Genomic DNA, 71,529 nt, shown 5'->3' with positions numbered 1-71,529 from the left:
ATATTAACCAATTTATGATATAGTTTAATATTTTAATCACATGAATCCCTTATAAAATCATAACTCCTTAGTCATAACTCCGATCTTAGTAGTTCTCGATCCCGCGATCTTGTTACGACGCGTAGATTATTATTACGCAGTTTATTCTTATGTTTGGTGTGATGTTAATTTTGGCTATACCATGTCTATTTGTACTGCTACGACTAGCGCGAGGTTACGAGTCACCTGAAGATCATCCTGGTACCTGGAATCTCAAGTCCCAGGCAAGTTGTGCCCTTGATCACTTCTTTTACCCAGCCATGTTCTGATTAATCATAATGATCTGCATAGGTTAATTTTGATGGGACCCAATAGGTTACCCTAGTTTGATTATCTTTATACCTTGTTACCACTGAACTTTTTGGGTAGTACTTGCTAGTGCTTTATGTGGTTTTGGGTATGAAGATACATTACTCATGATTATACTTTTGTTATCCGTTGTTATTTATCGTTCATGATAAGATCATTATGTTAATTGGAACATGGAGCGACCACCCGGGAAAACAGTGCTACCACAAGGGTTTAATGGGACGCCCTTGGCCGATTAATTAGGAAAGCTAGTGGAGGACTACCTTACCCGAAAGGGGCAAGGGCAGTAGGGGAGTGGTCAGTGTAGGGAGGCCCTCGGGAGGATTTTGCTGCGATGGCGGTCCTGCAAGGGATTCCTGCATTGGAGCTTCCTATAAACTGTAGCGGGTTTTCTGAAGCTAGTGGAACTTTGTAAAGGCCTCGTAGTGTTACCCTGCCTCGCCTCCTCGGTAGAGGTGTATGGGAAGTCGCGATCCCTTGGCAGATGGGTAACATGACTTGTGGGTAAAGATGCGCAACCTCTGCAGAGTGTAAAACTGGTATACTAGCCGTGCTCACGGTCATGAGCAGCTCGGACCCTCACATGATTAAATTATGGAACTAAATTCAATTTGTCATATGCATTGCATCGCAGGTGATGTTGTTACTTTTGTTCTACTATTTAATTGGGTTGGTATTTACTTATACTTAGTAATTGCTAATAAAATTTTGACCAACTTTAAAAGCAATGCTCAGCTCTAACCATCCTCTTTGGTAAGCCTTACACTTCACGTGAGCTCCCACCTTTGGCGAGTTCATGCACATTATTCCCCACAACTTGTTGAGCGATGAACGTATGTGAGCTCACTCTTGCTGTCTCACACCCCCCCACAGGTCAAGAACAGGTACCACAGGATGAGGCGCATGGAGGATGTTGCGATGTGTTCGTGAGAGGTCTAGGTCGTCGTCTCCCAGTCAACTTTGGGTTGCTGGACCGTTGTCTCCTTATAATGTAATTATTTATTTATTTTGTATAGAACTCCTGTTATATAGTAAAGATGTGACATTCGATCCTGTGCCACTATGCATCATATGTGTGAGACTTGGTCCCAGCACACCTGGTGTTTATGTTCGCGCCCGGGTTTTGGACCCCTAAAATCCGGGTGTGACAGAAGTGGTATCAGAGGAATGTTGACTGTAGGACGAAACCTAGATAGAACTGGACAACCATTGTCTACTTACCTCTGCTACTCTGATTTCTTTCTAAACTTCTCTTAATCTTTTCTCATCTATTTCCGCTTCACTCTGATTACTCTTACCTTTTCACTTCTAAAGACAAATGTGGATTTCACACTTTGAAATCCCGTGCCTAAAGTGACTTTTAGGAATAGGAGACCTAATCTTAGGAATAAAAACAAAACTAATTTTATTGATATCTATGAACTTGAATGTTTGTTCTTATGACACTTGTCTGATTTGATTCTTTGATTGAGTGAGATGGGTTGTGGAGTAATGTCCACAATTACATCTGCATATATATATAGGCGTAAATATAAATAAATAAAATTCATAAGATAACTAAACAACCTAGAATATATCTAGCCTAATAGATCCATCTTATCTTAAAAGGTTCTCTCTTAATAGATCTATCTTATCTCGAAAAGATTCTATCCTATCCTAACAGATCTAACTAACCTTAAAAGATTCTACCTTATCCTTATGGATTCATCTTGACCCAATTAGCATATTTATCTCACTCTAGAATAACAACCATGATCTAATCCAAACTTTATTTAGCTCTTATCTAGTCAAAAAAAAACAGTTATATCAATTTATTCTAGATTTGATCCAATCTAATAGGTTAACCTAACCTAACGAAGTCTAACCTCAAGTTGAGATAACCTACAGACAGTCACTTCACCAGTTGATAGTGGTAAAATAAATGTGACTCTACTCCTATATAACATGTTCTAACCCAACCAATAGAGTCATGAAGAATTGTATAATGTGCCTATTCTCACCTAACATCAAACAAACTTTTGACCTACATCATGTAGTCTATCTCATCCATATATATCTTAACCATATTCCCCAGTCCGATAAAATACACTAACCTCGAATCAATGGGACCAAGACCAGAGAAGAGAAGGTCAACCTCACCAAGGAAGGATAAGCACCAACTCAAGTCCTCAAAGACCAAGCGGAGTCACCAGATGAGTCAAGATCCACCATCCATAATGGAATCTTTCTTTGCCCCAATCCTTATTACCGCAACCTTCCCTACTTCTGCCTAATAGCTAAACATAGTATACCCATGTGTTACTAATCATTTCCTTATTTAATGACTTAAAAAAAGTATATAGAAAACATGGGTGCTTATAGCCATTTAAAAAAACTCGAAGCTAAACTGCAACCAAACGTTTGGCTTTCTATATCCCTTTTCTTACAAATCTCGAGGACGAGATTTCTGTTAAGGGGGTAGGATTTGTAAAGCCCTAAAATTCGTATAAGGTAAAAATAATAAAATAAATAAATACATGTATTTTTCATGAAAATGTTTTTAGAATTATTTAAATTCTTTTTTTGTGCATACTCACTTAAGAGAAGTAAAAGTAGTCAAATAGCAAATAAATAAATATAAAAATATGCATCTCATGCTGAGGTTCTTGTAATTGTGCATTTGTGTTTAAATTCGCGAGACAATTTTAAGTATAAAAAATACATACATGAATAAAAAAAATTTCTACATATTGGCACTTTTATATGTGCATCTAAAAGTACAAGTTTGAAATTCAAATTGGTGTTTGATTTGAAATCGAGATAAAAAAAATATATATAGAAATCAGAAAAAAAAAACAGAGAAAGCCCTTCTTGCGTTTGGGCCTAATGCCACACCCTCGGCCCATCTTCCTTTCTCTCGCGCCCCCAACCGGCCCACTCTCACTGTGCCTCGCCCTGGGCCAATTGTGCCGCTGTCCAGATCCTGCGCGCGGCAGGAGAACAGCCCCGCCGGGCGGGCCCACTTGTCGGCCTCACCCACGCGCCCCGTGCCACAGACTTGCGGGCCCCGCTGCTCAGGTCCGGCATCCACCTTGCGCCGATGCCCGCGGGCGGACAACTGAATCCGCTGAAATCGCGCGGACGTCGTAGAATTCGGGTCCCTAACTCGCCTGGACCACGGACACCATGGGCGTCGTGTACCTTGTTCCGCTGTCGGGCGACCTCGCCCTGCCAGCTTTCCCCTTTCTCCGTGCACGCTCTGCTCAACTCATAACGATCGTGCGAGATCACCGAAATCCGGGGGCTCCTCAACCAAATTTCCGAGATTCTCGGCCGATTGCATCGCCCCGCCCCTATATAACCCAGCCGCAACCCGCAGCCGTGTCGGCCACCACCACCAACAGGGACGCCTCGTCGGCGCTAGCACAGGGAAGAAACAAAAGGGAGCAAGGGGGGGGGGAAGATTGCCACTGCCATGGGGCGGCTGCGGATCGGGCGGGGATGTTGGGAGCCGCGCTGGTCGGTCTCTGGCTGATGCTCCTGCTGCCACCGATGCCTTGGGTGAATGAAGGCGCAGCGACCATGGCGCCGGGGGCCTGTGATCTACGTGTGACGGCTTCTGGTGAGGACACGATGTACTAATTCCCCATCATCTTCTCCACATCCTGCGGCTAACGAATCGAAGTTTGGGGCGGTGGGGTGTGACATCAGTTTCTCCGACGATGGCCTCCGCCGCATGCTGTGCTTGCGCCGCCGCTTGGGGATAGTACGGTGTGGGTGAGGTGAGGGGAGAGCGACAGCCGTTGATCGCTGATCCAGTGGACCGGATCCGATCGCGCTTTAGCTCTTCGCTCATCTGATCCTGACCATCGAGCCCTGATCGGACGGAGTACAACAGATATGCTCTTTCGTTAAATGTTAACCGTTGATCCCTGATCGGGCGGCCTGGATTGGATCCACGGAACGATTCGGCCTGGGCGATTCTAGGCGTTGGATCGCGATCGTGCGGGTCTGAGGCGATCGCGGGGTATTTTAAATCTGAACCGTAGAATCAGGATCCTACGGTCGCCGTACCCTGCCGGTTCAGTATTCCGCCGATCTAATCCGGGCCCTTGACCGCTGATCCAACGGCTCACATGCCGCGATACCCCTTCGCTTGGCAATATCTCGAAAGAGTCCCTGAACTTCTTAGTAATAAACCCGCCATCCTCGCACAGTTTAAAGCAGTTACAGATAGGTCCCTGGAAATTGCATAAATACCCCTGCAAGCAATTATAAGTATGAAAATTATATAAAATGACCCTTAAAAACTTGTTTTGTTCATAATTTATGCGTTTTAGGTCCGAATTGGTCCGTTCAAGTTGCGTTAGTCCCGTATAAATATTTACTACACAGTAACAACATTTATTATACCATGTCTTGTTCATTTATATTTAGATCTTTATTTAACTTATGTTGGTTAGTCTAGTTAGACCACTTATTATTATAATCTACTAGAATATGATCTTAGGTCAATTTATAACTTAGATTAAAGTTGAGATAATTATTTAGAGAATAACCTCTCATATGATTTATATTAACCAATTTATGATATAGTTTAATATTTTAATCACATGAATCCCTTATAAAATCATAACTCCTTAGTCATAACTCCGATCTTAGTAGTTCTCGATCCCGCGATCTTGTTACGACGTGTAGATTATTATTACGCAGTTTATTCTTATGTTTGGTGTGATGTTAATTTTGGCTATACCATGTCTGTTTGTACTGCTACGACTAGCGCGAGGTTACGAGTCACCTGAAGATCATCCTGGTACCTGGAATCTCAAGTCCCAGGCAAGTTGTGCCCTTGATCACTTCTTTTACCCAGCCATGTTCTGATTAATCATAATGATCTGCATAGGTTAATTTTGATGGGACCCAATAGGTTACCCTAGTTTGATTATCTTTATACCTTGTTACCACTGAACTTTTTGGGTAGTACTTGCTAGTGCTTTATGTGGTTTTGGGTATGAAGATACATTACTCATGATTATACTTTTGTTATCCGTTGTTATTTATCGTTCATGATAAGATCATTATGTTAATTGGAACATGGAGCGACCACCCAGGAAAACAGTGCTACCACAAGGGTTTAATGGGACGCCCTTGGCCGATTAATTAGGAAAGCTAGTGGAGGACTACCTTACCCGAAAGGGGCAAGGGCAGTAGGGGAGTGGTCAGTGTAGGGAGGCCCTCGGGAGGATTTTGCTGCGATGGCGGTCCTGCAAGGGATTCCTGCATTGGAGCTTCCTATAAACTGTAGCGGGTTTTCTGAAGCTAGTGAAACTTTGTAAAGGCCTCGTAGTGTTACCCTGCCTCGCCTCCTCGGTAGAGGTGTATGGGAAGTCGCGATCCCTTGGCAGATGGGTAACATGACTTGTGGGTAAAGATGCGCAACCTCTGCAGAGTGTAAAACTGGTATACTAGCCGTGCTCACGGTCATGAGCAGCTCGGACCCTCACATGATTAAATTATGGAACTAAATTCAATTTGTCATATGCATTGCATCGCAGGTGATGTTGTTACTTTTGTTCTACTATTTAATTGGGTTGGTATTTACTTATACTTAGTAATTGCTAATAAAATTTTGACCAACTTTAAAAGCAATGCTCAGCTCTAACCATCCTCTTTGGTAAGCCTTACACTTCACGTGAGCTCCCACCTTTGGCGAGTTCATGCACATTATTCCCCACAACTTGTTGAGCGATGAACGTATGTGAGCTCACTCTTGCTGTCTCACACCCCCCCACAGGTCAAGAACAGGTACCACAGGATGAGGCGCATGGAGGATGCTGCGATGTGTTCGTGAGAGGTCTAGGTCGTCGTCTCCCAGTCAACTTTGGGTTGCTGGACCGTTGTCTCCTTATAATGTAATTATTTATTTATTTTGTATAGAACTCCTGTTATATAGTAAAGATGTGACATTCGATCCTGTGCCACTATGCATCATATGTGTGAGACTTGGTCCCAGCACACCTGGTGTTTATGTTCGCGCCCGGGTTTTGGACCCCTAAAATCCGGGTGTGACACATACTCAAGCCCTCCCAACCACATATATTCATTGATCCATCCTATACACAAGATTTAGTCCACTACAACCAACACAAGTGCCACAAAAGAGAGAGCAAGCAATTGAGAGCTACTCAATTGAGTTTAGCCCTAGCGCCTTGTGAGATTCATTGAGAGATAGTGTGTGCTACATCTTTGTGTTCATTTGTGCGTGGAGTATTGACTCCCATCGAACTTCCTCCAAAGTTTTGGAGGCTTGTAAAAGCTAGCAAGAGACACCAAATAGTGTGGTGGTCCTTGTGGGATCGAGAGTGATCCTTGAGAAGAAGAAGAGCTCGCCGATCCTTGTGTGATCGGGGGAGAGAGGGAAAGGGTTGAAAAAGACCCGTCCTTAAGTGGACTCCTCAACGGGGACTAGGCCTTCGAGGGCCGAACCTCGGTAAAACAAATCACCCGTGTCCATTGTGTTTATTGCTTGTGATTTGTTTGTTTTCCCTTGCTCTAAGTTTTCTTGCACCATTACTTGCTAATATCTTTTGGTATTGCTTCAAGTTTAATTCCATTTAGTAAAGCAACACTTCGCAAGAAAGAACTTGACTTAGTGCTCTTCTCATTTAAGACTTCTTGCTTTGTTATTCTATAACTTATTAATTGTGTTAATTTATCACTCCCGCATTATTTAGCAATACTCTTTTCAAGCAAGAACTTAGTTTGTATACTCCTATATTTGAATATCTTGTTCTAACCACTAATCAAGGGATCTAGTTGGGGGATAAAGTTTTAATTTTCAGGTTTCGCCTATCCACCCCCCCTCTAGGCGACTTTCAATTGGTATCGGAGCTAGGCACTTCATCTTGAGTCTAACAATTCGAAGTGATGGCTCGTAGAAGATCCCAAAAGAACAAGAAGACCCAGGAGTCCAAGGAGGTAACTCTTGAGATATTACTTTCCGATTGTTCTAATTATGATTCTTGGTCTACTAGCGTGATAAATGCTTTTAGAGCGGTAGATCCTCAATTAGAACAAATTTTAGACAAGAGTATTATTCCTCCTAACTATGCTAGGGAAAATGCCTCCAAAGAAGATTTAAGATGTATACGCTTAAACTATCTAGCTTATGACATCTTAAGTAAAACCCTTAGCAAAGAAGATTATCATGCCTTCATAATAAAATATGACAAACCCATTTGTGATATGCATGATATTTGGACTAGAATTAAAGACAAATTTAATAAGTCCAAACCTGATAGTTCATTTTGTGCTTCTACTTCCTTTGGTATTTGTGATACTAACCCTTGCAAGGAAGAAGAAGAAAATGAACGATGGAGACCAAACGATGAATCCACCTCTCCAAAAGGTTTGTCTTCCCATTTCGATTCCCACATATGTTGTGTGGCTAATGAAAATGATAGCGGAAGCACAAATGAGGATGAGGAGGAAGAAAGAAGCTTTGTGCAACTCTACGCTCGCCTAAGCCAAGAAGATAAGGCGGTCATGCTCAAACTTCTAGAAAGAGCGAGAGAGCAAGGCGAAGCTCGTCAAAGGCTAGAAAGTATTCTCTCCATGAAGATGCAACACTTTGACGAGTTGACTAAAGAACATGAGGAGCTAAAGTGCTCTCATGTTGATTTGGTCCAAAGGTATGAAACTATTTCAATTGAGCAAGATAACGCTTTACATTGTATAGATCAATTGGTAAATAAGAATACCTTGCTTAAGGACCAAGTAGAAAAGCTAAAAATTGAAAATCTAGCTTTTCAAGAAAAATATGATATGCTCCTATGCTCTTATGAAAATCTTAGAGATGATCATATCATATTAAACATTGCTCATGAGGTTGTGATAGAAAACTTAAAATCCCAACAACCTCACTCATGCACATGTATTCAAATTAATACTATATTACCATGTGCTAATGCTTGTTGTCCGTCGACAAGCAAATCTTCTTTTGAGCTAGAACTTGCAGAAACAAATGATGATACATATCAAGAGCTCAAGGAAGAAAATGAGAGGCTAAAAATGAGCTTGACACAACTAAAAGGGAAGTGCATTGCTCAACCTTCTCAAGATAACCATGATCACATGGTGAAGAAGCTTGAGACGGGAACAACCGTAGCATGCACTACATCCCTTGAAGAAAATGTCAAGGATTTGAGGATTGCCAAGAGGAAGAAACAAAAGATGAAATTCAGCACCTCCTCCAAAAGCCTCAACCATGCCTCCACAAAAGGTAACATCCAAGGTAATGATCAAGCCACACTTCACATTAAGAGGTGTAGTGAATGCTTTGAAGAGGGGCACGTGATTAGGTCATGTCCCTACATTAAAAATGGCTTGATTATTAACAAGGATGGTAGACTTTGTTTTAAATGCTCCAAGAAGGGACACTTGCTTAGATCTTGTCCCCATTTAAAACAAAAAGGCATAGGGTTAGAAAAGAAAGTTTTTACTAACCATGTAGCAAGCAACAAACAAGGAAAGAAGAAAACTTCAAAACTTAAAAACGTCTATGCTACACATGCCGAAAGAAGGGACATCAATGCAAGGATTGTCCCATTGGTAACAATTCCACTCCTAGCTTGTCAATTAATTCTCATGTAACTAGGCAACCCAAAATTGCAACTTGTGCTAGAAAGGTAATGAGTTTACCTAGTGCTAACACAAAGGACTTTTGGGTTCCTAGATCTTTGTTGACTAACCGTGGTGGACCCATCAAGCGATGGGTACCAAAATATGCTTGACAAGCTTTGTAGGAAAAGGAGATGATATGAAGCCTTGGGGTGCTTGAGAGAGTCCATTCGATTCTTATCAACTCAAGCTATCAATCTTCAATGATCTATATACATGATTGACCCAAGGTTATTTTTCAAATTGCTATGTCTTAAACTCATATCATCTCGAGGAAGATATTATATGTTGTAGGAAGTGAAGAGATATCATGTGCAAAAATCAAGACCTACAACATGGAGGAAAGCCAAAGGATGGTAACATTTATCTTTTAAGTGCAAGTATTTTAGAATATCATTTCTTATGTGTCTTGTGTAGTCACATAAAAATATGTAGCACTTCAAATATCTTTAATTTTATATTACCATTCTTTGAAGAAGTTCCTCTCATATGGTAGATTGCATACTCATCATTTCCTTTCTATGGCAATCTACATGCTTTAATTTGTTGCAAGTATCTCATGGCATGTTTTTCACTAATTATCTTATTATTGCCATGATTCTAGATATAGAGAGATATTCCAAGTTCTTAAAGGAATAAGGTGTCATGTAAGGAATTCAAATCCTTAGGACACTTATAAAAGGAAAACTCTCTCCATAACTAGAATAGTGAGACTAATGATTTTAACTAAGTAACCCAAATAGTCTCACTTGTAGAGAATAAGTTTCTCTTTGGAAATGTGTAATCTAACATGAAAAGAAAAATCAATCTAATAATTTGTGATGTGTTTCTACTTGCTTAAATTGGATTTGATTCTTTCACATTTATCGCTTTCCATATCATGAATTAGATTTATTCCTATAATCTTAAGAGATTATTTATGCTTGTTTTAAGAGTTTAACTTTGAGCATAATATCATCTAGGATAATCTAGTTCATGCTATGAAGTTTCCATGTTTTAGTAATCTAGCTTTTCATTCTTTATCAAAATGATTACAAAAATGGGAAACTAGTGCTTGTGTTGCCATTAACATTTCTCTTAAGCCTACTTATGAAAATCTCAAGAGAAGTAAGTGCAAGGTCAAAACCACAAGCCTCAAGGGGTACTCTTCACCCAAGAGGAAGAAAGGTAAAGGCAAAGGTATGGGAACTCATCTTCTTAATCAAATATGGTTCCCATCAATGATTATTTACTCTAATTATATCTTTGTGAAGAAATAGATTCTTTATCGAATTTAAATTGGCTAAGATATGCATTCTATCTCATTCTTCTCAATGCATTTATCCATTAGAATCTAGTTCATGCCTTTGCTATATTTGTTATCATATTGATTTACTTCCAAGTAATGATTAACTAAATTCAATATGATAAAGTAAAATCTCCAATGATTATTAAAATGCACTAATGTTAAGGATTTTACTTCATGTCTGTGTGACATATGGATGATGAAATTGTGCTTATTTCCTATCTAAAGGAAATCATCCTTCATTATATACTCCCTTGTGTTACTAACATCCTTCTTGAGTATTTTCAATAAGTTTGAAAGGAAAAAGAAGCCACTGCAAAGGGAGGACTCTCAAATGAAAGAAGAGAACATCAAGAACAACATAATCAATGGTGTGGTTGTGAGTATTCTAAATCCTTTCATAATCAGAATACTAGGCTCAAGTTGATTATTGCAAAATTAATGAGCCTTGATCAAGATGTATAATGCTTCCCTCTATTTGTCTTCAAAAGTAAATGCATCTATTCATCTCATTCAAATTCTTGATGCATATCTCTAGGGGGAGTCTATTTCTATATCTTGAGTATGTGAGACTATTGCTTTTTCTTAAATAATCTCATATAGTCTCATGCATGAGAATGAGTTTCTCATGAAGTATGCTACTTTTTTTTAAATTCTTGTCTTTCACTCTAAAGTAGCATATTTGCTGGATTCTCCTACTTTAAGCTTATTTGATAATCTTATGCGTATGTTGTTCTTTTGATCACATATGTTATTTGTTTGATCATTGAACGACTTCAATTAACAATCATGTTTCTTAGAGCCGTATATTCTATTAATCAATATCTCTCTTGATGTGCACTAAGTTAAAAGGAGAATTCATGATACATTTATGTAACTTGTGATCCAATTGATATATGCTAACAATAACTTGAAAGGATCACTAGTTGTAGAACTCTCTTTTGTGCAAAATATTTCCATATATTGTCGTAAGAATAGGTCTTAAGCAACTAAGACAAAGGACAAAGCACAATGTAGAGGGCGTCTATATGTGAAGGTACAAAAAGGTAAAACTATCTCCTTTCATTTAAACTTGTACCTAAATCTTCCTTTTCTATACTCTCTTTACATATTTTGTTTAAAAGGAAGAGAAAGCATGTCCATGCATATCCTTGCTTCATATCTAGTTTAACTTCTCAAAATTCATTCATGCTTTAATGCATATTTGTTGAAACTAGATGAAGTAATTTAATTGTCAAAGAGCTTAAAGCTTAACCTTGTAACGAGGATAAGCTGCCTTTATTCCAAAGGTGGATGGTCCTTAAGCCTCTTTGAAAACCTTAAGGGAAAATGCTCAAAATGTTTACAACATGCTTTCATAAGTGCATAAACTGTCATGAGCATCACACTTATTCTATGACACAATGCACTTCACCTTCTGTATGATATAGATATGTTCTCATTAACCTAATTATGTGCAATTGGCATTTTAGGCCAAATTATGTGTTCTTCCTCTCCATGCACATATTTAAGGGGAGCAATCTATGTTGATTGAACTATGATCATGCTTAATTTGATATATCCTTTTGATCATATCCCTTTTATGCATATGACTAATGTGCTTTCAAGTGTATTCTCATGCTTAGTCATAGAATTGAAAGGGAAATGGAGTATTCGGCAAAGACGACGCTTCCACTCAACTCCTTCGGTATTATCCATTCTTTGTCGGTATTCCGCATAGTTCTCCACTTTGGTATAATCTTCACTCATATCTCTATTTCAATTGAATATTTCAATTGTTTGCCAAAGGGGGTGAGAAAGAAAAGGGCTTATATCTCACTCAAGGTATCCGTTTTTGGCGATTCATGCCAAAGGGGGAGAAAGTATGAGCCCAAAGCAAAAGGACCGCACCACCACCCTAATTTTTAAAAATTGATGATTTTCAATTGGTAAATTTCAAATTGGTATCTCTTTGTGTTCTAAAGGGGGAGAAAGTAGTATTTTCAAAATTGATATCTTAAAACCCTCTTGAACACTAAGAGGAGAATTTATTGAGGGGGAGTTTTGATTAGTCAAAGGAAAAGCATTTGAAACAAGGGGAGAAAATTTCAAATCTTGAAAATGCTTCGCAAAATCTTATTCATCTACCTTTGACTATTTGCAAAAGGACTTTGAAAAAGAATTTTACAAAAGAATTTGCAAAAACAAAACATGTGGTGCAAGCGTGGTCCAAAATGTTGAAAATGAAAAGGAAACAATCCATGCATATCTTGTAAGTATTTAGATTGGCTCAATTCCGAGCAACCTTTGGACTTACATTATGCAAACTAGTTCAATTATGCACTTCTATATTTGCTTTGGTTTGTGTTGGCATCAATCACCAAAAAGGGGGAGATTGAAAGGGAATTAGGCTTACACCTAGTTCCTAAATAATTTTGGTGGTTGAATTGCCCAACACAAATAATTGGACTAACTAGTTTGCTCTAGTGTACAAGTTATACAGGTACCAAAGGTTCACACTTAGCCAATAAAAAGACCAAATATTGGGTTCAACAAAAGAGCAAAGGGACAACCGAAGGCACCTCTGGTCTGGCGCACCGGACAGTGTCCGGTGCACCAGAGGACTCTAACTCAAACTCGTCACCTTCGGGAAATTCCAGAGGCAACTCCGCTATAATTCACCGGACTGTCCGGTGTACACCGGACAGTGTCCGGTGCTCTAAGGAAGAGCGGCCTCCGGAACTCGCCAGCCTCGGGAATTTACTTCGGCTGCTCCGCTATAATTCACCGGACATGTCTGGTGTACACCGGACTGTCCGGTGTAACTGCGGGGCAACGACTACTTCGCGCCAACGGTCACCTGCAACAGCAATTAATGCGCGCTAGAGCGCGCAGAGGTCAGGCACGCGCGAAGAGGCGCACCGGACACTCTACAGTACATGTCCGGTGCGCCACCGGACATCCAGGCGGGCCCAGAAGTCAGTGCTCCAACGGTCAGAACCCAATGGCTTTGGTGACGTGGCTGGCGCACCGGACATGTCCGGTGTGCACCGGACTGTTCGGTGCGTCCATCGCCAGCAGCCTTCTCCAACGGCTACATTTTGGTTGGTGGCTATAAATACCACCCCAACCGGCCATTTCAAGGTGTGGGAGCCCAAGCAACATTCCAAGTCATCTAGTTGACATACTCAAGCCCTCCCAACCACATATATTCATTGATCCATCCTATACACAAGATTTAGTCCACTACAACCAACACAAGTGCCACAAAAGAGAGAGCAAGCAATTGAGAGCTACTCAATTGAGTTTAGCCCTAGCGCCTTGTGAGATTCATTGAGAGATAGTGTGTGCTACATCTTTGTGTTCATTTGTGCGTGGAGTATTGACTCCCATCGAACTTCCTCCAAAGTTTTGGAGGCTTGTAAAAGCTAGCAAGAGACACCAAATAGTGTGGTGGTCCTTGTGGGATCGAGAGTGATCCTTGAGAAGAAGAAGAGCTCGCCGATCCTTGTGTGATCGGGGGAGAGAGGGAAAGGGTTGAAAAAGACCCGTCCTTAAGTGGACTCCTCAACGGGGACTAGGCCTTCGAGGGCCGAACCTCGGTAAAACAAATCACCCGTGTCCATTGTGTTTATTGCTTGTGATTTGTTTGTTTTCCCTTGCTCTAAGTTTTCTTGCACCATTACTTGCTAATATCTTTTGGTATTGCTTCAAGTTTAATTCCATTTAGTAAAGCAACACTTCGCAAGAAAGAACTTGACTTAGTGCTCTTCTCATTTAAGACTTCTTGCTTTGTTATTCTATAACTTATTAATTGTGTTAATTTATCACTCCCGCATTATTTAGCAATACTCTTTTCAAGCAAGAACTTAGTTTGTATACTCCTATATTTGAATATCTTGTTCTAACCACTAATCAAGGGATCTAGTTAGGGGATAAAGTTTTAATTTTCAGGTTTCGCCTATCCACCCCCCCCCCCCCTCTAGGCGACTTTCAGTACCTACAAAATTTTGATTAGGACGTGGAACCAAATGTCATACCTCATTCCTCGTGAAGTTGTTGAGCTCCTCTTGCATAGCCACCACCCAATCTGAATCTCTTAATGCATCCTCTACCCTGTATGGCTCAATAGAGGAAACAAAAGAGTAATGCTCACAGAAATGTGTGACTTAAGATTGAAAGTTGCCTAGAGGGGGGTGAATAGGAGGAATCTGAAATTTACAACTTAAAACACAATCTACAAGCCGGGGTTAGTGTTTAGAATAAAAATCGAGTCCAAAAGAGAGGGCAAAAACAAATCAACCAAGGGGTAAGGCGGATGACACGGTGATTTGTTTTACCGAGGTTCGGTTCTTGAAAACCTACTCCCCGTTGAGGTGGTCACAAAGACCGGGTCTCTTTCAACCCTTTCCCTCTCTCAAACAGTCACCTAGACCGAGTGAGCTTTCTCCTTAATCAAATGGGTCACTTAGACCCCTACAAGGACCACCACACAATTGGTGTCCCTTGCTTTGATTACAAGTTGCTTGAGAACAAGAAAGAGGAAGAAGAAAGCCAACCAAGCAACAAGAGCAACAAAAGAACACAAGTCGATCTTCTCACAAGTCCTAAAAACTAGAGTTGAATTGTGGACTTTGATTTGATCGGAGGCTTTGATTTGTGTCTTGGAGTGTTGTGTATTGCTCTTATATTGAATGAGGAGTAGTGAATGCTTAGATGGTTGGAGTGGAGGTGGTTGGGGGTATTTATAGCCCCAACCACCAATTCAACTGTTGGGGAGGTTGTCTATCGATGGGCGCACCGGACAGTCCGGTGCGCCACCAGACACTGTCTGGTGCGCCAGCCACGTCACCCAACTGTTAGGGTTCTGACGGTTTTGACCGTTGGAGCTCTGACTTCTTGGTGCACCGGACAGTCCGGTGTTGCACCGGACAGTCCGGTGTTGCACCGGACAGGCATTGTTCACTGTTTGGTGCGCCTTCGGGTGCTTCTCTGACTCTGCGCGAACTATCCGCGCACTGTTCACGTTTGCATATGACCGTTGGATTTGACCGTTGCGCTGCCCAGCCGTTGCTCCGGTGGCACACCGGACAGTCCGGTGGCACACCGGACAGTCTGGTGAATTATAGCCGAGCGCGGCCTTAGAAACCTGAAGGTGAAGAGTTTGGAGTCGCTTGCCCCTGGTGCACCGGACAGTCCGATGCGCCAAACCAGGGAGCTCTTCGGTTTCTTTTTGCTCCTTTCTTTTGAACCCTAACTTGAACTTTTTTATTGGTTTGTGTTGAACCTTTAGCACCTGTAGAACACATAATCTAGAGCAAGCTAGTTAGTCCAAATATTTGTGTTGGGCATTCAACCACCAAAATTATATTTAGGAAAAGGTTAAACCCTTTTTTCCCTTTTAGAGATCAAGTAGTTACCCCCTTGTGAATATCACCAAGAATGGAGTTGACGGGGTGATCTCTTTGAATCGCCTGGTGGACTCTTGGGTGTGGTGGTCTTTGACCCTGAATTTCTTAATCATCTTCCTTGTCTTGATTATCTTCATCTCCCCCTTGATCATTGACCTCTTCTTGAGGTGGCTCATCTTCTTGATCTTCTTCTTCATCACCTTGAGCATGTTCCTCATTTTGGGTTGGTGGAGATGCTTGATTGGAAGATGACGGTTGATCTTGTGCTTGTGGAGGCTCTTCGGATTCCTTAGGACACACATCCCCAATGGACATGTTCCTTAGTGCGACGCACGGAGCCTCTTCATCATATAATTCATCAAGATCAACTTGCTCCACTTGGGAGCCATTAGTCTCATCAAACACAATGTCACAAGAAACTTCAACTAGTCCAGTGGACTTGTTAAAGACTCTATATGCCCTTGTGTTTGAATCATATCCTAGTAAAAAGCCTTCTACAGCCTTAGGAGTAAATTTAGATTTTCTACCTCTTTTAACAAGAATAAAACATTTGCTACCAAAGACTCTAAAATATGAAACATTGGACTTTTTACCGGTGAGGAGTTCATAAGATGTCTTCTTAAGGATTCGGTGAAGATATAACCGGTTGATGGAGTAGCAGGCGGTGTTAATCGCCTCAGCCCAAAACCGGTCCGGTGTCTTGTACTCATCAAGCATAGTCCTTGCCATGTCTAGTAGAGTTCTATTCTTTCTCTCCACTACACCATTCTGTTGAGGTGTGTAGGGAGAAGAGAACTCATGCTTGATCCCCTCATCCTCAAGAAATCCTTCTATTTGAGAATTCTTAAACTCTGTCCCATTATCGCTTCTTATCTTTTTGATCCTTAAGCTGAACTAATTTTGAGCCAGTCTCAAGATTCTCTTTAAGGTCTCTTGGGTCTAAGATTTTTCCTGCAAAAAGAATACCCAAGTGAAGCGAGAATAATCATCCACAATTACAAGACAGTACTTACTCCCTCTGATGCTTATGTAAGCTATCGGACCGAATAGATCCATGTGGAGTAGCTCCAGTGTCCTGTCCGTTGTCATGATGTTTTTGTGTGGATGGTGAGCGCCAACTTGCTTTCCTGCTTGACATGAGCTACAAACCTTGTCTTTCTCAAAATGAACATTTGTTATTCCCAAAATGTGTTCTCCCTTTAGAAGCTTGTGAAGATTCTTCATCCCAACATGGGCTAGTCGGCGATGCCAGAGCCAACCCATATTAGTCTTAGCAATTAAGCAAGTGTCAAGTTCAGCTCTATCAAAATCAACTAAGTATACCTGACCCTCTAACACTCCCTTAAATGCTATTGAATCATCACTCCTTCTAAAGACAGTAACACCTACATCGCTAAAAAGACAGTTGTAACCCATTTTGCATAATTGAGAAACTGAAAGCAAGTTATAATCTAAAGAATCTACAAGAAAAACATTGGAAATATAATGGTCAGGTGATATAGCAATTTTACCAAGTCCTTTGACCAAACCTTGATTTCCATCCCTGAATGTGATAGCTTGTTGGGGATCTTCGTTTTTCTCATAGGAGGAGAACATTCTCTTCTCCCCTGTCATGTGGTTTGTGCATCCGCTATCAATTATCTATCTTGAGCCCCCGGATGCATAAACCTGCAAAACAATTTAGACCTTGTTCTTAGGTACCCAAACAGTCTTGGGTCCTTTGACGTTAGAAACAAGCACCTTGGGTACCCAAACACAAGTCTTTGGACCCTTTTGTTTGCCCCCAACATATTTGGCAACTACTTTGCCTGATTTGTTAGTCAGCACATAAGAAGCATCAAAAGTCTTAAATGAGATATTAGGCTCATTTGATGCAGTAGGAGTTTTCTTTTTAGGCAATTTAACATGGGTTGATTGCCTAGAGCTAGAAGTCTCATTCTTATACATAAAAGCATGATGTGAAACAGTATGAGGTTTCCTAGCATGAATTCTCCTAATTGTATGCTCAGGATAATTAGCAGGATATAAATGTAGCCCTCATTATCCTAAACCATGGTTGCCTTACCCTTAACAAAATTAGACAGTTTCTTAGGGGTATTAAGCTTGACATTGCTTCCCTGTTGGAAACCAATGTCATTCTTGATGCCAGGGCATCTCCCATTATAGAGCATGCTTCTAGCAAATTTAAACTTTTCATTTTCAATTTCATGCTCATTAATTTTAGTAGTTAATTGAGCTATATGATCATTTTGTTGTTTAATTAAAGCAAGGTGATCATTTATAGCATCAACATTGACATCTCTACATCTAGTGCAAATGGAAACATGATCAACAGTAGATGTAGAGGGTTCGCAAACATTTAATTCATCAATCTTAGCATGTAAAATAGCATTCTCATTTCTAAGACTGGAAATAGAATCATTGCAAACATTTAAATCTTTAGCCTTAGAAATTAATCTAGCATTTTCATCTCTAAGGCTAGAAATTGATTCATTCAATTTATCAATCTTAGCAATTAAACTAGCATTCTCATTTCTAAGACTGACAATTGAATCATTACAAGCATTTAACTTTTCAACCTTAGCAATTAAATTAGCATTCTCAGTTCTAAGGTTGGAAATAGTGTCATGGCAAATGCTAAGCTCTTTAGTCAAGTTTTCACATTTTTCTATCTCCTATTCATAAGCATTTTTTACTTTAACATGCTTCTTATTTTCTTTAATAAGGAATTCCTCTTGGCTATCCAAAAGTTCATCCTTCTCATGAATGGCTCCTATTAATTTATTTAATTTTTCCTTTTGTTGCATGTTAAGGTTGGCAAAAAGAGTAAGCAAATCATCTTCATCTTCACTAGAGCTACCTTCATCACTAGATGTTGTATATTTGGTGGCTCTAGATTGTACCTTCTTCTTTTTGCCGTCTTTTGCCATGAAGCACTTGTGGCCGACGTTGGGGAAGAGGAGTCCCTTGTTGACGGCGATGTTGGTGGCATCCTCGTCGTCGGAGGAGTCGGTGGAGCTCTCGTCGGAGTCCCATTCCCGACACATGTGGGTATCGCCGCCCTTCTTCTTGTAGTACCTCTTCTTTTCCTTCTTCTTCCCCTTCTTGTCGTTGCCCCTGTCACTATCATTAGACATTGGACATTTAGCAATAAAATGACCGGACTTACCACATTTGTAGCACACTCTCTTGGAGCGAGGTTTATAGTCCTTCCCCCTCCTTTGCTTGAGGATTTGGCGGAAGCTCTTGATGATGAGAGCCATTTCCTCGTCGAGCTTGGAGGCGTCGATGTGAAGCCTACTTGGTGTAGACTCCTTTTATTATTCCGTTGCCTTGAATGCGACGGGTTGCACCTCGGATGTGGAGATGGCACCTTGCTCCAAGTTGACAATATATTTGGAGCCTTTGACCATGAGCGCCCCAATCCTCTAGGACTCAAATGTGATACAATTACTAGTCCCAGGAGGCTAGTAAACACATTTATACAACAGATGATTCTAGATCTGCTCAAACGAGACAAACCTATAAAGGTGGCGTTCAACTTTAAGAGTTGGTCCACAACTCGGGACATCATCAAAGTGGGGCTGAAGCAGCCCGATATACGCAGCGAAGCAAATCAGCGGTCTAACAGCCACAGGCAAGGTTGGGAACAGGTGTAACTCTTACCTGATCAGTGATCTCCTTCTCTAAAAAACAACAAATAAGCAAGGGTGAGTACTTACGTACTCAGCAGCCCGCCTTCACCCATGGAATGGGGAAATCAGATATAATGCATGGAGTATGTGGAGCTCAGGATATTTTGCAAAAATAGCAATATTTGATGCAGGGTTATTTTATAAAACATTTTATATTTTGCAAAGCACATCCTCTCCCAAAGGAGCAGAGAGTTTTTCAATATAGAACAAAATCCCCTGGACTAAACCATCCAGGTATCTCAGCAGTTTCCCACTGGTTTTCATTTTCAAAAACAGCTACTGGACTTCCCGTCCACCATAGCTCACGGCTCAACCACCGTACCTTTTTAAAAATCACTTTTCAAAAGCATTTTTGGAAAACAAAACACTAATTGTCATACCACACCCGACTCATCCATTCCAGAGGACACGGACTATTCGAATAGGTTTGAACTCTGCGTAGAGGGGTACACTTTACCCACTAGTCCGGTTTCTACAATTTCACCGTCGTGAGATCCGAATGCTGAATCTCTCTCTTTCCTCGCATGTCCTTACCTTAACGGTTATACCAGAAGGAGTCAGGCCACCGCCATGTCCAAACCGAACAAAACATTCACCCTCCTTATCCTCCCGGTGCTCCCCAGCCATCATAACCCTAGGGTTTGGACCGTACGAGTTCAGATTGAGCGACCGCCCATACATTCTCGAGTGGTTGTACTTGTCATGAGTACAGGTAGTGAAGGATGACAAACCGGTCCTTATATGAGGGGACAATCCTTCTGCTCACACCTAACCCGGCTGAGCCAACATCGAGACCCTCCCCTAAACCAGGGAGTCCCTGATCATCCCCACTCAAAAGGTGATAAGGGTGACAACCCTTCATCATACCCATTTTGAAAATCATTTTCTTTTGAAAACTCACACCTTTTCTCAAATCATTTGTAACAAATATGTCAAGGAGTACAAAGATTGATTAATGCAAGCGGCTGGGTGGCCATAATAACTTGTCTCAAAATCATATCATGTATAAAATAACAGGCTGAGGGTTGTGGTTGAAAAAGCATAGGTAATTTATGCATCAAAGGGATCCAGTGAGCTTGTCGTGCTTATCCGGTGAAGGGGAGAGCTCGCGGAACTGGCTTCTGGCTCCACCGCCTGGCGTAGACTTGCAGATTTGGCCTCCACGAGACGACATGAACGCTCCGATAACTATGCAACATGAACAAGCAAACATACAAACCAGCAAGTATACCAACAAATATTTAGTATAGTGGTCAGAATGGCGATATATGGATGGGTAGAGTCTTGAGCAGAATCTGTGTCATGTGGTGTTGTGATATTATTGGTGGTGGAGTGGAGATGCTTACCAGGAGGGTGGATTGGAGGCGAAGCGACACTATGCGCGTAACCGGCAGAGCGGAGTAACTAAGTGGGTGGGGTGTTTGCCTTGGCTGAGGGTGTTGAGTGTGTGGAGAGGGATAGGGTAGTTGGGTCTATTTATAGCTGGGTGTATATGGTGTAGTATAGTAGAGTTCACTGTTGGTGAGAATAGTGACGAATGAATCGTCTGACTTAGTCTGAACAGGGAAATTATAGGCAGAATATGGGACAATAGTATTTTGGGGGTTTTCTAGAATATGAACCATGCTCAAGGGATGACATGGTTGGATAGGGAATAATTTGATAAGAATTTAGAAACAAGAATTATTGGAATCTGAGTTTGGAAGCCTGGTTCGAAGGAATCCCAAGGTTAAGCGTGCTCAACTTGGAGAAACCTGGGATGGGTGACCAGATGGGAAGTTCCCACTGGAAGGAAAATCACAGTCACCAGAGTTCGTATGACTGGAATATTGGTCTGGCTGGTCTTAGGTGGATTGGACAGCATGATGGATGAGTAGTTGAAATCTGGGGTGATCAGATGATCGATGAATAGTAACGATGAATAGTGACGACGAAAAAGTAATTATAGATATCATCGATGAATAGTAACGATGATGAATAGTGTTGATGAATAGTAACGATGATGAATAGTAACGTTTAATAGTGATGGTGAATAGTTTGTATGAACGAACGATGAACGATGAATAGTGACTATGAACAAACGATGAACGATGAATATGAACTATGAACGAACGGATGAACAATCGAATGATCGGACGAATGAACGATCAGAATTTTGGCAGCAAAACGGCTGGACAAAGATTATCTGGGCGAACGATGAATAGGGACTATGAATGAATGATGAACAATGAATAGGAACTATGAACGAATGATGAACGATCGAATGATCGAACGAACGAACGATCGGAATTTCGGCAGCATAATAGCTGAACAAAGATTATTTGGACGAACAAACGGATGAACGATCGAACGAACGGACGAATGGGCAAACGAACCATGAACGATCGAACGATCGGACGAACGAATGAACAAACTAAGAACAGGTGGACGAACGACCGAACGATCCTTGTGCTAGTGTGTGCTTGTGTGGAAGGTGGAGTGGGCGTGTGGGGGGGGAGGGAGAGAGTTGCCATGAAATGGCTTGGGGTGGCGTGAGAGGAGTCCATTACCCCTCTATTTATAGCCATGGTGGGGGGATTAGGGGGGAGGATGGGAGGATTAGTGGGAGATTAGCATGTATTTGTCTTGTATAAGTGTAATTAGCTTGTAGAGCTCACTGTATGATACTGGAGGCGTACGTATACATATGAGCATGAGGAAAATTATGGAGAAAATATTTGTAGGAACTTTAAAAATGATTCTGAAGGTATTTCTCACGAGGAAAATATTTGGATAATTATCGGTGGAATATCTGGGCAGTATTTCTGGAAAGAACTTGAGGGGGATCACTGGGGGAATATCTGGGCAGTATTTCTAGAAAGAATTTGAGGGGGATCACTCTTGAAATATTTGTAGGATATTTTGAGAAGGATTTTGGAGAGAACATAGACCACTATATTTTATTTGTTGATATCAACTCGCAAACAAACATTTTGAAATGAAATTTAAAATTCATTTTGAATTTAGAGCGAGTTTGAGAAAATTTTAAGATTTGAATTTTTGGGATGCTACAGACCATTAGTTCAAAGCTCACAAACTTTCCAATTACCTCCTCGAGAGACATTAGCTTATATCTAGGATCACCGCGTATTAATTGAACTTGAGTAGGATTACGAAATACGAGTGATCTAAGGATAACTTTGACCATCTCATGGTCATCCCATTTGGTGCTCCTGAGGTTGCGCACTTGGTTCACCAAGGTCTTGAGCTGGTTGTATATGGCTTGTGGCTCCTCTCCTTGGTTGAGGACGAATCGACCGAGCTCCCCCTCGATCGTCTCTCTTTTGGTGATCTTTGTCACCTCGTCCCCTTCATGCGCAGTTTTGAGGACGCCCTAGATTTCTTTGGCCGTCTTTAACCCTTGCACCTTATTATACTCCTCTCGACACAAGAGGGCGAGGAGTATAGTTGTGGCTTGGGAGTTAAAGTGCCGAATTTGGTCGACCTCGTCCGAGTCGTAGTCCTTGTCCCCTACCTTCGGTACCTGCGCTCCATACTCAACAATATCCCATATGCTTTTGTGGAGTGAGGTTAGATGATGCCTCATTTTATCACTCCACATAGAATAATCCTCACCATCAAAATATGGTGGTTTGCCTAAGGGAACGGAAAGTAATGGAGTGCGCTTAGAAATGCGAGGATAGCGGAGGGGCATCTTACTATACTTCTTGCACTCATGGTGCTTAGAAGTAGTGGACGACGAGTCGGAGCCGGAGGTGGAGGGCGATGAAGAGTCGGTCTGGTAGTAGACCACCTTCTTCATCTTCTTCTTCTTGTTGCCTCTCCGATGGGACTTGATTGAGGAAGAGGATTCCTCCTTGTGCTTGTGGCTGGACTCCCTTGAGTGGGTTCTCTCCGGGCTTGCGGGCTTGTCGCCGGTCACGATCTCCCTCTTGGCGTGATCTCCCGACATCACTTTGAGTTGTTAAACTCTAATGAAGTACCAGGCTCTGATACCAATTGAAAGTCGCCTAGAGGGAGGGTGAATAGGCATAAACTGAAATTTATAATTTAAAACACAAACTGCAAGCCGGGGTTAGTGTTAGAATTAAATCCGAGTCCAGGAGAGAGGGGAAAACAAATCAACCAAGAAATAAAGCGGATGGACATGGTGATTTATTTTGCCGAGGTTCGGTTCTAAAGAACCTAGTCCCCGTTGAGGTGGTCACAAAGACCGAGTCTCTTTCAACCCTTTCCCTCTCTCAAACGGTCACCTAGACCGAGTGAGCTTTCTCCTTAATCAAACGGGTCACTTAGACCCCACAAGGACCACCACACACTTGGTGTCTCTTGCTTTGATTACAATTCCCTTGGAAACAAGAATGAGGAAGGAAGAAAGCGATCCAAGCACAAGAGCACAAAGAACACGAACAAAAACTCTCTCTCAAATCACTATGTGATTGGAGTGGATTTGGCACTTGGAGAGGCTTTGATTCTTTTGATTTGTGTCTTGGAGTGAATGCACTAGCTCTTGTATTGAATGTGGAACTCACAAAACTTGGATACATGGAGTGGTGGTGGTTGGGGGTATTTATAGCCCTCAACCACCACATAGCCATGGGGCAGGCTGGTGTCGATGGGCGCACCGGACTGTCCGGTGCGCCAGCCATGTCACCCAACCGTTAGGGTTCTGGAGCAGTTGACCGTTGGAGGCTTGTCTTCTAGTTATGCACCGGACACGCACTGTTCACTGTCCGGTGCGCCTCTGACTTCTACGCTCTGACTCTGTGTGCACTATTCTTCACTGTTCAGCGGTCAGCGCGGCTTCTGCAGTCGACCGTTGCGCGAGTAGCCGTTGCTCCGCTGTCACACCGGACAGTCCGGTGGCACACTGGACAGTCCGGTGAATTATAGCGGAGCGGCGCTGGAGAAACCCGAGAGTAGCGAGTTTGAGATTGTACGGCCCTGGTGCACCGGACAGTCCGGTGCGCCAGACCAGGGCACACTCGGTTTCTTTGCTCCATTGAATTTGATCCCTAACTTCAATCTTTTATTGGTTTGTGTTGAACCTTTATGCACCTGTAGAACATGTATTCTAGAGTAAACTAGTTAATCCATTTTTTGTGTTGGGCATTTAACCACCAGAATTAATTGTGGGAAAAGGTTAACCCTATTTTCCTTTCACTATTCCATTCAAAAATGGTGTAGAACTCAGGGGCACAAGGCCCGATAACCATCTGACTGGGTGGCCATACAAGGAACTGAAAGGGAAATGTGCCCTTGGGCCATTTCTAGTATAGTTTTGGTGATTAAGTGCCCAACACATATTGAGTGAGTAATCTTGTGCCAAATGATTGATGAAGTGCAAATCAACAAGAAGGTATGATTCTAGACTTAGTACATTGATTTTTATGTACTAATATATTTGTCTAAGTGCTGGAATCAGAGAAAAGAGAAGAAGAAAATATCTTGGCTGGAATAGCCAAGACTCAGTGCAGTCTAGCACACCGGACAGTGTCTGGTGCGCCAGGCCAGCCTCCGGTGAACAGGCCACTCTTGGGAACTGACGGCGGTGTACGACTATAATTCACCGGACTGTCCGGTGAGCCGTCTGCGGCGAAGTCGTCGCTCTCGGTAATCGTTCAATGGCGTACGACTAAAATTCTCTAGACGGTCCGGTGAGGCACCGGACTGTCCGGTGAGCCAACGGTCGACTGCGCCAATGGTCGGCCGCGCAATCCGCGTACGACGCGTGGTCGCGCCAACGGTCGGCAGGGGGCACCGGACAGTGTCCGGTGCGCCATCGGCTCCAATTCTGCAACGGTCGGCTGTGCTATTTTTGGAAGGCAATCTGCACCGGACCATGAACAGTGCCTGTCCGGTGGTGCACTGGACTGTCCAGTGCGCCACCCGACAGAAGGCAAAAATTGCCTTCCTAGATTGCTTCCAACGGCTCCTAGCTGCCTTGGGGCTATAAAAAGGACCCCTAGGCGCATGGAGGAGTTACCCAAGCATTCTTTGATCATCTCTAAGCACCAAGACTCCATTCTCGCGCATTTGATTCATTGTGATAGTGACTTGAGCTCTAGTTGAGTAGAGAACTCCCTGCATTGTGTTGTGAGCTCAAGTTGTGGTTTGTGTGCGTGTTTTTGCTCGTGCTTTGAGTCTTGTGTGTGTTGCTCTCCCCTCCCTTACTTCCGTGCTTCTTTGTGATCATCATTTGTAAGGGCGAGAGGCTCCAAGTTGTGGAGATTCCTCGCGAACGGGATAGAGTAAAAGAAAGGAAAACACCGTGGTATTCAAGTTGATCATTGGATCACTTGAAAGGGGTTGAGTGCAACCCTCGTCCATTGGGACGCCACAACGTGGAGTAGGCAAGTGTTACTTGGCCGAACCACGGGATAAATCATCGTGTCTCTTGTGCCTTTTTTTCATCGTGACTATTTTGTTTCACAAGAGCTCGGTCCTTAGCCACTTGTTTCTATTGAGCTAACACTTAACCAAGTTTTTGTGGCTATAAGTGTTTGATTTTTACAGGATCACCTATACACCCCCTCTAGGTGCTCTCAATTGGTATCAGAACTGTTCTCTTCACGTAAGGGACTAATCACCCGAAGAGATGGATCCTAAGGGAAAGGGGATGGTGGTCAACAACAAGACAAAGGAGTCCATCGTCAATGAGTCAAGAGATGATAAGCCCTCAGACTCTGGCTTGAGTCATAACAAGGACGGGAAGAAGAAGAGGCACATCAAGAAGATCGTCTACTACGACAGCGACAAGTCTTCTTCCCCAAGAGACAACGAATACGAAGAGAAAAAGAAAATGGTTAATTCAAATTTTTCTTTTGATTATTCTCATATTCAGTTCAATTCCAATGCTCATTTACTTTCAATTCCACTCGGGAAACCTCCGCACTTTGATGGAGAAGACTACCCATTTTGGAGTCACAAAATGCGTAGTCACCTATTCTCTCTCCATCCAAGCATTTGGGAGATTGTTAAAAACGGAATGCTTTTTGATAGTACTGACAACCCCGTTTTCATTAATGAGCAAATCCATAAAAATGCACAAGCTACCACTGTTTTGTTAGCATCCTTGTGCAGAGACGAGTACAATAAGGTGAGCGGCTTGGACAACGCCAAGCAAATCTGGGACACCCTCAAGATCTCTCATGAGGGGGAACGACGCCACCATGATCACCAAGATGGAGTTGGTGGAAGGCGAACTTGGGAGGTTCGCAATGATCAGGGGAGAGGAGCCAACGCAAACGTACAACCGGCTCAAGACCCTGGTCAACAAAATCAGGAGCTATGGAAGCACGAGATGGACCAATCACGACGTCGTCCGGCTTATGCTCAGGTCCTTCACTGTTCTTGATCCTCATCTTGTGAATTCAATCCGTGAGAATCCTAGGTACACAAGGATGACGCCCGAGGAAATACTCGGAAAGTTTGTAAGCGGGCGTATGATGATCAAGGAGGCAAGATATGTTGATGAGGCATTGAATGGCCCAATGCCTATCTACGAGCCTCAAACCGTTGCTCTCAAAGCAACAAGCAGCAGAGAGGCGCTATCTAGCAAGGTGGCACAAGTTGAGGCTGCTAGGCTAAACGAGGATGAAATGGCCCTCATCATCAAGCGCTTCAAGACGGCACTAAAAGGACGCAAGGAGCATCCCAACAAAAGCAAGACAAAGGGAAAGCGCTCCTGCTTCAAGTGTGGTAAGACTGGGCACTTTATTGCTAACTGTCTCGATAATGATAGTGACCAGGGACAAGAAAAGAGCGAGAAGAGGGAGAAAAAGAAGTCCTACAAGAAGGCGAAAGGCGAGGCGCACCTTGGCAAGGAGTGGGATTTGGATTGCTCTTCGTCCGACTCCGACGACGAAGGACTCGCCGCCTCGTCCTTCAACAAGTCGTCTCTCTTCCCCAACGAGCGCCATACTTGCCTAATGGCAAAAGAGAAAAAGGTAAACGCTCGAGATACCCCTATGTATGCTTCTTCAAGTGATAATGAATCTAGTGATGATGAAGTAGACTACACAGGTTTATTCAAAGGTTTAGATAGAACTAAAATTGATAAGACCAATAAATTGATTGATGCCTTGAATGAGAAGCATAGATTGTTAGAGAAGCAAGAAGATATTTTATATGAAGAGCATGACAAATTCATTAGTGTACAAAAATCTCTTGCTTTAGAAGTAAAAAGGAATGAGATGCTTTCCTTCGAATTATCTACTTGCCATGAAACTGTGTCTAGCTTAAGAAGTATTAATGATGATTTAAATGCTAAGCTAGAAGTTGTTAATAAATCTAGTTCTTGTGTAGAGCATGTTGTTATCTGTAATAGATGTAAGGATTTTGATGTTGATGCATGTGTTGAGCACCTTACCTCTATTACAAAATTAAATGGTGAAGTGGCTAGTCTTAATGCCCAACTTAAGACTAGCAAAAATGACTTTGATAAACTAAAATTTGCAAGGGATGCCTACACTGTTGGTAAACACCCCTCTATTAAGGATGGGCTTGGCTTTCGAAAGGAAGCCAAGAACTTAACAAGTCAAAGGGCTCCCATTTCCGCCCAGGAGAAAGGGAAGGCCCCTATGGCAAATAGTGCTCAAAGAAATCATGCTTTCATCTATAGTGATAGAAAGTTTTCTAGAAATGCTCATAGGAGTTATGCTTATGATTCACATGCTATGATTGCATCAAGTTCTTCTTTTGTGCATGGTAGAAATATGCCTAGGAAAAATGTTGCCCATGTGCCTAGGAAAGTTTGTAATGAACCTTCTACAATTTACCATGCTTGCAATACTTCTTTTGCAATTTGTCGTAAGAATAAGAAAGTGATTGCTAGGAAGTTGGGGGCCAAGTGCAAGGGAGACAAGACTTGCATTTGGGTCCCAAAGTCTATTATAACTAACCTTGCAGGACCCAACAAGAGTTGGGTACCTAAAACCCAAGCCTAATTTGCCTTGCAGGTTTATGCATCCGGGGGCTCAAGCTGGATTATCGACAGCGAATGCACAAACTACATGACGGGGGAGAAGAAGATGTTCACCTCCTACGTCAAGAACAAGGATTCCCAAGATACAATCATATTTGGAGATGGGGATCAAGGCAAAGTCAAAGGCTTAGGCAAGATAGCCATCACTAATGAGCACTCTATCTCTAATGTATTTCTAGTAGAGTCGCTAGGCTATAATCTGCTGTTTGTTAGTCAATTGTGCCACATGGGTTATAATTGTCTATTTACAAATGTAGATGTGTCTGTCTTTAGAAGGAGTGATGGTTCACTAGCTTTTAAGGGTGTACTAGATGGCAAACTCTATTTAGCGGATTTTTCGAAAGAGGACGCCGATCTAGATACATGCTTAATTGCTAAGACTAGCATGGGATGGCTGTGGCATCGCCGTCTAGCACATGTTGGGATGAAGAACCTTCACAAACTTCTAAAGGGAGAACATGTGTTAGGTCTAACAAATGTGTTTTTCGAAAAAGATAGACCTTGTGCAGCTTGTCAAGCAGGCAAACAGGTGGGAAGCACTCATCATAGCAAGAATGTGATGACCACATCAAGACCTTTGGAGCTACTTCACATGGACCTCTTCGGACCCGTCGCCTACCTCAGCATAGCGGGAAGTAAGTATGGTCTTGTTGTTGTTGATGATTTTTCCCGCTTCACTTGGGTATTCTTTTTGCAGGATAAATCAGGAACCCAAGGGACCCTCAAGCGCTTTCTAAGGCGAGCTCAAAACGAATTTGAGCTCAAGGTGAAAAAGATTAGAAGCGACAACGGGTCCGAGTTCAAGAACCTTCAAGTGGAGGAGTTCCTTGAGGAGGAAGGAATCAAGCACGAGTTCTCCGCTCCCTACACACCACAACAAAACGGTGTGGTAGAGAGGAAGAACATGACGCTTATAGACATGGCAAGGACGATGCTTGGAGAATTCAAGACGCCCGAGCGGTTTTGGTCGAAAGCTGTGAACACAGCTTGCCACGCCACAAACCGGGTCTACCTTCATCTCCTCCTCAAGAAGACGTCGTATGAACTTCTAACCGGTAACAAACCCAACGTATCTTATTTTCGTGTATTTGGGAGTAAATGTTACATTCTAGTGAAGAAAGGTAGGAATTCCAAATTTGCTCCCAAAGCTGTAGAAGGGTTTTTGTTAGGTTATGACTCAAATACAAAGGCGTATAGAGTCTTCAACAAATCATCGGGTTTGGTTGAAGTATCTAGCGACGTTGTATTTGATGAAACTAATGGCTCTCCAAGAGAGCAAGTTGATCTTGATGATGTTCCAACGGACGCGATTCGCACCATGGCGATTGGAGATGTGCGACCACAGGAACACCAGCAGCAAGATCAACCTTCTTCCTCAACGATGGTGCATCCCCCAACTCAAGATGATGAACAGGTCCCTCAAGAAGAGGCGTGTGATCAAGGGGGAGCACAAAATGTCCAAGATGTGGAAGAAGAAGCACCACAGGCCCCTCCAACTCAAGTTCGGGTGACGATTCAAAGGAATCATGCCATCGACCATATTTTGGGTGATATAAGCAAGGGAGTAACTACTCGCTCACGTCTAGCTAATTTTTGTGATCATTACTCGTTTGTCTCTTCTATTGAGCCTTTCAGGGTAGAAGAAGCCTTGCTAGATCCGGACTGGGTGTTGGCCATGCAGGAAGAGCTCAACAACTTCAAGCGAAATGAAGTTTGGACACTGGTGCCACGTCCCAAGCAAAACGTTGTGGGAACCAAGTGGGTGTTCCGCAACAAACAGGATGAGCACGGGGTGGTGACAAGGAACAAGGCTCGACTTGTGACAAAAGGTTATGCCCAAGTCGCAGGTTTGGACTTTGAGGAGACTTTTGCTCCTGTGGCTAGGCTAGAGTCGATTAGCATTTTGTTAGCCTATGTCGCTCACCATTCTTTTAGGTTGTTCCAAATGGACGTGAAGAGTGCTTTCCTCAACGGGCCAATCAAGGAGGAGATATACGTGGAGCAACCCCCTGGCTTTGAGGATGAACGGTACCCCGACCATGTGTGTAAGCTCTCTAAGGCGCTCTATGGACTTAAGCAAGCCCCGAGAGCATGGTATGAATGCCTTAGAGATTTTCTAATTGCTAATGCTTTCAAGGTTGGGAAAGCTGATCCAACTCTTTTCACTAAGACTTGTGATGGTGACCTATTTGTGTGCCAAATTTATGTCGATGACATAATATTTGGTTCTACTAACCAAAAGTCTTGTGAAGAGTTTAGCAGGGTGATGACACAGAAATTCGAGATGTCGATGATGGGCTAGTTGAACTACTTCCTTGGGTTCCAAGTGAAGCAACTCAAGGACGGCACCTTCATCTCCCAAACGAAGTACACGCAAGACTTGCTCAAGCGGTTCGGGATGAAGGACGCCAAGCCCGCAAAGACTCCAATGGGAACCGACGGACATGTAGACCTCAACAAAGGAGGTAAGTCCGTTGATCAAAAGGCATACCGGTCTATGATAGGGTCTTTACTTTATTTATGTGCTAGTAGACCGGATATTATGCTTAGTGTATGCATGTGTGCTAGATTTCAATCCGACCCAAGGGAGTGTCACCTTGTGGCCGTTAAGCGAATTCTTAGATATTTAGTTGCTACGCCTTGCTTTGGGATCTGGTATCCAAAGGGGTCTACCTTTGACTTAATTGGATATTCAGACTCCGATTATGCTGGATGCAAGGTTGATAGGAAGAGTACATCAGGGACGTGCCAATTCCTAGGAAAGTCCCTGGTGTCTTTGAGTTCTAAGAAACAAACCTCTGTTATCCTATCCACCGCTGAGGCCGAGTATGTTGCAGCAGGACAGTGTTGCGCGCAACTACTTTGGATGAGGCAAACCCTCAGGGACTTTGGCTACAATCTGAGCAAAGTCCCACTCCTAGGTGACAATGAGAGTGCAATCCGCATGGCGGACAATCCTGTTGAACACAGCCGCACAAAGCACATAGGCATCCAGCATCACTTTTTGAGAGACCACCAGCAAAAGGGAGATATTGAAGTGTTTTATGTTAGCACCGAGAACCAACTAGCCGTTATCTTTACCAAGCCTTTAGATGAGAAGACCTTTTGCAGGCTGCGTAGTGAGCTAAATGTCATAGATTCGCGTAACTTGGATTGATCTAGAGCATACATGTGTTTTATGCCTTTGATCATGTTCCTTTATGCATATTATTGCTTATTTATGGTGCTCAAGTTGTGCAAGGGATCCCCGGACCTCACAAGTCCATGTGTGAATGATGCACATATTTAGGGGGAGAAATGCTACAACTTGACCCTTTGATACTAACCGTGAGCGTGAGTTTTCTTAATTTAGTCTCAAAGGTAGATTGAAAGGGAAAGGTGAACTTGGACCATGCAAGACTTCCACTGCACTCCGATGAGAGGGTAATTTACTCCAAGTTCATCTATATGCTCTTATTGCCTTTTTACTCTTAATTGACGGTTTTGGTGAGGCAATGGGGTTTAAGGGCCAACAATGATCCTGTTTTGGTGCTTAATGCCAAAGGGGGAGAAATTAAAGGCCAAAGCAAAATGGATCAGCTACCACTTGAGAATTTTGAAAATAGTAGAGTTAGAACTTTTGTTTTGTCAAAATACTCTTATGTGCAAAATTTGGCCTCTTGTGGGGAGAATGTAGGATTATGGGAAAAGGGGGAGTTTGTGGCTTTTGATCAATTTTTCTCATGGAATACCTCTCTTTATGCCTAAACAAGTGTATTTGACTTAAAGATAGGAAAATGAGTTTGATTTCAAAAACAAACCAAGTGGTGGCAAAGAATGATCCAAATATGCCAAATTTGAATCAAAAACAATTCTTGTTCTCAATTGCTTTGATGTTGCACTTCTTTTAGTTGCTTTTTGATATGTTGGCATAAATCACCAAAAAGGGAGAGATTGAAAGGGAAATGTGCCCTTGGGGCCATTTCTAGTATAGTTTTGGTGATTAAGTGCCCAACACGTATTGAGTGAGTAATCTTGTGCCAAATGATTGATGAAGTGCAAATCAACAAGAAGGTATGATTCTAGACTTAGTACATTGATTTTTATGTACTAATATATTTGTCTAAGTGCTGGAATCAGAGAAAAGAGAAGAAGAAAATATCTTGGCTGGAACAGCCAAGACTCAGCGCAGTCTAGCACACCGGACTGTCCGGTGGTGCACCGGACAGTGTCCGATGCGCCAGGCCAGCCTCCGGTGAACAGGCCACTCTCGGGAACTGACGGTGGTGTACGGCTATAATTCACCGGATCCGATGAGCCGTCTGCGGCGAAGTCGTCGCTCTCGGGAATCGTTCAACGGTGTATGGCTAAAATTCACCGGACGGTCCGGTGAGGCACCGGACTGTCCGGTGAGCCAACGGTCGGCCGCGCAATCAGCGCGCGATGCGTGGTCGCGCCAACGGTCGGCAGGGGGCACCGGACAGTGTCTGGTGCGCCATCGGCTCCAATTCTGCAACGGTCGGCTGTGCTATTTTTGGAAGGCAATCTGCACCGGACCATGAACAGTGTCTGTCCGGTGGTGCACCGGACTGTCCGGTGCGCCACCCGACAGAAGGCAAGAATTGCCTTCCTAGATTGCTTCCAACGGCTCATAGCTGCCTTGGGGCTATAAAAGGGACCCCTAGGCGCATGGAGGAGTTACCCAAGCATTCTTTGATCATCTCTAAGCACCAAGACTCCATTCTCGTGCATTTGATTCATTGTGATAGTGACTTGAGCTCTAGTTGAGTAGAGAACTCCCCGCATTGTGTTGTGAGCTCAAGTTGTGGTTTGTGTGCGTGTTTGTGCTCGTGCTTTGAGTCTTGTGTGTGTTGCTCTCCCCTCCCTTACTTACGTGCTTCTTTGTGATCATCATTTGTAAGGGCGAGAGGCTCCAAGTTGTGGAGATTCCTCGCGAACGGGATAGAGTAAAAGAAAGGAAAACACTGTGGTATTCAAGTTGATCATTGGATCACTTGAAAGGGGTTGAGGGCAACCCTCGTCCATTGGGACGCCATAACGTGGAGTAGGCAAGTGTTACTTGGCCGAACCACGAGATAAATCATCGTGTCTCTTGTGCCTGTTTTCATCGTGACTATTGTGTTTCACAAGAGCTCGGTCCTTACCCACTTGTTTCTATTGAGCTAACACTTAACCAAGTTTTTGTGGCTACAAGTGTTTGATTTTTACAGGATCACCTATTCACCCCCCCCCCCCCTCTAGGTGCTCTCAGGAACAAACACCTACACAAGACCGATGCATTAACATGTACACAAGACAAGAATCAGCCAAAAAAGATAGAAGAGTCAACAACTTATTTACCTCAAGGTATTGCTCCTTCGCAAGGTAAATTGATTACCATTATGCCTTGGTCTTTGGCATAGGCCGATCATCATGACTTGCTCTGTACCATGCCTTTATATCCTGAATCCGGACATAGTACATTGCATCTGCAATGACATCGTTCGCGTTATACTTAAACATATAACATGCATTGAGATCATAAGACCCATCTTCAGGCAACTTGTACCATTTATTCAAAAAAGAGTGTTATATAATGAGAATATGCACTAAATATGGAAATGACATAAATAAACTAACAAAGAAAAATCATACCTAGAATCCATCCCAAACCAATGCTTGTGTTGTTGAATTCTCTACATGTACCATACAGATAGTGCTCCCAAGTGGTGGTGGGGACAGACTCACTGAAAGGGAAATGGCTTTAAACCATTTCTTGTATTGATTTTGGTGTTTGATGACCATACAATCATTCAGACTAACTAGTTTGCCTAGTCTTTGTTTCATAGGTTCATAAGTTCAATAATTTATTTTCTAAGTTACAATCAGCACAGAACCAACCATATAAGGGTAAAAACATGGAATAGATGAACTTTCAATAGTTCTACTCTTTGTATAAGTTATAATACCCCTAAGAACCTATTTGATACATCAAGAGAGGTTGGAAAGCTCGGAATCAACATCTCACTGTTTTGGAGCTAGTTTGAGCAAAAGAAGGAATATGAGTTAGAGAATTAAAATGTACAAGATCCATGACTTTGACTAGTTGGAAAACCACTAGAGATATTTGTCTAAGTCATAAGATCTCTCTCAAGTTCAACCAAAGCAACTTGGAGAAGATAGTTCAAAGATCAACGACAACTCGACAAGTCAGAAATTCAAGTTCCGAAATCGCCAAATGCGGACCGTCCGGACCCTTCTCGTGGACCGTCCGGTTATAAACAGCGGACCGTCCAGCTATAATTCATGGACCATCCGCCTGTGTTGATTTGCTTCAGCCCGAAGGTGGCAAGTTGAGCAAAAGGATTTTTAGAGCTAGTGTATACCGTCCGAGACTAAGAGCAGACCGTTCACAAGTCGTCGCCATGGGAAGACCATCGTTGATCTAGCCATTGGGATGTTAGACATAATTGTTGTAATGTCAGATCCGACCGTTGGAGGGTTGTGGATCGTCCGAGCCCTAGCCGCGGACCATCAACCCCTATATATTTAGCATATGTGCCATAACAACTTTATGGGAGGTTGAGGGCTATAAAAACTACCCCAACCAGCCCATTCACATAATTTCATTGATTCATATCATACATAAGAGTTGGGTATTCACTCATATCTATTAGAGCAACACTTCTATATAGATTAAAGCCTCACAAGTGCCACAAAAGACAGATCAAGCAAGAAAGAGCTACTCATGTGTGTTTAGCGAGAGTGCCTTGTGAGAATCATTGAGAGAAAGTGTGTGCTACCTCATGTGATCATTTGAGAGTGGAGTATTGAATCCCATTGTTTTGTAAACCTAGCAAGAGCACCTTATCGTTGCGGTTGGCCTTGCGAAGAATTCGGTCTTTTGTTGACAAAGAAGAAGGAACACTCGCCGGTCTTGTAGACCGTTGGGAGAGAGAAAGGGTTAAAAAAGACTCATCCTTTATGGACTCCTCAACGGGTGTTAGATTCTTGGTGAACCGAATCTCGGTAAAACAAATCACCGTCTCTCTTGTGCTTATTGCTTGTTATTTGTTTATCTTCTCCCTTTCTAAGTTCTCTTGCACTATTCTTTGTTGATATTAATTTGTGTTGATTCAAATTAAATTTTCATTTATAGAAGTAACTATTTGCAAAAAAGAACTTATGTTGTTCCTCTTCTTAATTCGCGATGGGCAATAATGGTCACAGTGCTGGCTCAATCGAAGATCAAGGCAGGAGCTTGTCCAAATGGCTGTATTCGGCCGTGTCTCCGCTCTATTCTATTGAAGCCATCGTGAATGTCCATTTAAGCGAAGCCTATTCTGCGATGTTCTAAAATCGCAAAAATCTACTATCGGGCTTCAACTCCAAACTCATCCTACTACACCAAGCTTGACGCGAGAAAGGCAGGCAGCCCCAGTAGCAGAGAGCGAACCAACCGTTACTCGTCTGATCCGGTCCCGCGCCCAATCCGCCCTACCCACCATCGGATCACCGAGCAGAAACGATGCTCCACACACCACACGCGGACACGCCCGCCCCGCCGCGAGCACTCCCGCCCCGGTCACCCCCGCCCGGTCGTCACCATGGCCGCGCTCCTTCAGTCGTCTTTCCTCTTCCCTCACGCCACCTTCCCCAACCCCAAGCCCCACCACCTCGCCGCCGCCGCCGCCACGAGACCCGAGTCACCCAACGTGGCCCCCAATCCCGCCAGCGCCCGCCTCCGCCGCCTCATTGCCCGCGAGGACCTCGCCGGTGCCGCGCGCCTCGTCGAGCTCTCCGCCTCCCGCGACGGGGAGGCCCCCGACGTCTACCTCTGCACCAAGCTCATCCGGAACCTCTGCCGCCGGGGCCGCACCTCCGACGCCGCCCGCGTGCTCCGCGCCGCCGAGGGCTCCGGCTCCCCCGTCGACGTCTTCGCCTACAACACCCTCGTAGCGGGGTACTGCCGCTACGGCCACCTCGACGCCGCGCGCAGGCTCATCGGCTCCATGCCCGTCGCGCCTGACGCCTACACGTACACGCCACTGATCCGCGTGCTCTGCGACCGCGGCAGGGTCGCCGACGCGCTCAGCCTGCTCGACGATATGCTCCGCCGCGGGTGCCAACCAAACGTCGTCACCTACACTGTGCTCCTGGAGGCCATGTGCAAGAACAGTGGGTTCGAGCAGGCCATGGCAGTCCTCGACGAGATGCGCGCCAAGGGATGCACACCCAACATTGTCACGTACAATGTCATCATCAATGGCATGTGCAGGGAAGGCCGTGTTGATGACGCAAGGGATCTCTTGAACAGGTTGTTCTCTTACGGGTGCCAGCCTGACACTGTCAGCTATACCACCCTCCTCAAGGGTTTGTGCGCTTCCAAGCGGTGGGATGACGTTGAGGAACTATTTGCTGAGATGATGGAGAAGAACTGCATGCCAAACGAGGTGACGTTTGACATGCTAATCAGATTCTTTTGCCGAGGAGGTATGGTGGAGCGGGCTATTCAAGTTCTTCAACAAATGACGGAGCATGAGTGCGCCACCAACACCACCTTGTGCAATATTGTCATAAACTCAATTTGCAAACAAGGCCGGGTTGACGATGCCTTTAAGTTCTTAAACAACATGGGTTCCTACGGGTGCAATCCAGATACCATTAGCTATACCACAGTCCTAAAGGGCTTGTGTCGTGCCGAACGATGGAATGATGCCAAGGAACTTTTGAAAGAGATGGTCCGGAATAATTGCCCCCCAAACGAGGTAACATTCAATACATTTATCTGCATCTTGTGCCAAAAGGGGTTGATCGAGCAAGCTATTATGCTTATTGAACAAATGCAAGAGCATGGGTGTACAGTGGGTGTTGTCACATACAATGCTCTTGTCAATGGATTCTGTGTGCAGGGCCATATTGACAGTGCCTTAGAATTGTTTCGCAGCATGCCCTGCAAACCAAATACCATCACATACACTACTTTGCTGACAGGCTTGTGCAACGCTGAACGGTTAGATGCTGCTGCAGAGCTCGTAGCTGAAATGCTTCATAGGGATTGCCCTCCAAATGTAGTGACTTTCAATGTACTTGTGAATTTCTTTTGCCAAAAAGGATTTCTGGACGAAGCAATTGAACTCGTTGAGCAAATGATGGAACATGGTTGCACACCCAACCTGATCACATATAATACATTATTTGATGGGATTACCAAGGATTGCAGTTCAGAAGATGCCCTGGAGTTGTTGCATGGCTTGGTCAGCAAGGGAGTATCGCCAGATGTCATTACATTTTCTTCAATCATTGGTATCCTCTCAAAGGAAGATAGAGTTGAAGAGGCCATTCAAATGTTTCACTTAGCGCAAGATATCGGAATGAGACCCAAAGCTTTGGTGTACAACAAGATACTGCTTGGGCTATGTAAAAGACATGAAATAGATAATGCTATCGACTTTCTTGCCTATATGGTATCCAACGGATGCATGCCCAATGAGTCAACCTACATTATACTTATCGAAGGCCTTGCTCGTGAAGGTTTGTTGAAGGAGGCCCAAGATCTACTGAGCATGTTGTGCTCAAGAGGAGTTGTAAGCAAGAACTTAATAGAAGAGTAGCACTGAGGTTGAAGACCAAACTGTGCATACCCTTTGGCTCATGATGAATCCTGGGATTAAATGCTTATTCATTATTCACAGTGAGTGGATCGATAGCCTCGTCTCCTTCAAGCTGCAGTGCTTCATGTAGGTGGTTGTTTGAGGGCCCATAACCTCCTATGAAGGAATCTTGACAATGTGAGTTTCTGCTTACATGTATTTATCGTACTTTTGCCAAGGGGAATGTAAAGTTTCCCGTTTTAGCTTACTCTAATTTGTGTACGCTGTATATATTGCTAAAAGCATTTTGGGTGTGAATAGGCTTAGGGTGTAGAAATCTTAATAACAACAATAATCTTGTTCAGGAACCTCATTTAGAAGAGTCAAGACCAACGAGACGGATCTGGAGTAAAGCACAAGAAGAAAAGCTCGGTGCTCCTAGATTTCATACTGTCGCAGTAACGAATACAATCAACATTTTTTACCTGACACTTTTGAGTTTCGCTAACACAATGACCTGTTAAACTGCAAGCATTGTGCGTACAATGATTTCGGGTTTTCCTTTCATGTGCAATGGACATTTGTGCGGTTGCTTTTTCGTTCATTTAAGAATCCAGATACAACATTCCTCACTGAATCTTGTTTTTGCCCAGGTTTCTGTCTCTTAAAATTGGCTTGTCAAAGAATACTATAGTTTATAATTTAATATTGTATGGACGCCTTTTTTTGACTTTATAAACAGGCTGGTGTGCTTTATCATCTTCATCACCAAGAATTTGTATGCTGTAAGATTTTTAGCTTCTTTTTTGTAGTTGTAGGTTTATGCCATTATATTTTAGGCCTCCTGAAACCTCAGAATCTAGCACACATGGTCACATGCTATATCCTGATTAGTCAATTCTGGTATCGGATTTCTAACGTTATTCTATGTTTCAATGGTTGATTATCGACTTTGGTGGAGACGTGAGAAGTGCGATACTAATCAACGATCCAAGGTATGCAACAAACCCAATCAAATCGTGAAGTCCAAGAACCTTTTCTGCAGGTTAGGTCATTCAAGTATGCAGTAACCTTCTATCCTTCTATATCAGCGCAGCACTTAAATTGGTTGGTAAACCATTGAACTACATAAGATGCTGAGCAGAAGAAACATCATTCCTCAGATGCTCAGAAAGTCAGAATCAAATGTCTGATATAGGAGGTGTTGGGGGCATGGGTATCAATGGCTTAATCCTCAGATAAGCTGGGTTCTGGTCCCTCTGGATGTACACCGGCTTTGACGAAGTTTTCAGTACTGTCTCAAGAAGAGTTACAAGCATGGCATGGCGCTGGAGACGGGTGGTAAGGGTGTCTGGAATGGTATTTGTTGGTTTTGTACAGAACTTGGTGGCTACAGATTTTGTCTAGTGCACCAGTGGAATGAAAATTCACTTTCATTTACATTCGTTTTAGAAAATAGTCAAACCATTATATATCGTTACTTCCGTCTATCGTAATACAACTCCATCTCAATTTCTCCAAAGTCAAACGCTGTTAACTTTGACCAACCAAACATCAATATCTGAAACCTTATATATATTGAATTAACTGTACAACATTGACGTTACTAGATTCATATGAAAAACTATTTTTACTACAGAAAAACTCTTGTCATTTAATATAATATTAGTCATAGTTGAAACCTATGGACTTCAATTTTTTTTGTAATATAGAAGGAATCGAGGAAGTATGTTTTTAAGTCAGAGCCCTGGTGCAACCTGAAATGCAACGCGTGTTTGTACCTGTCACGGAGATGGAAATTAGATTTTTGCCTTTTTATTTAATTATAAAGTATTGTTTCAAATCCAAGTTCACACGAGCTCTTATTGTTTGTTCACGTCGCCAAAGTATGTAATGTACTCCCTCCGTTTCTTTTTATTTGTCGCTGGATAGTGCAATTTTACACTATCCAGCGACAAATAAAAAGAAACGGAGGGAGTAAACGACAAGGCGGCACCAGAGTTCCTCCGCTCCTCGAAGTCATCGTTCGTGTCGTCGCTGGAGCTGGACTCCGGATGAACCGTTGAAATAGCTGGGAGATCTCTAACACGACTTTGCCATCGTCCGTGGGAAGAGGCTCCTTCCAGGGCTCCCCCTCCATTCTCATGTAAGCATGATCAGTTGCGCCTCTGGGGATCTCAGAATCGGAGTCTTTGAGCCTGACCGTCAAAGGACAAAAGAATTTTATTGATCATAAACTAGTTTTCTTTCAATTGAAGGTCGATTCTCCAGAAGCAGAGTGGTTTTATTTTCACTGAGCATGAGAACTGAGATTTAAATTGTTCTTTTCCCCTTCTGCTTGCCTGCTATTTGAATTTGCATTTGAATTGGACCTGTCCCTAACTAGTAACATCATTAGCACAATCTTAAACTCATTTTTCTTTGCTTCCTCTTACTTGGTATACCCCAAGGGTTTAGCCCACCAGAGAAGCTGGGCAAATTGGGACAAACAATGGACCAAATAGTGCATTGTTGTAAGAACATTATATATATTTGAAGCAGTAGCGACATCATGTCAGACATATGAAAATACTACAAATAGATGTATCAGTAGCAACTAACATGCATCAAAGGTTTCAGCAATCTAAATGCTGAACACCATCGCAAAAGGAACAGCACTGTACAACCCAAACCGAATCTGGACCAAAATGCATCTTGCTAGCACGACAGGGTTCTAAGGAACAGATAGCAGAGAGCCAAAGACCACGTCCAGATTCCTGAATACCAGCAAGCTGAAGTTTGGCTTGGAACAACATATCCCATCTCATTGCTTCAAGACTTCCACCATCCAGTTGTTAATCTTTACAAAAGAAAACATAACATTACTTGGGAAGGGACAAAGTCAGGTAACACCAATGTGTTCTTCAGTGTCATTGATCCTTGCACCGCAGCACTCCTTCCGTTTCATTGTAACTTTGCTTCTATACAGACTTGAACTGGAGATCCTGACCTTCCTTTCTTTTGGAGTCACAGAACCATTTCGCCATCTCTTTGGTGTCAGCTTATCATTATCCCTGCCCTTATTTTTTATGGGCGTCATGTCAGTTTCATCATTAACATTATTGTCTAAACAAAGATGTCTGAAGTGGTGACGGGGATTCACATAGCAGAACGATGAGCTGACGATGCCGCTGACTGTCCATGGACGCACTGTATGCATAAAATCCTCCAGCTCTGAAAAGCAAGCATGCTCAGAATATGGCAAAGTATAAGAATCCTTGTCAAACAGCTTTGGTGGTGACAAGGGATTGCAATCCATTTCTGTTAGGCCTTCACCTCTCCCTGAGCTCCTGATAGACTTCACTGATGACCTACCCTTGGATTTGGCCTTTCCTTCACTGCTCTTCCAAAGACAAGGAATAGCAGAAGGCAAGATCCCTATAGTGGGGCACACTGTGTTTAGAGCTTCAAGATTATCAATGGTGACACTGTACCTTGGAACAGCACGGATCCTAGTCAAACTGGTCTGTGTGGTAAAAATATCACGGTTTTCATCAATCCCTAGGAGGTGTATTGTCTGTAGGCGCTGGGGCCAAACCCAGATCTGATGAGAAAATTGAAGGAAAAGATTCTGGAGTTACGAAGCTGGACATGTGATTTTTGGGAATCAGTTAAATTAGCAGTTAGCATGTCAATTGTTTGCAGCTCAACTTAGTTATAGCCTGCATATACTAATCTGAAAAAACAAGTTAATGTTGAAACATAGAGCATCAGCCATGGCTACTTTAGTTGTCTCTTAAAAGAAATTAGTCATCATCACTCAATCTTTTGCCAAGACTCAAAAGTAGAAAATGGAATATGTTGAGAAAATAAGTCTAACCTTCGTTTGTAGTGCTCTAGATATATGAAGCAAGAGGTCTTCTTTTCCAAGAGTGTCAACACCAATGATAACTTCGTGATCAGGATGTGACCGAATAATATCAATCACCTGCATATAAAAAATAAGAAACATAAGCACCGTACCGACAATCACAGATTTACATTGATTTCTATTTTGGGTAGTTCAGTACATTCAACGCATGAAACATAAACATAGACAATCTGTTTACAAGTTGCTAATTGCTATTGACATTTTATTGCAGGCTATTCACAGTGGCAGCACTAATAAGACATCAATCCCAATTCATACTCATTTAGGCATGATGGTTACTGCAGCTTAAGCAACCAATATCTGCACATTAGATTTCACTCTTCATTATTCAGCAGCAAAAAAACTATGCTAGATTGTTTTTTTCAAGGAAACACTAATTATGAGTTGTGAGTTAAGATGCATGCTCAAGGTGAACCAAAACAAAGAATTAGGGGGTGTTTGAATGCACTAGAGCTAATAGTTAGTGTCTAAAATTAGTTGAGACATCCAAACACCCTAGCTAATAGTTCAGCTATTAGCTATTTTTTGTATATTAGTTAATAGTTAGGTAGTTATTTGTTAGCTAGCTAATTCCACTAACAATTTTTAGCCAACTAACTATTAGTTCTAGTACATTCAAACACCCCTTAAACTGTAAGGGTATCCCATTGACAACTCAAGATACACTCTACAATGTGCACGGAAGTGTATTTCTGATGACATGCAAGCATCAGTATTTCACAGAATTTATCATCGAATTATTGAACCCGTCCTATATGTCAGATGTAATTATTCCAAAAATGATGTTTCGATAAGGTCATCATCAGCGGTAAACTCAACCATTACGCGAAGACACAAATTGGCATAACAACCACGCTTGTGTCTAAGCGAAACTGACCTGCTCAGCGACGACGGGGCGTGGAGGGAAGTTGAGCGATGGGTGGCAGTAGGTGTTGTCCAGATAGAGCACATCAATGGTATCCCCGTCAAGCGCGTCCAGTAAATCCTGCTTCGCTCGCCGCGCTTCATCGCATCCGAGCTCCCACCGGAAGTCCCCCGTGTACAGCATGCACCCGAGGTCTCCGCGGAAGAGGTACATGAGCGATCCTGCGCGGAGGCACGCGTCAGCCGCAAAAACCAGCCGAAGATCAGTAGTTCCGTGCCAGCCGTGCAGAGAAAAGAGTGAAGCAAGCGAATCGGGAGGGGTGACGTACCGGGGCAGTGCAGCGCGGGGATGGCAGTGACGTGAAGGGAGAGGGACTGGCCCGAGGAGGGAGAGAACAGATAGATGGAGGCAGAGGCACCTGGGGCTAGCGGGCGGAGGAGGGAGGCGTCGATTCCCGGGAAGCGGATGGGGAGGAGGCGCGCCGTGGTCGGAGAGCAGTAGAGCGGGCCGTGGCGCCACCCGCCCACCGCGCCGAGGCCACGGGTGTGGTCCTGGTGGAGGTGCGTCAGAAAGTACGCCTGGCTGCCACCGGAGAACTTGTCCACTGATACCAGACCCTCCTCCATGGCTTGCCGCCTTTGCTGGATACGGGATACCGATGCGGAATGCCTCTCCAAGTCTCCAGAACTCACCTCGCCGTCTCCTCGCTTTCGCTCAACTGTTGCTTCGGTTTTTAGCGGCCCTTTCGAAAAAACGAGGGGGGAAAGCCGCACGAGCGCGCGGCCGCGCCAAATCGAAAAATTCACTGCTGACACTACCACTTTCAACACAACTTTGTTTTAATTCTTTATCTTTACTATATTAAAGTATCAGTTTCAATGATCGTTCTACATCATTTTTATCTTTACTATATTAAATCACCAGTTTAAACAGTCCTCTTACATCGTATTTTTACAAAAACCTTTTACCATTTTTTAAAATCAACTCGCACTCCAGCCCATGCACTATACCCACTGCCCAACAAACCCTGCGGGACACGCGCAAGGGCTCCACACAACACCTGCCTTGGCTGCATCGACCTAGGGCATCGACGAGGAGAAGGCTAGTCGCCTCTCGTGCTTCCCCAAAAGTAGGCGAGGTAGGTCGGGGTTCGCGAGGTTCACACCGTGCGCGCTCCCGCACGTCGTTTCACAGCAGGTTGAGCGCCTCGTCTATGTCTGTTTCGCTCCCTGCTTCACAGGTCACGCCCATGCGCGCCATAGCCTGTCGCACAATGATCTCGCGTGTGCCCGTCTCTAGCCCAGAAGATCCCAACCCCGCACGCGTCATCGTCTATCTGTCGCGTCGTTGCGGCCTCCTAGTCGGATGCCTCGTGTTGCAAACTGTGTGGCCTCCGCGGTCATGATGGCGCTTCACCCAGCGGTCTCGACGCGATGCACAGGGGTCGTTAGGAACGACAATGCGTCCTCCGCTGCACTAGGTGGATGTCTGACCGGCGACAACCGAGGGATGATCGTGCGTGCGGCGAAGGGCACACAGGTGGTGCCCAAGGGTGGCAGGCAGGAAGCACCTCTCGCTGCACCCATAGTGGAGATCCCGTCACGTGCTATCGGGTGAACGACAGTTGAACGGATCGAGTTCCTGATCCATTTTATGGCTTGCAATTTCAAAAATGAGTTCGCCTTCTTCTGTCTGATCGTCGCCGCCTCATCTGATTCGTCGGTTCGTTACTCCACGACACCATGTCAATTAATTACCTCAGTTGCAAATTGAATCAGTGTTTTCCTATAACGAGTCAAATTCATCGTGTGTACCAGTAATTTGATGTGCTTTCCTCGTTTTTGGAGTAAAAATGTGACCGCATTCTGAACATTTGTTGGATCAGTTCACAATTGATTGGATCGTTTGTCTTTTTTAATAATCTGTTGATTGACATGTTTAAGCTTAATAATCACCGTATAGATGCTAGGCATTACAAAGAAAGACGAGAAAGGTGAGATCATGAAGGCTGCAATTGAGATGAAAATTGCTAGGATAAAAGATGGATACATGGCTGAGGTGTCCACTTTCAAACAGGTTCCTAATTGGTTTCTGCAATAATATCTATTTATGTACTCCATGTTTTGTTTTGTGAGGTGATGCTATAATCCTGATATTAATCATTTGCGTGCTGTCAGAGACGATTGAAGTTCTGAGCTTTGTGTTCTTTATATGCATAACCACGATGAGATTCACCATTTTGCGATTAAAGTAGCTTCTTAGACTAGCTCCAACAAGGAGCTCTAAAGGGTCCTGTACCCTAAATTTAGAGGACGAGGACGTCCTCTACTCCCTCCAGCAACGTCCACTAAACGGTCCTCTAAATTTAGAGAACACTGCTGGATCCTCTATATGTAGAGTTTCTCTAAATGGTTCTCTATCTATTTAAATACTTTAAACAACCGGTTTAATAAAACTAAAATATGTACAATACATTTGAGAGTATGACAAATACATATGTATAAAAATTAAAAAATTAAAAATGTCTTTAATATAGGTATTTACATATAGAGGACGTGATTTAGAGGACGTTGTTGGAGAGAAAGTAGATATAGGAGATGGAATCTTTTAGAGAAAACTGTAAAGAACGCATATAAAAGATGTATATAGAGGACGTTACTGGAGACAGCCTTAGTCTATGCTGTCTAAAGTTAGTGTACCCATAGAAGACCACCTTCACTCTTTCAGATTTATTTTATGTTTGTTTCAATTATTTAGAGTTGTACTTGTCACCACTCATTTAAACTAAGTTTCATACTGAAATATTAAGATCGATGATAATATATATGTTGTTCGTTTTCATTTAATCATTATACATATTATCAAATAATTTGTGTGTCGTCGCAACGCCGAGTATTGAACTAGTTTAACTATATATGAAATAAAATTTATTAGCATATATTTTTATAGTAAACATATTTAGATATACATACTGCTTTTTATAAATCTAATTAAATTTAAAATTAACCAACTCCTGGAATGCAGAATATGGCTATGGCATTTATTTTTGACAAATTTATTTCAAACGAATTCTTCTCAAACAAGTCTTACAGAATACAAATATGGAGCATGCAAGCATAAGCTAAGCAATAATTTTATCCAATATACAGGTGATAATAAATACTGAAAAGTAGCGGTTCTCTATTAACGAGTATCCAATACAGTAAACACTAAACAGGCTTAACAGAGAAGATGATACCGTGTAGATAACTACCGTTCGACAACATAAAGTTCAAGCATCTGCAAGACACCTTCGACCCACGGGAAGAGTACTCTACATCTCACAAGCAAACCAACAAAAAACTCAGATGATCTACGACTCCGATATGAAACTCAACGGGAAGCAGACAGCTGATCATGATACGCAGTTGATATATAGAAGCAAAGATAAACAGCCGGTCCCATCTTCCAGATACACAGGATTGCCTCACTACAAGCCTCATGTTTTCCTTCGTTCTTCAGCCGCATGTGGCCGTTGCCTCAGTTTTCTGCAGTCCACAGAGATAGTGGAATGAGAATCAAGCAGGCAACATATGTCAACAAGTCAATTTCCACACCACAAAAAGGTTGGATATCAGGCTGATTATGATGAGGTCAAAGAAAGCAAAGAGCCAAAGATTGGCATCCGAGGAAGTCAATGGTTATGTTTATGTCAATTACCAAATAGGTGCACCCAAGATGCAACACATGAGAGCAAATTAATATATGCTCCATCAAAATAAATGAAATACCAAGAGGGAACAGAGTGCTAATGCAGTGATACTGTTTTTGCAAAATCGAGTTAGGGGGTGTTTGAATGCACTAGAGATAATATAGTGGCTAAAATTAGTTGAGACATCCAAACACCCACTAGAGATAATATAGTGGCTAAAATTAGTTGAGACATCCAAACACCCTAGCTAATAGTTTAGCTATTAGCTATTTTTAGTAAATTAATTAATAGTTAGGTAGTTATTTGTTATCTAGCTAATTCCACTAACAACTTTTAGCCAACTAACTATTAGTTCTAGTACATTCAAACACACCCTTAAAATATGGCATCATAGAACTTCGCAACCAGCATTCTACTCCATCAACGTTTTTTTCTCAAAATCCCAATATAATCGAAGAATATTCAAAAGGCAGCTGCATATGAAATGTGTTTTGTCCTGAACTGCATATGAACAACAAATAGATGTACACAACGGCCAAAGCATTTCTGTATCTCAAATCTCAATTATCATCAGTAAGTTGCCAAGACTCAGAAACCAGTAGAACATTTCTACCCCAAACTAAAGGACCTAGCACATCATACAGTTCAATTGTGTAGGGAAAACATTTCCATCTTTTTTTATCTTCCGCTACAATTTTCTGCAACCAAGGCCATGTTAAACTCCCTGTACCTACTGTCACAAGTTACCCACAACGCTAAAGTATGGTGACTGGCAATAGGACCACTAAACCAATAAGGCCCCTAGTCTAAGTCCATCTGTTCCAAACAACAACTTTCAAGAAGAACAGATTGTGTTCTTGAACTAGCAGACAACAGTAACTATATCCACAACATGGTTACTTAGAAACGAAAAATAAGATGATAAAACCGCCTGCTTCAATCAATAATATGTGGATGATCTGTAGTTTCAACTGGTTTAATGACAATGCCAGTTATCATCCATTGCAACTAGGGAGAAGCAACAACATGAGATGATGAGAGGATGAAAGTAACAGAGTAGTAACACCAAGGCAATAACATAAGTAAGGATGGCATGATAACATCATGGCAGTAGCAATAGGGAGGACCCTTGTCAGGGCATAAGAATAAACAGAAAAAAGAGAGGAGAGTAACCGATACCACCATAGAAGTGACACAAATACTCCAGATGCGTAAAGGATTAGAGTAAGGGAAATCAAGATAATTTCTAACAAGAAAAGAAGATACTCTAGATTTCTGAAGGACGTGATTTTAATTGTCTGTGCCCCTAAGCAAAACCTCCCAAAAAAAATAACCGCTTTGAAGTGGAATACCTTCCACGAAGGTGGCAGTGAATAAATTTCTACTTCATTGAAAATCTTAACTGTAAGATTAGACCTAAGAAAAAGAGAGACTAACTTTAACCAGGCAACATTAAACTACTTTGATTAAATTGCAAAGTAAGCTAAGTAGCTATGTTCATCTTTGGCAAAGCATCTGAGCTACTGGAGCTAAAAATCATGTCCCATGATGCAAATTTTCCCTGTTTATTCAACTGGAAAAGCATAGTCTAGCATTTTGATTTATAATTAACTTCTACAGTAAGTATTGAACTATTAAAATTTTCAAATAAAATAGTGATTTATCAATCATCCTATCCATTCATAAGAAATGACTGAGAGATGTAAGATGTAACACGTCCAACTCCTGCAGCCCTGCCACATGCAACTAATAATATAGCTATTGATATTATAATTCTAATTGGCAAGGTTCAGTGTTTGCTTAATATCTGCAAAAATTGAATTTTAATTTCTTGTGCTTACTCTAAACATATTAAAATCATATCTGTTCAAAACTTCAAATATTTCATCTACGTTGCATTGCATATTCTTGCATTAAGCAAGAAATAAAAAAAACAATATCAAAAGTGAAAACAGTGAAGAGATGAAGTCTGCAGAAGCAGATGTATTTGCACCATATTTTTCATGTAATTTGTTGCTTTGCCACTACGAGCGTATTGTCCTAGTATAATTCTAAGAGAGCCAGCAAACATGTAGGATTAGACGCTATCAGTATTTTTCACAGTTTACAAGAGCATGAAGCAAGTTAATTGATATAGCATATTAGCATAAACCAATTTGTCTGGCCAAAAAGATACGTGGGTCTTTAAATAAGCATGAGGGCAGTAGTAATATGAAACACACCAAGCTATCAGGCTTGTAGTAAACGCTACAAAAAGAAAAGAAGCGAACCTTTCTGCACCTCAGGTGCATCGTGATAAACAGGTTCGTCCTCTGGTACAGTGTGCAACTCATCTGTCACCCCTGATGCATCTCCACCGGCATCTGCAGCATCATCAGGGTAGCGAACAACCACAACAGGACATACACAGTGGTGTACGCAGTAATCACTAACACTCCCAAGCCGCCCCTTGCTGCCTTTCCGGGAGGCCCCGAAACCGCGGCTCCCCATGATCATGGCGGAGAGGCCAAGGCGCTCAGCCTCGAGGCAGAGGCGCTCCTTCATGTCGTGGTCCTTGACGACGTGGATCTTGAAGGGGATCTGGGCGTCGACCAGCGGTTGCGCGAGGTCCTGCGCCTTGGTGGAGGTGAAGGCGTCGTAGTCCTCCTCCCGTTTCTTCTGCAGCTCCTCCTCCGAGGGACCGCCCTCGGCGGCGGCGGCGGCGTCCTCGGCAGCGTCGTCCTCGTCAGCGACGGAGACCGGGATGGAGCCCCAGTCGGCGCCGTAGAGGACGGAAGTGGGGCGCACGTGGAGCAGCACGACGGCGTCCCCGGGGCGGAGGTAGTTCTGCACGGCCCACTTGACTGCGAAGGCGGACTCGTCGGAGAGATCAACGGCGATGGCGATGCGACGGTGCGGGGAGGCCGGGTTGGTCCCGGCAAGCGAGGAGAAGAAGAAGCGCGGGGAAGAGGGCTGGATCGCGGCCGCCTGCGCCGCAACCGAGAGCCGCACCGCCGCCGGGGCTGCAGGGACGTCGGCGCCGGCGCCGTTGGAGGGGTTGGTCGCCATGGGGTGGGTGAGTGGGTGGGAGGTGAGTCGTTGGAGGAACGCCTCGCTAGGGTTCTGCGGCGTTTACTTTGATGATGAACAAGTGCTTGTTATTTTTCTGGGAATTTTCTGTGGCGATTTGATCCGGGGTGTGGTGGAAGGCAAGGGGAGAGAGGGTTTTGGTTTGAAATGAAATGGGCGAAAGTGCGGGTACTCCCGACAGCGAGGCTGATTTGGGCAAGAAAGACTTGCACACGTAGCACCCGAGTGTGGCCCACTGTCTGCTCCTTTTGCCACGCCTTTTCTAATATTTCGTCTGGTGGTAATGGATTCCAATCTAAATCCTTCTTCAAAAAGCGATGAAAACTTAAATAAATTTTAGTTTAGAAAATAGAAATAGGATCGGATCCTAATCCGATCTTTAAATCTTATAGTATAAAATTTAGAGTTTATTGTCACCCCTATACATAGCTCGTCTATTCGTGCCTTAATCTTTACGATTTTTATTTGGAACGGCTTCACCAATAATAAAATCTGAATCTGGGATTTCCCAAGCAGCAACTTCACTAGTAAATCTAAGGTCCACCATAAAACTGTTTATCAAATATAGCAAATCTAAATCCATACCAGAACGATTTAGTTAGAATTGTATATTTTACAGTTGGTTGTATTCCTGAAAACCGCATTTTCAAAATCATAGTAATTTAGATACCATCATATTTTTAAGTATTGCAAACCCCAATCTACCCTAAAGTTTCATGGCATAGCTAATACCATGGTTTATAATGTTATATGGAAACAATAACCAGCAGTAGTTTTTTTAGCTAATCAAAACTATAATATTGTCATAATAATTGCAATGCATATTATTGTAAAGGATTAATTGTATATATACCACTTAACTTTTACAAAATGGACGGTTATTTCATTCTGATGCCATGAAGTGACATGAAAACTAGTTTCCAATTTGTCAAATTTTTGAGTGGTTTGTTCCCAACTGACCCTATTATAAAGCAATGGTTTTAAGAAATATTGTTCTCTATAATGTTGGATGGTCTATCACCATCTTTATTTTTATTCATGTGTCCTCATGTCTAGTGTGCCTCCTCTCATCTATTCTTCCATTGTTGAAGTTATGCGGTTGGATATGTGCAGTAAATGTTATAATTATAGTGTCTCCAATAGTGAACTTTTCCGACGCCAGCAACATCTTGGGAGGTCAGAGTTTACGATGGAAGACCAAATGGCTATGGCATGGATGCAGCACAGGAGGTGCTTTAGATGGGCCTCGACACAAGAGTTTGTCTCGTGTTGGCAGCGTAAAGACGTCTGGGACGGTGGAGATGGATTTGTGATCACATGGGTGGTGGAATGGCACGAAAGAGTGATGGGAGTAGGCTTTTCGTGATGGACTTGGTGTAAGGTCAGTAAATGTAGAGATGAAATTAGATTTTGTAGGAAGTTTCAAATTTTCGATAGTTGTTTTTATATAATTGTTGGAGAAGGGTTTTCTTAAAAAAATCTTAAATGCACAATTAGGGAGTTGTTTATATGACTGTTGTAAATGCTCTTAGCATGCTAGTAAAACAATCACTGATCAGTGCATAATTACTCCAAATAATGGTTGGTAGTATGGTGTTTTCTCTATCGTAGTAATCTATCCTAAAATTATTATGAATCCATTTATTCAAAATAGAGGGTAGCTTACCTTCCTAATAGTTTCCTTGTGGACTACGTGGTCTAGTCCAGGATCAGAAGATGTGCCCCATTTTAGTCAATGGGCATATGCCAATCATGAGTGTGTAGATCATGATGTGGTTCTTAACCAAGGTCGCCTTAGGGTTTTGACGACTTTGGTTGTGATATCCTCCATTAAAGGTTTTCCACCTATGCAGAGCATGTACCTCGCTCTCAATTCGTCTGTCTCTATTGACTGCTCGGATCATTCCGATTTAGGCCCTGTTTCAGACAGCTCCAAAGTCGCGAATGAACTTCCGGTAGTATCCCGCGAGGCCCACGGCAACTAATCGACCTATGCTCACGATCGATCTCCGGTCGCACAACGTAGACACATGGCAATCACCTTATTAACTACTTCAGATCAGTCTTTTGTTTGAGGATGGAACGTTGTGCTCATGCGCAACTTTATGCTTGCCATCTCGAAGAGGTCCCCCCCCTCTATAGGGTCAAAACGGGTTGAGCCGAGTTAAGCTCGGCTCGGTCACTTCGCGAGCTCGGTAATGAGGCTCGGCTTGGCTCGATGTAGGCTCGCGAGCTGGTTCGGCTCGGCTCGCGAGCCTGTACACTCAAGTACTCAACAACAGTAATTACAGTCATTAGCTTAAATTTGAAGCACAATATGTTCCATATAATAAAAAATTATGTCCCTGCACTCTAGTTCCTTGTGAGTTGTGACCAAAACAACACACTGGTAGGGATGGCAATTTTACCCGCGGGTTCGGATATCCGCCAGATATCCGACCCGTCAGGTACGGGTTCGGGCACGAAATTTGACCCGTGGGTCTTACCCGTACCCGACCCGATTTTATTACGGGTCGGGTACGAATTTGATTTCTTACCCGCGGGTACCCGACGGATATCCGAAAATAGTAATTTTAGATTTTCAACCTACCAATACGCTAGCTAGCCGTCCACACGCGACAGCTCATCCTACTACCATTCCTCCCCGTCTGTTGATGCTTCCGATCTGGTTCTAGTACTAGTGCCAGTACGTAGTACTAGTGCTATCTAGTACAAGTACTTGAGCTAAGAGAGTGTTAATACACCAGACGACTATGCTAGCTACTCTCCGATTTTGACGAGTTGGAAGTTTATTAACAAAAAAACATTAGCAACACATGTCCAGGGCTACATCTACACGACTGCACTGTGCAACAACATTATGTGCCTCCGGTGATCATGGCGATGTGCGACGCTCAGAACTGCACTAGACTTTATTTAGGGAGAATGCACCAAGCTGCTATACCCGACGGATACCCGATATCCGCCCGATACCCGATGGGTACGGGCACGGGTACAAAATTTTACCCACGGGTAGAGTCATGGGCGGATATGGATAATCCCCGCGGGTATGGTCGCGGGCGGGTATTTACTCTACCCGATCCGAACCCGACCCATTGCTATCCCTACATACTGGTCACTGGATCTAGATGACTGGACACTGGTAAACAAACTGACAACTGACAAGTGATAGCTGCAGTAGTTTGGACCGAGCCTCGAGCCAGCTCGGCTCGGCTCGTTAGTGTAGCGAGCCGTGGAATTAGGCTCGGCTCGGGCTCGTTTAGGCTCGCGAGCCTCGAGCTTTTTTTCCAGCCCTACCCCTCTATACGGCCTGGACGCTCCATTCGGCCAGGTTGATAGGATTAGAGCTTCTATCATAGAGACTGCACAGATTGTAGGGATAGGGCATTGCGGGCTGGCGCAGGACGGGGGCGCGGCGGACAAGGGCACTGTGACCGCGCTATTCTTCGGTGGACACTGATCAACGGTTTTAGGAGAGGAAAACACACGTGCTTCCTTTAGAGGAAATATGCTAAATAATTTTCTACTTAATTCATATAGAGTGGTGTTTACAAGTATTTATACTTCCTTCTAGTCCTTTTCTAAAGAGATTAAATCTAAGATCCTCTCTTTTCTCTCTAACAAACTTTATGTCTTTAATCTCCTAAACATCATCTAACTAATCTGTATGAGATCTTCTCTTTTCTTTCTAACAAACCTTATCTCCTAAATCTTCTAATCCTTATCAGACTAATCTGCATACTTATTGTTGGTCGCCGCCGCCTCTCCTGTTGTCCGCCGCCTGCAGTGGCGTCCGATCATAACAGAAGTGCTTTGTAACATTAGCAAAATTTATAAATTTCTTAGTGTCCAGCATTATGTATCACTAATCGGCGCTAAAAGCAACAAAGTTTCTACCAGCTGCTGCCTGCTATTATTCAATATTCATATAATTTTCTGCTGCTTAAGCACACAAGATACTGAAGAGGCCGCCAAATTTACTCTACAATACACATTTCCCTAGCAGTTTAAGTTTCATTTCAGTCATAACTCATAACTACTACTATCGACCTTCAAGCATGGTAATTGTTGCACTGTCAAATATGCTGCAGTCTGGCTTGGTTGACGACGTGTCTGTTTCCATCAGAACTCTCCTAGCGGCGAAGCCAGGCTGCTTAGGAGTTGGCAGTGAGGTGGCATCGGTACTAGCCAGCATCAGAAGCACCTGAGACATCAGCGGACGGTCGTCTGGGTTCTCCTGCACGCACAAGAGCCCAACTCTGATGCACTTGTGCACTTCGTCCGAGTTGAACGACCCATTCATTCTTTCGTCTGCTAGCTCTATGCTCTTCTCCTCGTTCCACAAGCTCCATGCCTGCGGGGGGGAAAACGGTTACCAGGTTTCAGAAGTTTCATACAACTGGTATTTGTTCACTAGACGAGGCAAGTTGTCACTTACATGGCCTAGAAGGCTTTGGTTGTTTGAATAGGAATACACTCCTCTGTTCCTCCTACCGCTGACGATTTCCAGCAGCAATACTCCATAGCTGAATACGTCCGACTTGACAGAGAAGATCCCATCCATTGCATACTCCGGAGACATATAACCGCTGTAAAATAAAGAGCCACGCACATGAACTCGATCAGTACTGCAAAGATGAATTTGTATGATGAACATCAATTGCGTTCCTGTATCAATTCAGAACTTACTACGTGCCGACCACTTTTCGGGTATTGATTTCTGTCTCTTCGTTGCCAAATATCCTCGCCATGCCAAAGTCTGAGATTTTGGGCGTCATCTCCTTGTCCAGAAGGACATTAGCTGCCTTCAGATCTCTGTGGATGATCCTGTATCTCGAGTCCTGGTGGAGGTAGAGTAGACCTCGAGTAATGCCTTCTATTATACGGTACCGCACTTGCCAATCGAGCACAACGTTGTCCTTCTCTGTTGACGTACAGGAGCAGGTTAGTTAGTTTTTTTTAAAAAAAAACTATGGAAGCATCATGAAATTCTCATGGTTAGAAAAGCTAGGCTGTTTTCTTGAAAGCATAGAAAGGCTAGTTTGTGACTTGTACCAAACAGGAAATAGTCCAGGCTCTTGTTTGCCATGTACTCGTAAACAAGCATCCTTTCTTGCCCACTGACGCTGCACCCAAGAAGCCGGACAAGATTGCGATGCTGGAGCTTGGCTATCAACAAGACCTCGTTCTTGAACTCGTCAAGCCCTTGTGCAGACGTCTTCGAGAGTGTCTTCACTGCGATTTCCATTCCGTCCTCGAGCTTACCCTGCAACATCGATGGGAACCACCCTAGTTAGCCACACAGGAGCTGGATTCTTCAGGACTTGCTTGGGACTTGGGATACTAGTAGAGAGAACTCAAAAGAAGGCATTTTGAAAAGAAATGCTAGCATGTATATGCATATCTGACTCTGTTCATGTAGATTGCAGAGTGCCCACCTTGTACACTGGTCCAAATCCACCCTCGCCAAGCTTGTTTTCGATCGAGTAACCATCCGTGGCAGCTGCAATCGTCCCCACATCAAATATTGGCAGCTCCAGGTCGTCACCGTGGCTGCTTCCCTCGTACCGGCGGCCGGTGGGGCGGGAGCTACTCCATTTACTTGATCCTGTGTTATCGTCAGTGTAAACGTCAGGACAAGATCAAGCCGTCTGTCCCTTCTGCTGCATTGAGGCATTTGTGCCGTTCTGACAGAGTGTGATGATCGTGTTACGTACCGTCTGTTCTTGTTAGCCTTCTCCTCCATGACCAGATGAGGAGACCAGCGACTGCTAGAAGAAGCGCCAGCGCCGAGACGCTGGCGCCGACTGCGATTTTGATGCGCGCCTCCCTTGATTTAGCTTCTACATCTGTAGTACAGGAAATCATGCGTGAATGTTAGTAGTTTAGCGGTTCACAGCAGTAATCCTCAGCATACTGACCTAGAGGAATACGATCCAATGGTTTGCTAACTTTTTTGTGATTTGGGGTGCTTCTGCTGCTTCGTCTTCGTGAGATGCTAGCTAGCTAGCTAGATCAGGCCTGCACGCCGACGACAGAGATGGCGGGGACCGACCCGTGGGCCGTGGGGTTTGCTTTGCCCTGGACGGACCCGCGGTGCGGCTGCGCATGTGCTTTGCTTCTCGCGGGCGGCGGGCCGGGCCCATACGGCCGTTTTCACTTCGGTGCGGGCCCAGTATGCTGCACAAGCGCGCGCGTCCCTATCGGTTCGGGCTCCACGGAGGAAACGGTGGCTCCAGTCTCGCCATTCGTACAAGTACTATGCAACGGTCGTCCTTCTTTGTGCTTGAGGCTTGAGCACACCCGGAAAAGGGAGACTTGCCTGTCGCTTTCCCCGCTTTGGATTGATCAGTGGATGAAAAAAGGCGGTACACGTCACTGCGTCAGAAACCATGTGTTTTTATAATATTTTTTTCACGGGGCAACTGGCGTGGACGGTTTCCGCATTCTAATAACGTGTCAGGCTGCGCGCGACAGTTACAGGCTTGCAGCGCTCGGGAGATTTGCCATCGCAACCACGCAAATTTAGCATGGTCGACGCGAGCGTGACCACGAATCCGACGGTCTCTGTCCCAGTCTCATACAATGTTATATAATTTTCTAAAACTATACTACTCTCATTTATAAATAAATAACACCGTTGATTTTTTAAAAAAACTTTAATCACTCGTCTTATTCAACAAAATAATGAGTTATTATTTATTTTTTGTGATTTGTTTTATCACTTAAGGTAGCTTATGCTTGACTAAAAAAATCACGTTCTTGAATAAATATTTTGAATAAGAAGAATGGTCAAAGTTCTCGAAAAAAGTCAACAGTGTCATATATTTGTGAACAAAAGTAGTATATAGAATAGTAAGAAGAGAGAAAAGGGCTTAAACCCAATGTTGACATATACCCACATGTTCCACAGTATTATGTAATATGTCTTTTTTTGGCTTGGTGAACATGTGTGAAAAAGCTAGAAAGATTATTGGCGACTATGATAAAGGATAAGCAGGTTCACTCCGATAGACTAGGTGTGAATGACGATGTCATAAGGCTTAGACCGAGGGACCAAAGAGGACGAAGATTGATAGCTTGTGACTGACACATGTGGATATTAACAAATGTAATAATAATACTTGGAGGAGTAGACCATTGATCAAGTTAGGATAACCGTTGACCAAGTCAAGCAGAGCCGCTCGAGGACTTTGATCAGGCGGACGATGCTGGAGGTGTTGTGTTGAGATTGTGGAGGGAATGTACCAAATATGGTATTTATGAGGGTTTTGGTGGTTTAGGTGGACGTTTTTTTGGGTTTAGGCTAAACCTAGTTAGAGTTAGCATCACCACGAAAAAAATACGTCGAGACAAAGCAAAGTCGTAAAATGTCTGTGATTGTCAGATGCAATAATGAAGGCTTTTGTAGTAAGCTCGGAACCCTTTGTCTCCAACCATTGAATGATCCCTCAAAAAAACTAATTTTGAATTAAATGAGGCTATAAACTATAGAGGGTCACAAGCAGTTTGATCTTCACATAATGCAGCAGTAAGCTGGCAGGTGCTGCAGCTGCACGGTGAAGTAGCACGTCAAGAGTCGTGCCTCCGGTGATGCACGTACATTGCAGCTGCAGCAACAACCGACAACAATCAACAGTCCTGTCCTATTATCATTTGACTTTTTGGCTTTTGCTAGCTGCAGCCAAAGCTTACCGCTTTAGGCAGTGCTGCTCTCTGCTCTAGAGAGGAGAGGACACTCACTCAACGGGGCCGCTGTCTCGCTCAGGAAAAGCTCTTTTTTTTTGTTCACCTTTCTCCCTCTCGACTATTATTGCACGACCTCGGCATCTAACGGTCTCATATTGGAGATAAAAGGAGTTGAGGGGTACTTTAATTAACGAGGACGGGTTAAAGCGTAAAGACGATCGCAGCAGCCCCTACAATATATATTAAAAAAAAACGGATAACACATGGCCTCCATCCATCTCTCCATCAGCTGAATGAGGGGTGACGCCTTCCTCAGTGCCTCTCGCCGTCGTCTTTAATTTGCCGGACGGGGCAGGGGTCACCGACGGCGATTATGTTCGTGGAAAAAAAAAAGAGGCGGCCGGGCCGGGGGGAACTCTGTTTTGGACGGATCACTGAACGACGATATGATAATACGGAGTACGTATGTGCTACTACCAATGCATATACAGTGTACAAAAGTGGGGCGGCGGCGTTCGTTCGTTCGTACGTACCGAGATCCACGGCGGCGAGGCGGACGAAGAGGTCCTGGCCGAAGTCGGGGTACACGCGCAGGTCGGTGAGCCCCGTGGTCCACATGACGCAGCCCGAGCCGGCGCCGGCGCGGCGCCCACCGCCGGCGCCGCCGCTGACGTTGGCGCTGGCGTACGCGGTGCAGGAGCAGTTGCGGAGGCACGCCTGCCGGCACTGGTCCAGCGTCAGGCTCCAGTCCACCGCGCTCCGCTCCGTGTCGGGCACCTTGGCGTGGCGCACCGTGACGAAGCCGTCGGTGCCGTTGCGGCAGTCCAGCGGCGTGGACCGCACGCACCCGTCGCGGCCGTCCCGCAGCGCCCACGCGGCGGGGGTCCTCGGGGTGAAGCCGCGGAGGCAGGAGCAGACCGGCATGTTGTTGGTGTCGCACACGCCGTTGGGCCCGCACGGCGACACCGCGTCGCACTGGTCCTTGGGGGCGTACCAGTACAGGTTCCACGCCCGCGCCGCCTCCACCCACGTCGAGCGCTGCAGCAGCCCGTAGTTCCCCGTGCTCACGACGCCCAGGTGCGAGATGATGGACACGTTGTGCACCTGGAAGCTGTACGTCACCTCCCGCGCGCTGTTTACGAAGCTGAAGGTGAAGCCGGAGTAGGTGGCCGTGTCCGGCACGCCGGTGAACTGGACGCCGTCCCAGGGCCCGGACCGCCAGACCTTCTCGCCGCCGTTCCAGATGAACACCTGCGGGTCGCCGCTGGTGTCCATCACCATGGCCACGGGGCCCGGGGAGGGGTCCGACGGGCTTTTCCACGACGTCAGCGTCCTGTTCTTCCCTTTCACGTAGTCGATCCCCAGCTTCATCTCCGGGAGCAGCGTGTCCGTCGGGTAGTCGAACCCCTCCCACGCCACGCCGCCGGCACCGTCCTTGAGCACCAGGTTGCCGTTGTCCAGGATCTGGGCGGCCGGGCTCGCCAGCCTGGACGCCGGCTCCACGGACCACACGACGGTCCTGTTCCCCGCGGCAATGGCGAGCGTGCCGCCGGCGGAGACGGAGAGCGTGGCGCCGGGGTTGTCCCCGACGGCGCCCGCGATCGGGGCCTCGCGGTTGGCCACCCACACCACGGTGCGGAGGGAGACCTTGTTGTACCACACGCCGAGGTAGGTGCTGTTGGCGCCCGGCGGGGTGAAGAAGCCGAGCGCGAAGTTGCCCTCGCCGCCCGAGACCAGCGTCTCGTTGCCCGCCAGCGGGCGGTCCGGCGTGATGATGTCCCTGGCGGCGTGGCAGGCCGTAAGGTGGCGGAGTAGGTAGAGGAGGACGCACAGGAGCGGGGACGCCATCGCTCGGCGCGGACGATGGGCCGCCAGTGCCTCCTCCACCGCGCTGGTACCGCGAGTGGCGTCTTTCATGCACGCTGGCGCTTTTGACGGGTTTTGCAGGGATAGGCTGGTGGTGAATGTCGCAGTGGAGCGTGGCGTGGAGTGGCTGCTTATCTGGACACTTGACAAGGAGCCCAAGGCGCCTTTTGCCATGTGATGATTGATGAGAACAATCCACGCTGCAACACTGTTGCATGTGGGTTTCATAAGTGATCCTGGCCTGATCCTTAGCCCATCTAAATTGTCTTTTAGGGCTTGTTCGGTTAGCTCTCAATCCATGTGGATTGAGTGAGATTGGATGAGTTTGAATCCCAAACAAGTCAAACTTCTTCTCATTTTTTTCCAATCTCATCCAATCCATATTTGTTGGGAATAACCGAAAGCCCTTAGAAGTAAATTCTTTTATATCCCACGACGAGGGTTTCATAAGTGATCGTGACCAGATCGCTAGCGCATTCATTTAAAAAAAATCCCAAATTGTCTTTTAGAAGTAAATCCTTTTATTTCCCACAACGAGGCACGCCCAAATTTCAATAGACAGAAGGGAGTCTTTAGTTTTAGTTTATCAGAGGATTCTAGTCGCTAGAAGGTGATGTCTAGGCTCAGCAGGCCGACCTAGACTTCTCTAATCGACGTAGAGTCGAAGAGAAACAAAGAATTTTAGGATTGAAATGCTAAACTAGAACTAGACTAGAACTACTCCTAGGAAATAAATGCGAAATAAAAGTGTTATTGGTTCGATTGATGATCACAAATTGGTCGTAGACCTCTCTATTTATAGAGAAGAGGGGCTGGACCCTTTACAAACTAATTTCCGAGTTAATTCCGCGAATCTAACAACTGTAGCACAAAATTCAGAACCCTAATCTGTTCTGCGCACGCGTGGACCGTCCGGCCTCAGGGCCGGATCGTCCGCACCTCAATTTGGTGCACACTTTGCTCGCCTGAACTTAGTCACCGGCTTATTGCTGACTGCAACTGATCCAAAGGCAAGATACATTCACCATCTTTTGGTTTCAATCACACAATTGTCCGAATGTTGTCTGTTGATGTGACTCCTAACAATTATTAGGTTCTAGGGTCATGCAAACAATCTTTTAGGCTGTCTAATGCTTGTTTTTTTATGATGCGGACTTCATGATTCCCACATGGGGCTTCCTGTGTTTACATTGGATATTAGTAATATGTGCTCATGCTACCCTATGTATTACGAGCACATTTGAATTCATTACTTCTAAATGACACTTAGTTGTTAGCTGAATTAACACCAATTTGAATTTTGGCACAAGGAAACATATGAGTATAAATACAAATTTATAGGCCTCTGTCTCATTATTTGTCTGCCAATAGACTCACTACGGTTCCATTCTATCTTTTGTATGTTCCATGTCATGTATATGCCTAACATGAACTATAGTTTTATCATTATCTACTTGCATCAAATCTGTCTTGTTGTATCATGTTGGTTTCTATGTTTACTATGTTGGCATCACTATTAGCTTTCATGAGTCGGGGATACCAAACTCCACACATTTTTTAAACCACTAGAAAAAGACAGCGCCCTATCAGGCGTTGTATCAGGCATATATACATAAGTACATCATGAAATATATTGTGTACAGTACGAAAAAGAAACGACAAATTCGGACGTACGAATTTAGCAATGGTATGTTGATTGTCTGATGGCGAGGACCTAGACAGTACGAAATCTATTACATGTTTTGGTGATCAAAGGACGTCGGCTACCCAAGTAACTAAACAACACATTTTGCGGCTTGAAAGTCTAACAAGCAGATGATCCTACCAGTGGGCTAAGCAACCACTGCACGTGGGAACTGCAGTCATATATTTACAAGCAGAGATCAACTTGTGTTAGCTAGCACGAGAAGGGAGGAAGGTCCACAGTCATGGTCAGAAGCGGAGGACCAGGTGCTCGCTACCACCTCATAGAATTGGAGCACCATGATCCAACGGTGACCTGTAAAGACAGATTATGAGACTGTCAAAACATGTAGTGAGCAAAAGGTTTCTTAAACATCGCTGAAAACTGGACTGGACTTATGAAGAAGGAATTCAAACGTTGAAGGTACAGACTTGCATTTGTTCAACGCACTGTAAGGTCCTACCTAATAAAACTTTAAAACATGTTAATATAAATCTCAATCCTAACCATTTCGCTCAAAGGCTACTATAACTCGTGTCGACACAAATCTAATCACATCAAAGGTTTTTTAGATTATTCTATTATTAAGAGTACCGACCATATCTTGTTTAGAAAATTTCAATTGGTTAAGACGCCCACCATGAAGCTCTCAAGAAAACAAATTAACTAATGAAATAAAAGACAACTTGATTACCTGCAGTGCTCTAGCAAAAGAAGCTATAGTAGGAAGGCGCGCAACATAGTCCGTTGTGTATGTCAACAATAAACTTCCTCCAATAATTGGGTCCTGAAACAAGAAGCTTGAAGTCATGATGACAGGACATCGTCATCATATTAGAAACAAAAAGCTAGAAGAACATATCATCTAAAATAAAGTACTGCGGGATAGAATATAACTATTGATTCCTAATTAATGAGTATTGAGGCAATTTATCATATCATACTCTTGAAGTGTCAACATATCCCAGAAGGGTAGCAAGAATAGGTGTGCTGCAAGGTAATGCCGACAATACAAATGTAAGACCAGCAAGGTATGCTTGTACACCTAACAATAACGCAACGTAAGTTAAAAATATTCATGAGCAAATTGAAACATCAAGTACTGATTATATAATTCAAATTCAAAGTTATAAAAACCTTTTTTCTGTCATTGATGATCTCCTGCATGATTAATGAATGCATAATGTCTTGTTTACTGCAGTTTCATGACTTTTGGGTATCACTTATCAATAATTTTCCTAGTTTTTTTTACTCTGGCCTTTTTTTGCAATTTGTTTTTTTCCTGAGTTAGCCTGGTCCTAATATGTTGGATGATTGGGAGGATAATTTGGCTATTATTACTGCAAACAGAACAGAAGGTTTCGTTCTAGTAATCACCCATCTTGGTGATTGCCTCTGGAAAGAAAAAAATGAGGTTTGTATTATATCATATTGTTTTTAGATTCAGTTTCATACTTTTTGTGTATATATGCAGTGAAGAACTAAAAGTGACTAAAATGGTAAAAAAATCAATTTAGTCACTTTTAGCTATTTTTATTTAGATATTTAGCTTCTAAGTGACTAAACTTTAGTCACTTTTACTTTATCTCCTGCGATCCAAACAGGCCCTTAAACCTCTTTTCGCTCAGTCTAGTTAAATGTGTCCTAGATGTGGCACACCTTAAACACTTATTATACAGATACATTGGCAGCACTATGCATAGTTTTTTGTTATTTTATTTCTGTTGCTATTCACTGTCTGGACTCTGGACTAATATCTTCAAAATGCAAACAGAGGACAGAGGTTTATGAATATGCGAAGGTGCTTGGTAATTCTCAATATATCCTACTATCCTTTCAGCCATATAAGCTGATATATGCATACATGCTTGTGGAAGTGGGAAAAGTTTCTGATTCTTTGAGGTAGGTTGTTGGCCTGTTCATAACAAGCAAATGACACAATCCTTTCCCTATCTTGTACTTGTACATTATAACGCAGTTGAATTAACTTCTCTAGGTATTGCCAAGCGTCTATAAAGGTACTGAAAGCCTTTGGTCATGACCCTGAATTGGAGGTTTGGAAACAATTATTTTCTTCGCTGGAGGAGAGGATACACACTCACCAGCAGGTATGACCATGCCATTTGGCAAAATATCCAAGATAACCAAACAGTTCTTTTGGAAATCAACCAATTCACCTTCCTCTACACAAAATTATTTAAGCAGCATTAAAAAATAGTGAAACTATTAGGGGCTGAATTAATAAACATCAACTGCAAATAAAGCAAAGTAAAACAACCTACCAGTAAATAGACCATACGCGATTGCTGACATAAGACCAAACATCTAACCTAGAAAAGTCTTTTGTGTAGCACTGCAATTTAAAACTTACATATCAGCAACAAGGGAATACAGAATGTGACTACATATTTTGAATTTGTATACTTCTGTTATATTAATCTGGAAAAGGGAAATATAATATTACGAATCCACCAGAGAGCAACAAGGGTAAAAAATCCAAGAGCAACAAGGGACCTCAACAATCAACTAACTTCACATCTACTGCCAATGCTCATTTAGGGACTGTTTTGAGAGCACCTAGAGGGGGGGGTGAATAGGTGATCCTGTGAAACTTAAACTTATAGCCACAAAAACTTGTTAAGTGTTAGCACAATAATTGCCAAGTGGCTAGAGAGGAGTCACAACAAAACACAATACCACAAGAGATCAAACACAGAGATGACACAGTGGTTTATCCCGTGGTTCGGCCAAGACCAACGCTTGCCTACTCCACGTTGTGGCGTCCCAACGGACGAGGGTTGCAATCAACCCCTCTCAAGTGGTCCAAAGACCAACTTGAATACCACGGTGTTTTGCTTTGCCTTTCAATATCCCGTTTGCGAGGAATCTCCACAACTTGGAGCCTCTCGCCCTTACACTTAAGATTCACAAAGAAATACGGAGTAAGGGAGAACTAGCAACGCACACAAGACTCAAAATCAGAGCAACCACACACACACAAGTTGCAACAAGAGCTCGCAACACAACTCAATGAGTTCACAACTCAACAAGAGCTCTAGATGCTATCACAATGAACCAAATGCGTGGAATCGATGTCTTGGTGCTTAGGAGTGTTGTCGGAATGCTTTGTTTTCTCCTCCATGCGCCTAGGGGTCCCTTTTATAGCCCCAAGGCAACTAGGAGCTGTTGAGAACAAACCAGGAAGGCTGTCCTTGCCTTCTGTCGTCGGGCGCACCGGACAGTCCGGTGCCTGATTTCCTTCCTTAAACAGCGCAGTCGACCGTTGCAGATCTGGGAGCCGTTGGCGCACCGGACATGTCCGGTGCACACCGGACAGTCCGGTGCCCCCTTCCGACCGTTGGCTCGGCCACGTGTCCCGCGCAGATCGCGCGGCCGACCGTTGGCCCGGCCGACCGTTGGCTCACCGGACAGTCCGGTGCACACCGGACAGTCCGGTGAATTTTAGCCGTACATCGCCAGTCAATTCCCGAGAGCGGCCAGTTCGCCCGAGGCAGCCTGGCGCACCGGACACTGTCCGGTGCACCACCGGACAGTCCGGTGCACCAGACCGAAACAGCCTTTTGGCTGTACACAGCCAACTCTTCTCTTTTCCTCTTCTTCCTGTTTCTCATACTTAGACAAGTATATTAGTACACAAAACCAATGTACTAAGACTTAGAAACATACCTTTGCTCTAGATTTGCACTTTGTTCATCCATGAGCATAGATTCACATTTAAGCACTTGTGTTGGCACTCAATCACCAAAATACTTAGAAATGGCCCAAGGGCACATTTCCCTTTCAATCTCCCCCTTTTTGGTGATTTATGCCAACACAACATAAAGCAACTAGAACAAGTGCAATATTACTTCAAATAAAAACTCAAATTCATTTTGATTCAATTTGGCATATATGGATCATCCTTTGCCACCACTTGGTTTGTTTTTGCAAATCAAACTCAAATCTCTATCTCTAAGTCAAACACACATGTTGAAGCATAAATAGAGTCATTCCAAAATAGATTGATCAAAGATTTCAAAAACTCCCCCTATTTCCCATAATCAACACTTCTCCCCACAAGAGGCCAACTTTTGACAAAATAGACAATGCAAGAGTTTTGACAAACCAAAAGCTCTATCCTACTGTTTTCAAAGTTTCTCAAGTGGTAGTTGATCCATTTATCACTTTGGCCTTTATTTTCTCCCCTTTGGCATCAAGCACCAAAACGGGAATAATCTTGGCCCCTTTAACCCCATTGCCTCACCAAAATCTTCAATTAAGAGCAAATAGGCAATAAGAGTTTAAAGATGAACTTGGAATAAGTTACCCTCTCATCGGAGTGCAGTGGAAGTCTTTCATGGTCCAAGTCCACCTTTTTCCCTTTCAATCCTCCTTCGAGACTAAATCATCAAACTCAAACACATGGTTAGTCTCCAAGGGTCAAGTTGTAACACATCTCCCCCTAAACATGTGCATCACTTTGCAACGGACTTGTGAGGTCCAGGGAGTGTTTGTACAACTTGAGCACCATAATAAGCAACAAAATGCAAAAAGGAACATGATCAAAAGCATAAATACAAGTATGCTACAATTCAATCCAAGTTCCGCGAATCTAAGACATTTAGCTCACTACGCAACCTGCAAAAGGTCTTCTCATCTAGAGGCTTGGTAAAGATATCGGCTAGCTGGTTCTCGGTGCTAACATGAAACACTTCGATATCCCCCTTTTGCTGGTGGTCTCTCAGAAAGTGATGTCGGATGTCTACGTGCTTTGTGCGGCTGTGTTCAACAGGATTTTCCGCCATGTGGATAGCACTCTCATTGTCACATAGGAGTGGGACTTTGCTCAGATTGTAGCCAAAGTCCCGGAGGGTTTGCCTCATCCAAAGTAGTTGCGCGCAACACTGTCCTGCGGCAACATACTCGGCCTCAGCGGTGGATAGGGCAACGGAGGTTTGTTTCTTAGAGTTCCACGACACCAGGGACCTTCCTAAGAATTGGCACGTCCCTGATGTACTCTTCCTATCGACCTTACATCCAGCATAGTCAGAATCTGAGTATCCAACCAAGTCAAAGGTAGACCCTTTTGGATACCAGAGCCCGAAGCAAGGCGTAGCAACCAAATATCTTAGAATTCGCTTCACCGCCACTAAGTGACACTCCTTAGGATCGGATTGAAATCTAGCACACATGCATACGCTAAGCATAATATCCGGTCTACTAGCACATAAATAAAGTAAAGACCCTATCATTGACCGGTATGCTTTTTGATCAACGGACTTACCTCCTTTGTTGAGGTCGGTGTGTCCGTCGGTCCCCATTGGAGTCTTTGCGGGCTTGGCGTCCTTCATCCCAAACCGCTTTAGCAGATCTTGCGTGTACTTCGTTTGGGAGATGAAGGTGCCGTCCTTGAGTTGCTTCACTTGGAACCCAAGGAAGTAGTTCAACTCGCCCATCATCGACATCTCGAATTTCTGCGTCATCACCCTGCTAAACTCTTCACAAGACTTTTGGTTAGTAGAACCAAATATTATGTCATCGACATAAATTTGGCACACAAACAAATCACCATCACATGTCTTAGTGAACAGAGTTGGATCGGCTTTCCCAACCTTGAAAGCATTAGCAAGTAAAAAGTCTCTAAGGCATTCATACCATGCTCTTGGGGCTTGCTTAAGTCCATAGAGCGCCTTAGAGAGCTTACACACGTGGTCGGGGTACCGTTCATCCTCGAAGCCAGGGGGTTGCTCCACGTACACCTCCTCCTTGATTGGCCCGTTGAGGAAAGCGCTCTTCACATCCATTTGGAACAACCTGAAAGAATGGTGAGCGGCATATGCTAGCAGGATACGAATTGATTCTAGCCTAGCCACAGGAGCAAATGTCTCCTCAAAGTCCAAACCTGCGACTTGGGCATAACCTTTTACCACAAGTCGAGCCTTGTTCCTCGTCACCACCCCGTGCTCGTCCTGTTTGTTACGGAACACCCACTTGGTTCCCACAACATTTTGTTTGGGACGAGGCACCAGTGTCCAAACTTCATTGCGCTTGAAGTTGTTGAGTTCCTCCTGCATAGCCAATACCCAGTCTGGATCTAGCAAGGCTTCCTCTACCCTGAAAGGCTCAATAGAAGAGACAAAGGAGTAATGCTCACAAAAATTAACTAATCGAGATCGAGTAGTTACTCCCTTGCTAATGTCACCCAAAATTTGGTCGACGGGATGATCCCTTTGAATCACCGCTCGAACTTGGGTTGGAGGTGCCGGTTGCGCTTCTTCCTCCATTACTTGATCATCTTGTGCTCCCCCTTGATCACACGCCTCCTTTTGATGAACCTGTTCATCGTCTTGAGTTGGGGGATGCACCGTTGTTGAGGAAGAAGGTTGATCACGTTCATCTTGTTCCTGTGGCCGCACTTCTCCAATCGCCATGGTTCGTATAGCGGCCGTCGGAACATCTTCTTCATCTACATCATCACAATCAACAACTTGCTCTCTTGGAGAGCCATTAGTCTCATCAAATACAACGTCGCTAGAGACTTCAACCAACCCCGATGATTTGTTGAAGACTCTATACGCCTTTGTATTTGAGTCATAACCTAACAAAAACCCTTCTACAGCTTTGGGAGCAAATTTAGAATTTCTACCTTTCTTCACTAGAATGTAGCATTTGCTTCCAAATACACGAAAGTAAGATACATTGGGTTTGTTACCGGTTAGTAGCTCATACGAAGTCTTCTTGAGGAGGCGATGTAGGTAGACCCTGTTGATGGCGTGGCAAGCCGTGTTCACAGCTTCCGACCAGAAACACTCGGGGGTCTTGAATTCTCCAAGCATCGTCCTGGCCATATCGATTAGCGTCCTGTTCTTCCTCTCTACCACACCATTTTGCTGTGGTGTGTAGGGAGCGGAGAACTCGTGCTTGATTCCTTCCTCCTCAAGGAACTCCTCCACTTGAAGATTCTTGAACTCGGACCCGTTGTCGCTCCTTATCTTCTTCACCTTGAGCTCAAACTCATTTTGAGCTCTCCTTAGGAAGCGCTTGAGGGTCCCTTGGGTTTCAGACTTATCCTGCAAAAAGAACACCCAAGTGAAGCGGGAAAAGTCATCAACAATAACTAGACCATACTTACTTCCCCCTATGCTCAGATAAGCGACGGGTCCGAAGAGGTCCATATGCAGCAGCTCCAGGGGTCTTGAAGTGGTCATCACATTCTTGCTGTGATGCGCTCCTCCCACCTGTTTACCTGCTTGACAAGCTGCACAAGGTCTATCTTTTTCGAATTGTACGTTAGTCAAACCTATCACGTGTTCTCCCTTTAGAAGCTTGTGAAGGTTCTTCATCCCCACATGTGCTAAGCGGCGATGCCACAGCCAACCCATGCTAGTCTTAGCAATTAAGCATGCATCTAGACCGGCCTCTTCTTTTGCAAAATCAACTAAGTAGAGCTTGTCGTCTAATACACCCTTAAAAGCTAGTGAACCATCACTTCTTCTAAAGACAGACACATCTACATTTGTAAATAGACAGTTATATCCCATATGACATAATTGACTAACAGATAGCAAATTATATCCAAGACTCTCCACTAAAAACACATTAGAGATAGAATGCTCATTGGAGATTGCAATTTTACCTAGCCCTTTTACCTTGCCTTGATTCCCATCACCGAATATAATTGAATCTTGGGAATCCTTATTCTTGACATAGGAGGTGAACATCTTCTTCTCCCCCGTCATATGGTTTGTGCATCCGCTGTCGATAATCCAGCTTGAACCCCCGGATGCATAAACCTGCAAGGCAAATTTAGGCTTGGGACTTAGGTACCCAACTCTTGTTGGGTCCTACAAGGTTAGTCACAATTGTCTTAGGGACCCAAATGCAAGTTTTATCACCCTTGCATTTTGCCCCTAACTTCCTAGCAATCACCTTTCTATCCTTTCTACAAATTGCAAAGGAAGCATTCAAAGCATGATATATTGTAGAAGGCTCATTAACTTTCCTAGGAATATTAACAACATTTCTCCTAGGCATATTATGAACAACATTCCTTCTACCAGCATTTTTATCATGCACATATGAAGAACTAGAAGCAAACATAGCATGAGAAAAATCATCGTAAGCATTATAACTCCTATAAGCATTTCTAGTTTGTCTCCTATCATGATACAAAAAGGCATGATTCTTTTTAGCACTAGTAGCCATAGGGGCCTTCCCTTTCTCCTTGGCGGAGATGGGAGCCTTATGGCTTGTCAAGTTCTTGGCTTCCCTTTTGTAGCCAAGTCCATCCTTAATTGAGGGATGTCTACCAATCGTATAGGCATCCCTTGCAAATTTTAATTTGTCAAATTCGCTTTTGCTAGTCTTAAGTTGGGCATTAAGACTAGCCACTTCATCATTCAAATTAGAAATTGAGACTAGGTGTTCACTACAAGCATTAACATCGAAATCTTTACACCTAGTGCAAATCTCAACATGTTCTACACAAGAATTTTTACTAGCTACTTCTAGTTTAGCATTTAAGTCATCATTAACACTCTTTAAAGTAGTAATGGTTTCATGACAAGAAGATAATTCACTAGAAAGCACTTCATTTCTTTTAACTTCTAAAGCATAAGATTTTTGTGCCTCTACAAATTTGTCATGCTCTTCATATAAAAGATCCTCTTGTTTTTCTAAGAGTCTATCTTTTTCATTCAAGGCATCAATCAATTCATTAATTTTATCTACTTTAGTTCTATCCAATCCCTTGAACAAACTAGAGTAATCTATTTCATCATCACTAGACTCATCATCACTAGAAGAATCATAAGTGACATTGTTTTGATTACATACCTTCTTCTCCCTTGCCATAAGGCATGTGTGACGTTCGTTGGGGAAGAGGGATGACTTGTTGAAGGCAGTGGCGGCGAGTCCTTCATTGTCGGAGTCGGAGGAGGAGCAATCCGAATCCCACTCCTTTCCGATATGTGCCTCGCCCTTGGCCTTCCTGTAATACTTCTTCTTTTCCCTCTTGCTCCCGTGTTCCTGGTCACTATCATTGTCGGGACAGTTAGCAATAAAATGACCAATCTTACCGCATTTGAAGCACGAGCGCTTCCCCTTGGCTTTGGTCTTGCTTGGCTGTCCCTTGCTTCCTTTAAGCGCCGTCTTGAAGCGCTTAATGATGAGGGCCATCTCCTCATTATTTAGCCCGGCCGCCTCAACTTGCGCCACCTTGCTCGGTAGCGCCTCCTTGCTCCTCGTTGCCTTGAGAGCAAGGGGTTGCGGCTCGTTGATCGGACCATTCAAGGCATCGTCCACGTATCTTGCCTCCTTGATCATCATTCGCCCGCTAACGAATTTCCCAAGTACTTCTTCGGGCGACATCTTGGTGTACCTAGGATTTTCACGAATATTGTTCACCAAATGAGGATCAAGAACAGTAAAGGACCTTAGCATTAGGCGGACGACGTCGTGATCCGTCCATCGCGTGCTTCCGTAGCTCCTTATTTTGTTGATAAGGGTCTTGAGCCGGTTGTATGTTTGAGTTGGCTCCTCGCCCCTTATCATTGCGAACCGTCCAAGTTCGCCCTCCACCAACTCCATCTTGGTGAGTAAGGTGACATCATTCCCCTCATGAGAGATCTTGAGGGTGTCCCAGATCTGCTTGGCATTGTCCAAGCCGCTCACCTTATGGTACTCGTCCCTGCACAAAGAGGCTAGCAACACAGTAGTAGCTTGTGCATTTTTATGAATCTGTTCATTAATAAACATGGGACTATCCGTACTATCAAAGTGCATTCCACTTTCTACAATCTCCCATATGCTAGGATGGAGAGAGAACAAGTGACTACGCATTTTGTGACTCCAAAATCCATAGTCCTCTCCATCAAAATGAGGAGGTTTACCAAGTGGAATAGATAATAAATGAGCATTAGTACTTTGAGGAATACGAGAGTAATCAAAATAAAAGTTCGAATTAACCGGTTTCTTTCTCTCGTATTCGTTGTGGTCGTCGTCCTTTTGGGAGGAAGTAGACTCATCGATGTCGTAGTAGATGATCTCCTTGATGCGTCTTGTCTTCTTCTTCTTCCCATCTTTGCGTCTATGGCCCGAGCCCGAGTCGTTGGACTTGTCACCCCTTAGCTCGTTGACGAAGGACTCCTTCTCCTTGTCGTTGATCACGATTCCCTTCCCTTTAGGATCCATCGCTTCGGGCGGTTAGTCCCTTTGTGAAGAGAACGGCTCTGATACCAATTGAGAGCACCTAGAGGGGGGGGTGAATAGGTGATCCTGTGAAACTTAAACTTATAGCCACAAAAACTTGTTAAGTGTTAGCACAATAATTGCCAAGTGGCTAGAGAGGAGTCACAACAAAACACAATACCACAAGAGATCAAACACAGAGATGACACAGTGGTTTATCCCGTGGTTCGGCCAAGACCAACGCTTGCCTACTCCACGTTGTGGCGTCCCAACGGACGAGGGTTGCAATCAACCCCTCTCAAGTGGTCCAAAGACCAACTTGAATACCACGGTGTTTTGCTTTGCCTTTCAATATCCCGTTTGCGAGGAATCTCCACAACTTGGAGCCTCTCGCCCTTACACTTAAGATTCACAAAGAAATACGGAGTAAGGGAGAACTAGCAACGCACACAAGACTCAAAATCAGAGCAACCACACACACACAAGTTGCAACAAGAGCTCGCAACACAACTCAATGAGTTCACAACTCAACAAGAGCTCTAGATGCTATCACAATGAACCAAATGCGTGGAATCGATGTCTTGGTGCTTAGGAGTGTTGTCGGAATGCTTTGTTTTCTCCTCCATGCGCCTA

At 43.8% G+C, this 71,529-nt stretch overlaps 4 protein-coding genes across 9 annotated transcripts; 1 reads left to right on the top strand and 3 right to left on the bottom strand.

The window, feature by feature from the left end:
- Positions 1-35,776: 35,776 nt before the first annotated feature.
- Positions 35,777-39,374, top strand: LOC103636589 (pentatricopeptide repeat-containing protein At1g09900). 5 transcript variants are annotated; one of them, XM_035961953.1, is made up of 4 exons: positions 35,777-37,962; positions 38,037-38,132; positions 38,300-38,929; positions 39,031-39,374. In XM_035961953.1, the coding sequence occupies exon 1, from the start codon at positions 35,949-35,951 to the stop codon at positions 37,953-37,955; it is 2,007 nt and encodes a 668-aa protein (XP_035817846.1). In that variant the 5' UTR covers positions 35,777-35,948; the 3' UTR covers positions 37,956-37,962; positions 38,037-38,132; positions 38,300-38,929; positions 39,031-39,374. The 5 variants fall into 5 exon arrangements, with proteins under 5 accessions (XP_035817846.1, XP_035817845.1, XP_008657166.1 ...); XM_035961952.1 differs by having other exon boundaries at positions 39,026-39,374; XM_008658944.4 differs by having other exon boundaries at positions 38,300-39,374.
- A 1,070-nt stretch (positions 39,375-40,444) lies between these two features.
- On the bottom strand, positions 40,445-43,404 carry LOC100192022 (uncharacterized). 2 transcript variants are annotated; one of them, NM_001365507.1, is made up of 4 exons: positions 43,038-43,404; positions 42,722-42,930; positions 41,794-41,901; positions 40,445-41,517 (listed from the first exon to the last, which is right to left on the bottom strand). In NM_001365507.1, exons 1-4 carry the CDS (start codon positions 43,333-43,335, stop codon positions 40,816-40,818), a joined length of 1,317 nt encoding a protein of 438 aa, NP_001352436.1. In that variant the 5' UTR covers positions 43,336-43,404; the 3' UTR covers positions 40,445-40,815. The 2 variants fall into 2 exon arrangements, with proteins under 2 accessions (NP_001352436.1, NP_001130918.1); NM_001137446.1 differs by having other exon boundaries at positions 40,448-41,147; positions 43,038-43,397.
- Positions 43,405-45,811: 2,407 nt separating this feature from the next.
- LOC100282815 (USP family protein) lies at positions 45,812-49,576 on the bottom strand. The gene is made up of 2 exons (NM_001155721.2): positions 48,671-49,576; positions 45,812-46,236 (listed from the first exon to the last, which is right to left on the bottom strand). The coding sequence occupies exons 1-2, from the start codon at positions 49,446-49,448 to the stop codon at positions 46,229-46,231; spliced, it is 786 nt and encodes a 261-aa protein (NP_001149193.2). The 5' UTR covers positions 49,449-49,576; the 3' UTR covers positions 45,812-46,228.
- A 3,769-nt stretch (positions 49,577-53,345) lies between these two features.
- LOC103636588 (receptor-like serine/threonine-protein kinase SD1-8) lies at positions 53,346-59,121 on the bottom strand. Its single transcript, NM_001397546.1, has 7 exons — positions 57,692-59,121; positions 55,187-55,318; positions 54,908-55,077; positions 54,525-54,735; positions 54,159-54,393; positions 53,908-54,058; positions 53,346-53,823 (listed from the first exon to the last, which is right to left on the bottom strand). Exons 1-7 carry the CDS (start codon positions 59,073-59,075, stop codon positions 53,512-53,514), a joined length of 2,595 nt encoding a protein of 864 aa, NP_001384475.1. The 5' UTR covers positions 59,076-59,121; the 3' UTR covers positions 53,346-53,511.
- Between the last annotated feature and the right edge of the window lie 12,408 nt (positions 59,122-71,529).

The sequence above is a fragment of the Zea mays genome, chromosome 8 (genome assembly GCF_902167145.1).
Source record: "Zea mays cultivar B73 chromosome 8, Zm-B73-REFERENCE-NAM-5.0, whole genome shotgun sequence".
In the NCBI taxonomy this organism is placed as follows: Eukaryota; Viridiplantae; Streptophyta; class Magnoliopsida; order Poales; family Poaceae; genus Zea; species Zea mays.
This window is presented reverse-complemented; position numbering and strand designations above follow the sequence as displayed.

Coding starts and splice junctions, on each gene's coding strand:
- LOC103636589 (XM_035961953.1), top strand. CDS start 35,949: ATGGCCGCGCTCCTTCAGTCGTCTTTCCTCTTCCCTCACGCCACCTTC.
- LOC100282815 (NM_001155721.2), bottom strand. CDS start 49,448: ATGGCGACCAACCCCTCCAACGGCGCCGGCGCCGACGTCCCTGCAGCC.
- LOC103636588 (NM_001397546.1), bottom strand. CDS start 59,075: ATGAAAGACGCCACTCGCGGTACCAGCGCGGTGGAGGAGGCACTGGCG. Junction 54,736..54,907: donor GATTTGGACCAGTGTACAAG/GTGGGCACTCTG, acceptor TCGATGTTGCAG/GGTAAGCTCGAGGACGGAAT. Junction 53,824..53,907: donor ACCAAAGCCTTCTAGGCCAT/GTAAGTGACAAC, acceptor TCCCCCCCGCAG/GCATGGAGCTTGTGGAACGA.
- LOC100192022 (NM_001365507.1), bottom strand. CDS start 43,335: ATGGAGGAGGGTCTGGTATCAGTGGACAAGTTCTCCGGTGGCAGCCAG. Junction 42,931..43,037: donor CCCCGCGCTGCACTGCCCCG/GTACGTCACCCC, acceptor GCCTCCGCGCAG/GATCGCTCATGTACCTCTTC. Junction 41,518..41,793: donor CTAGAGCACTACAAACGAAG/GTTAGACTTATT, acceptor TTTTCTCATCAG/ATCTGGGTTTGGCCCCAGCG.